The sequence below is a fragment of the Centroberyx gerrardi genome, chromosome 7 (genome assembly GCF_048128805.1).
Source record: "Centroberyx gerrardi isolate f3 chromosome 7, fCenGer3.hap1.cur.20231027, whole genome shotgun sequence".
In the NCBI taxonomy this organism is placed as follows: domain Eukaryota; kingdom Metazoa; phylum Chordata; class Actinopteri; order Beryciformes; family Berycidae; genus Centroberyx; species Centroberyx gerrardi.
Window position 1 is genome coordinate 12306004 of NC_136003.1, and position 62593 is coordinate 12368596.

Consider the following 62593-nt stretch of genomic DNA (forward strand, 5'->3'; position numbering starts at 1 on the left):
GCCTCCGTACTGAAGCTCCTCTGGTTCCTCTGAGCCTCCGTACTGAAGCTCCTCTGGTTCCTCTGACTATCCCTACTGAAGCTCCTGCCATTACTCCAGTTCAGGAAGGCTTGACCAGCAGTGTGGTTGGCACTGAGGAGAAGGAGGAGGTGCAACAATCCTCTGACACCAGTCTGATACTTCTTCTGTCGGCTGTTCCAAACACTGAGGAAAACAGCCGAGGAAACAGAGAGGGACTGAAATCCCACTGCAAAAAATAAATTCAGTGTTGCATTGCAATCAGTCCATGTCAGTCAATTTTTTTTTCATTTACTGTGAATTGATGCATTGTAAAATTCAGAAATTATCATACAGGAATTGCATGATACATATGCATATACAGTCAACTCCAGAATTATTGTCACCCTTCATGAAAATGAGCAAAATGTATTGTATAAAATAAATAAAATTATATATATTTTTTTATTGATCTCAGAATCCAGAAACTGTATTGCTTTCATCATTTCCTGTTTCACTGGGGTCAAAATATGAGGTTGCACACATGTAAAATCCATTTGACATCCATCACTTTGTGGAAAATCAAAGAGCTTTCAACTCAGAGGAGACAGATAGTAAAATACCACTAAGCACAGTCAGGGCAATAATCAAAAAGTTTTAGAAATCTGGAACAGTTGCAAATTCACCAGGAAGAGGTCGCATGTGCATATTGTCCCCATGAACAGGGAGGAAGATGGTGAGGGAGGCAAAGAGGAACCCAAGGATCGCAGTTTCACAACTGCACAGTTGAGTGGAATGCTGAGGTTATCAAGTGTCAAAATCAACAGACACCTCCTCCATGTCAACAAGCTCTTTGGAAGGGTTGCAGGAAAGAAGGTGCCAGGAGGTTGAGACTTGGCCATGGAAGGACCTTTGAACCAGACAACGACCTCAAACATACATCAAAATCATCACAGAAATGGTCGCGGGAACACAAAATCGGTTTTGCAATGGCCATCTTGCAGAACCCTAGTGAAAATCTGCGGTCTGAATTGAAGAGGGCAGTCCACAAGCACAAACCTAAGAATATCAAGGATCCTGAAATGTTCTGCATGGAGGAGCGGCCCCTCCCAAAGTGTTCTCCAACCTTGTCAGACATTATGGTAAGAGGCTATTGTACTAAACCATAAAACATTTTGTGTTTGCAGAACGTATTGTGTTAAAATAAAAGTGTACGACTCTCCCATATGTTTGAGTCCAAAATATGACTCATTGCATGTGTTGCATGTGACCGACCGACCAACTGACCAACCAAAACTTAAATCCAATTGACTCCAGATTTAAGTTGTTATAGTTGTTGTGTTCTAGTGGTTAAAAGTTTTATTTTGGAGTGGAAAATGCAGAAATCGGACATGTAATGACCCGGAAGCGGTATATTTGTTTACAAGTAGAAAACGGTAGTAAGTCTGTCTCGTCTTAGCTCTTGCAGTGTTCCTGAACACTAGAAACCATGAACGAAACTTCTTTAAAAATGTAAACGTTTATTGCCTGATATTATCGTTCTGAAGCAGTTTTACAAAATGCGATTGGCAGCCTCTCGTTCACAGTGATGGATTACCTTTACTGACTGAATTAAGTCTCCAGAGTTGTTTTCTATGCCGTTTGGAATTGAATGGGAGTGAATGAGCCCGAGTGGTATGGCAAAACTGATTTTAAAATATCTTTAATTGTGGCACATGCATGTAAAAACAGTCAACATTAAAGGGATGTAAAATGTCAAAAATTAACATACTGTATGCTAAACCGTTAGCAAGTGTACATGGTAGATTTATGCACCAGAGACACAGAGATGATTTTCATATACTGGCTCCCAAAAAGTTGTGTAGTCTTTAATGTGTTAATTACCAGTAACCTGATCCCAGTGTTTTGCTACAAAAATGAAGCTCTTCTCCCAGTCAGCACATGAAAGCTAAGAAAGGTTTCATCCCCCAGGCAGTTCTAAAAAGATCCTGAGCCAAAGGTGGCACACTAAAGTAACAGTAAACTTTAAAGTCCTTTCATTCCAAGGCAGCATAGCACAGGTAGTTAAGAGTTTAATATGGAAGATGGCTTATTAGAAAATCCACTACCTCCATGGATCCAAGTGGACTCAAGTCAGAGGCAGCCAGGCTGTTTGTGCCCATTGCGCACTGCGGTGCCTAATTATGGTACGCGCTCTTTACGCCGCAATATGGTGGCGTTCACATGTGCATTTGTACTACATAAAAATTACTAGTTATGAATGTACTTCGGTGAGACCTGTGCGTTGCAGGATGGCATGGATTGATAGAGATCAGTGCATGAAAATATCAGTCTGTTAAAAAAGTTGAAACTAGCTGGACTTTTGACAGAGGCCAGGTAAACAAACTAGCAATCAGGTAAACTGCTTCAAAATGTTTAGAGACTCAGCAATATTTAATAATTTTTCAATTAAATGAAAACAATCAATCAATTATTAATTTATTTATGTATTTCTGTATTTATTTATGTAATTATTTATTTCACTGACACATTTATTTATTTAATTGTGACTATTTTGGTCCTCCATACATAAGCATTATTTTCTTCACTCTTGAAAAACTTCCTCTCAGTTAAGTGAAAACAAAAAGTCCTCAGCTCCTTTAGTGGATTTCAAGATTTTGGATGGTGTTCATGATATATGCTGATAATTGTGGGGCAATATGACAGCTAGGCCATATCACTAAATAGCTGATGATTATTTTCACTATCATCAAATCACAATGTGTGGAATGACAATAGGTGTACAGTTACATAAACTGTACAGTCAATGCATACTAGGACTCAATAAGAACATTTCCCCCCATACTTTCCAGATCATTTGTGCATTTTCCAAACTTGAAGACATGGAAATAATCAAATTCATTTTTCATATATGTTTCAAGACTTTCTACACCAGTGTAGGAACCTTGGAATAAATAAACCTCAATGTTCTTCCCGAAAATCAATAAGAACACCTCAACTTGTTAGCAAAAGTTCTTTATTCAGCTGAGAAAAGCAAACACAAAAATAACATTAACCACAGTTGACCTGCCAATGTAACTAATATTTTCATCAACGTCATTCATAGGTCTTGTAAGTAACAGTCTGTGCTCTGCAACAGTCTGCAAGGTCTGCAAGGGCAAGCGGCTCCATTTCTTTTTAGTAATTCATACTGGCTGGCTGGCTGCTAAATCCTTCTGGTTCTTCCTCGTCTGTACTAATTTAGGACACGACTCCATGCTTCTTGCCTGTCTGGATGAAAGCGTCAACGCAGCGGTCAATGTCTTCGTCTGTGTGGGCTGCTGAGATCTGGACGCGGATTCTGGCTTTGCCCTTCGGTACGACTGGGAAGGAGAATCCAATCACATACACACCTGAGGAGAGGAGAGAAGTGTGATGAAAGAGCTAGAAAACAACTGTTCTTCAAAATAGATGATCATCACCCATCTGTTGTGGTATTCAAGCTGGTTAATGTGTATCAAATGTTGTATTCTTTTAAAATGTGCCACTGTGTCTTCCTCTAGTGGTTGATAATTATCACTGCATTTGTAATTCAAACATCTTCTGTACATGATAAGATTCAATGTCATGCAGTTGATGTTTGTTTCATGATGTTGATGTTTCATTGTCTCACATTCAGGATACATGTACTGATAAATATGAAGGGTTTTATTCCTAAATGCTATGTAACCATTTTTGAAAAAACACTGCCGCCTATTATTCATTGTTCCATATTTCAAAAAAGTTAACTGATCATGAAAATCATATATGGTACTAAATCAGTGAGCTTTTAACCTCAATTATACTCCATAGTCTATACTTAAACGCTACCAATCATTTTGTAAGAGTAGGTTTCAGATTTTTTTACACTGTGGATCTCTCATTTTGGAATGAAACTCTTCCTATATAATTTCAGCTGTCGTCAGTCCAGTGGATGAGGTGTCTCACCCAGCTTCAGCATGTCGTCGGACATCAGAGAGGCGAGCCGTGCGTCCCCCAGCATCACAGGACAGATGGGGTGAGCCGAGCCCGCGATGGTGAACCCGGCCTGCGTCATCCTGTTCCTGAACCTGGGAGTGGGCAGAGACAAACTTTTTTAGTAATAATAATGTCATTCTTTATTGATCCCTCTTTGCTTAGCCCCCCACCAGAGGATCAGAGGACAGGGTCAGCTAAAGAAGAGCGCTCGTAAAGCTGGTAGGGATTCAGTGTCTCAAGGACAGGGTGGCTGATAGTAGATACAGCATTTTAGAATGTGCACCACTATGGATAAACATATGATCAGCTCTATTATGTGGTACGAATGTGCTCCTGGGAACAGGGTTGAGAGTAAAGTGGATGAGCACAGACCAGAGGGTGAATTTTAATGATGACTTATAAGCCATTTCTCTAAATAAGGGCTATATTTTATGGAGATGAATTGCTGCCATTCCATTTTGTGATGATTTTTACTGGTATCCTTCTGTGATCAAAGAGTCTTTACTTGTATTGTGTGGTTTTTGGATTAATATGATTAGACGTCAATACTGTGACCATTATGCTGGTCTGTGGAAACTGTGAATTGCTGTGTTGCATAGGATTTGATCTATGATGAAAATGTTACTGTCTACTTGTGTTGGGATTTTTTTTCCCACCTGAGCACCACCCCACTTACCTAGGGGCAATAATGTATAGCATTATAAAAATGACTGGTGTCATTATCCTAATGATAGTTTTTTATTAGACACGGCTGGAAGTGAGGGCACACCTGTTGCATATCTCAAAAGGTTATTTTGATTACTATTTCTGAAAAAGATGTTTGGTATTATTACTTCAGTGAGCAACAGACAGCTGCACATCAGGCCCAAGGGCAGCTGTGGGTGTTCTCGACACTATAGAGGGACAAGGTCAAAGAAACAAGAAGGGAAACAAAATTATTCCTCCTACACGTTTACAAGAATAGAAGTTCCATGGAATCGCTTGTTATTGCTTCAGCTGGTTACTGTTGTTACTAAAAACTTTGTACAGTTTCTCCTCTCAATCGTTTTCCCTTTCATTCCCATAAGCGAACATGCATTCTGTGTGAAAACAAACTAAAAGAAAAAGGCTTATCTGTTTTTGTCAGAGGGCCTAAGTCAACAGTTGCATAATTCTGCTGTCAGAGGAAAAACTCACATCTCCAAACGGTCAACTTTTGAAGAATTAAGAAAAGCAGTCTTGCTTTCAAACTGACCACAACACATTTTTGAAGACATTCCATGGGTTTTGAATGGATTTTAACTAAGAAACTTATTAATCATTCAAAAGGAGCATGTAAACCCTCAACTCAAGTAAAAAGTGCAGTGATAAGCTACAAGTGGGCGTCTCCCACTTACACCAAACCACAAAGGCCTAAACAGCCGCACCCCCCAACCCCCCGTGCAAACCCACCTCATGGTTTTGGCCGTCATGCTCTCTGCGATCTCATTGGACGCCAGCAGCAGCTCCACGGCCCGGGTGGCACAGCCCACCACAGGAGGGGGGAGGGAGTTGGAGAAGAGGTACGGCCGTGAGCGCTGCCTCAGCAGGTCGATCAGAGGCTTAGGGCCAACTGTGTAGCCACCTGACAGAAAACAGAATGGAGAGAACACGTTACATCAGATGCTTTGTATTGATAAATCATGAGATGCACAAAAGGAGCCTACATGTAGGTTTTGTCAAGGTGTTTACAGACAGTCAGAGTTGTGGCAATTCATAAGCAGAACTTGAATATGTTATCAAAGTAAGGATATACTGTATTTATATCAGATGGAAGACATACCAGCGGCTCCTCCCAGTGCTTTTCCCAGCGTGGAGTTTACAATGTGAACTCTGTCCATCACTCCCAGCAGCTCATCTGTTCCTCTGCAAATCACAGTGAGTAGCACTATTAGTCAGTCTTGCAACACCAACTTCTTATAATGATAGGAAGATACAGAGCTTTAGTAAAAGCCTTTACTAATAGGTGAGGCATTTTTTATAAAGCTGATAAATACTCTCCTGACCTCTGTCCAATTCTGTCTCATCTTCTCTGCCTCCCATAACTCTTATGCATCACACAACCTCGATCAATGTTTTGCGATTTCATTCCCGTGATTTTGTGTCATGTAGAGTGTGTAATGCCTTTGTATCAAGGAAACAGCATTTTTGATGGTGTCTTGCTTCCGTAATTCAACGTATTTCCAGTTTAAATAATGCGGGGAGGGACTGTTGAAAAGTGTTCAAATGCTCAAAAATGATTTGATGTTGAGCTGTCTCAAATTTCAGATTCTTAACAATAAATACATTCCAGCCACCAGGATCGCAGCCATGGTGCAAAATTACACTGCCATACCATGTTGCCCCTTGTGTCACCTTGAAAGTTGTAAAGTTGCAGGTGTTATATGATGGGAGGGGTGTTAAAAAATCTGTGATGGTATTTCTGGTTGGAATTTTTATGTACGTTGGAATTTTTAGTAACCGCTAAAAATATGCTGTTTTCCAGGAATTTCCAGTATTTTGATATAAAAAAATTAGAGAATCAAATTTCTTTTTCTGGCATTTATTGTTACATAGGTGTACATTATGAATTAGCCAACAAGGTGAAAAAAATAGTTTTTCACTTGATTGTGAATTGAAATAAAACTGAAATTCCCTCTCACCTGCCCCGGGGCCCCAGGAAACCGGTAGCATGGCATTCATCGATGAACACCATGGCCCCATACTGTTCAGCCAGGCCACAGATCCCCTGTAAAGGAGCCACATCTCCATCCATAGAGAAGACTCCGTCTGTCACCACCAGGCGCATACGAGATGACTGAGGGGGAGGAGAGGGTCTTTATGGTCAGTGGAGCAAATACCGGCCTTTCACAGCATAATCAATACTGTAACCCTGACATGACCCTATGGCCTCAGTAATACAGGTTTTAATGCGACACGGTCTAATTACTCCATTTTCCTAGCAAGACTGTACCTATAATGCAGGCAATTTATCAACCATAATTTATGTCCTGTCTGCTAGTGTTAAGTGAGATTGGAACGCATAATTCACCTTCATTTAACTGTAGTAAATATACAGAGGACTCCTGTAGTGAGTGGGCATTTTAACCCAGACTAGCAATGTATCAATATCAGGTTTTTTCCAGAATGCACACACAGTAAATGATGCAATGCATGCTGGTAAAGTATTGGGAAATATCTAGGGAGTGCACAATAAGAATAGTTAGGCTGCTCCACAGGCTAAAAGCAAGGAAATCCTCTTAATGTGAGACAGTGAACAAGCATTATTTTTCCTCTGATGGATTATGATTTCAAAAGGATTATACACTACACTAAAGGATAATGGTACCTTTGGATTTTGTAAACTGCTAATATGTTTGGGTATTTTGTTATCACTCTCGACGGGATGGACAATATGATACTAATAATGCCATGTTAAGGTATTATAAGATTAGATGTTGTATCACAGCATAACATACTGCACAATAATTCTGTTTGTGTATATGAAAAGCCACTTTACAGAAACGGGCATATCTGGTTACAAATAAATGTCAGTTGTTTCAAAACAGTTTCAACTTATGAAACTGAAAGTGTCCCAATTACAAGTGATGAAACTCTAATATCTCCAAAATGAGTGCAATGAAATGTAACAAGCTATGATAATCTGCAGGATAGAGGTATAACTATTTAACAATATAAACCTGTTCCTCCTACAGGACTAGAAGAGGTCCATACCCAGCAGTAGAGCTGCTTTACCTGGGACTCTTTGAGCTTGGTCTCCAGATCGCTGAGGTCCATGTGTTTGTAGCGGAGCCTCTTTGCCCGACACAGACGGATCCCGTCGATGATGGAGGCGTGGTTCAGCTCATCAGATAGGATTGCATCATCTGGGCCCAACAGAACCTGGTGTAATAACAATTTGATGCTTTATTGATCATCCATGGGAAATTCTCTTTCTGCTTACCCCCTCTAAGGAGGTCAGAGGTCAGCTACAGAACAGTAGCGCTGGAGCTGGTAGAGCTTCAAAGTCTTGCTCAGGGGAAGTTAAGAAGGATGAACCCAGCTGACTGAAGAGAACCTCACTACAGGATCAGTAAAGACTGACATTTTTCCTATGAAATCACTGCTATAGTGGAAAGAAGGCATACCTCAAACAGCCCAGCGTTGGCATCAAAACAGCTGGCATACAGGATGCAGTCCTCCCTCTGATGAAACTCCGCTAGCTTCTGCTCCAGATTTTTGTGTAGATCCTATTGATCCCATGTTACAGAATGAAATGATTAAGTCCCATGTAAGTTAGATACCATATAGTCATACATTATCCATGCGTTAGACTAATGTGCTGATTGAGCAGCATTTAGCCCATCATACCTGTGTGCCACAGATGAACCTGACAGAGCTCAGTCCTGCACCGTATGTCTTGAGAGCATCAATCCCTGCCTGCACCACCTCTGGGTGACTGGACAGACCAAGGTAGTTGTTGGCACAGAAATTCAATATGGCTGAGAGAGAGAGAGAGAGAGAGAGAGAGAGAGAGAGAGAGAGAGAGAATTTGTTTAAAGTGTCATGTAGCTTAGAAACCCAAAGGTAAGCAGGTCATCCTCAAATGAACACAGTGGCGAACTCAAATCTGCAGGAGAACCCCATGACCTTGCATGACGGCCTGCTGGACAGGGATACAACAAATGAAAACCTCCAATAGAATTTCTCTCTGCGTGTCTTTTTTGCAAAAAGGTGACTGGCAAGGACAGAACAATAAAGCGACCACTACAGAACAAAGAGGGGGGGAGATATGAAAGACTGCCATCCGGATGAATTCAACACAGTCAGTTTCACACATGAGAGGACATGGCCTGCAGTCAATAGGCCATTCATAAATTAGCAGTGTCAATCTCTGGCAAAGGTTCACAATGAATGGACAAGTGTAAACACTGACCTGCTGCTTTAGCGGCAGGACAGTAAGAAGACTGAGTCAGAGATTCAGCACCACTGGTAATAAACTGGCTGCTATACAAGCTGTGGCTACAATGCAACAATAGTATCTGCTAAAGTGGGCACATATGAAGAGGTTCATTTCAAACTGAATAATTATGCTTCCTTTTACTGACATGAAAGCCAAGCACATCATGGGTTACTGTGAAGTTATGAGTCATGTTGAGATCTTCCTTTCATTGCAAAATAGTTTTGAGAACAGAATCATCAGTGTGAAATATTGACCGGTGAATTTCTGAAATATTTTCCAGAAATAAATGATCAGCTTTATAATGTGAAAAAACTGAGGTACTGAGCGCAACTAGACACCAGCAAACCTGTGCGCTTGACTAAAGAGCAGCTAACTAGTAAGTGACATCCAGGAGACCAACATCGAGATGACACGTCGTGGCAGAAGTGGGCCCCAACTGACAAGCAGTGCTACAAGTTCAGTTAGGTGCTGGATCGCGTTTAAGGACAAGGAAAAGTCAACAGCCATGAAATAAGCTGTCAAGCTAGCTGCTACTTACTGCCACGACTGCCGTCCACGCTGATCTGAGGACCCTGCTTGGACGTTATGATCCTCTCTCCCTTCCACGTCCCCGCCGTTCGGATCGAGTCCAGCTCGTTCTCCAGCACCGATCTGGCTTCGGCGATAGCGGCGTAGCCCCGGTTCAAGACCGAGGCCGGGGGCCGCAGAATGCCCCCGACCGGTCTGACAAAACTACGGACAGCTGTTCCGAGAGACATGGTGAAGTCCTGTCAGATTTTTCTACATGCAAGCGAAAGGAGAGGATCACACACGAGCTAGGGGTGGCCGAAAAGGTCACGTGTTAACACGTAATCTGGGTGGGCGTAGCGCGGTGGACCAATCATATGCCAGAGCGCTCTGGCAGGGCCCTTTTTAGTCCAATCATATTTGAGTAAACATTTCCTGAGTTGTTCAGTGTAACAACGTTGCTTTATAAACTTTACCTTATAAAACTGTTTGACTGCTTTTCAATTCTCACTAATAGATTTCCTATGATTTATGCAGTAATTAAAAACTACTTTAACTTGTCATTTAGAATGAAGGTTAAAAAGATAACACTATACAAACAGCAAAAACATATACAGTATATTCCTTGTTCCTTGTCTTTGCCCCCCTACACACACACACACAAGCAATTGGATTGGATTTGGTGTGCTTGTCAACTCCTATATCTGCAAAGCCATGAACTGGATTACATGCCTTAAGGAACCTTATCGCAGTGCTAACACTCAACACTCACCCCCAGCCTTCAAGAATGAAAACAGGCAGATTGTCAGTTAATAAACGAGTTTAATATGACAGTCTTCCATCATGACATTCTGCAAGATCTGTTAAACTTCAAGTATCTTCACAAGAGAATGTTAGATGTAAAAAAAAAAAAATCTTGTGTCAGTTTTCTGTGACAGCTGCTTACATTAATAATGATGTGATTACAAGCATCAAACTATTCCACTATAGCCGAGCTTCTCTCACATACAAGTATACAGTGTTTGCTACTCTGATAGTGATGTGCACCATGGTTGTCTGTGACCCACCATGATGTTTGACATTTACCGGAGTACATACTGTATGTTGCAATAGTTTCTGTAACAATATTCCTTCTCTTTCTCTTCTTTAACAGCAGGAATGAAACCATATAAAATGTGCAAATGTTTGCATTCCACACATGGATAACTCCTCATAGTAGTGTCCAGGGAAACCCCCTGTGCTTCATCAAGTAACAATATTTTATCAGTTAAAAAAGAAGCTTGGCCCATAATAAATAGCATTGTACTCTGGTATCATCCTTTCTCTAGGTAAGGGCTGCACTTCTCATTTCCACGTTACTGTCTCGCTGCATGTCATTCATCCATTCAGCAATAAGACGTTCCTTCTCTCAGTCCACGGGGAAGGATCTTCATTAGTATTGTGAGTCTGACAGGCTCAAGTGTGGCCTAAGACTGGGAGTGGTTGGCGTCCTGCGAGGAGGCGCTCAGGGACGGCAGTCGCTCCGCTGCTTTTGCTCTCGCTGCCAAAAACCTGTCAAACTCTGCAGAGGAGGTGAAGCAGGGTTAGATGAGATGAAACTTTATTGACACCTGTGGGGAAATTAGGTTGTTGCAGCAGCAAGATTAATAGGATTAAGCAGGGGAAAAGACAAATAGAATAGAAGCACACAATATGAAATATGAAATAGAAAATGTGCAAAAAATAATAAAACAATAAAAACGTGTTGATGTTAAGTAGACTGTATTGGTTGGAAATACGGGAATTAATGAATTACAGATGTTACTGCAGTTACTTACAGTTTATATGTTTCTAGCAGTCATAATTAAATATCAGAGTAATTAAATATGGATTACTAAATTATGAATATGTGCTGTGTATATATACATATACATACTATAGATATAGAAAAATATAAGTATTAACAATACACAGTATGAAATGGTGGAACCATGAAAATATTGGAGCCATTATGAAAATACCATTAATATGCAGAATATAACGATGGAGATATGGATATGGATATGGATGATGGAGATATGTGAAAACTGAAGACATAAGTATGTGATTTTACAGCAATATGCATGATGTGCAAATGTGAATCATATATACAGTATATGTACAGTAAGTGTTGTGGCATGTAGGCTGGCATTATACAAAACTATACACCTAGTGTAGGTTTTGGAGACAAGAGACAACTATACTGGAGTTATACTGCACCCTGCAGGTGCAGTATAACTCCAAATATGAGAATGAAAGATAAAAAGCTACTAAATGCAAAAAGGAAACAGATTAGAAAGAATCTCACCTTCACTGGTCACACCATCTGAATCATCAAAATCATCGTCCTGTTTCGCAAATAGAAAGGCCATATTTTATTATGTTTTACACATACACAACTTGAACATTTAAAAAATAAAAAAGGATACACGCACTTTTCTGAGTGCAACATGTAACATGAGGACTACCCAAGGTTAAGGCACAGAAAAATGTTTGCATGTACATGCAACAAAACCAAATGCTAAATGCTTTGTATGAGTAAATGGAGTAAACCAGCCACTCACCTCATCCTCCATGGCCAGCCATTTCTCAATATCATCCATTATACTAGACTGACTGACAGGAACCTAAGAGAGAAAGAGCAAACTAAGTACCAATATTTACAGAAAGTTCAATGTGGACCACTGGTAAACTATCACAAAACTTCCAAACCACCAACAAAGAAGGACCACCCAAGAACAGACAAAGAAATGGATCCATATGTCTGTGAGCAAAGCAATTAACGAAGAGGGTTTGTCTCTGCAGGAACTGAAGGCACAACAACAATGTAGAGAATCAGGACAATGCAAACCAGACAAAACCATAGTCTTTACAGCAACTGAACAGCAGAGCGTATACCGAAGGCTTTAATGTAAACTCAGAAATTCTGTTATTCTGTTTAGTATATCAAACAGCATGCAGACCATTGTGTTTTAACTCTATGCTTCATCCACCAAACCCAAAAAATGTTGTGTCTCTACACAAACAAACACACACTATCCAGACCACAGCAAAAGTAAATTATAACCTCAGGATAAAAGCAAGAGGCAGAGAGAGTAGAAGAATGCACCAATATAAAACCAGCACACATTTTGGCACAGCCAGTTTCTGCACTAGACCCACCATTCCCTTTTTTACCATCCAGTCTAAATTTGGTGAGGAGCTGCGGGTGGAGGCTGGGCTGTCATCCTTCACACACACACACACACACAGTAATTTTAAGCACAAACAGTTAGACAATTAAGGACAAGCACATAACAACACAGCATAGCCTACCTACAGAAATTCATCCACACAGGCCACGAGGAACTGGCAATGTAACTCAATGAGAGCAGTGCTTCCCCCTGTCTGTGAACTCTCTCCACTCTCCGCTCCAACATAGGTCATAAAACACAATGAATATCTATACAGTCAGCCTGTTATTTAATGACACACAAAATCTCAGGATTGACCGGAGGCCATTGCTTTCATTTCAAAATTTAGAATTCCATAACAAATCCTAGTCATTTCATAACACAAACAAGATATTTCAATACTTGATTTTGTGGTGGTCCCAATGGTTGCATGATAAATGAGGGAAAATCAAACATGGCTGCTAATAAAAAGCTTGTGACTAAACCTGTAAAACTCTTCAAAACTTGAATAACATGGTATCTTTACTGACCGTTCCAGCATTTTGTAGCCTGGTGTTCGGAGCTTGAGCCAGGCCATCCACAGCAACTTCACTCTGCTCACTGAAACATAAGGTTTGTTCCTGGGTTAACCATGTAAGCCATGTAAGCTAAAGGTTCACGTTAATACATATTGAAAGACTGGCACATATCTTTTAAAGGAATTAGAAGGAATGGGTTGCAATTAGTTGGAATAAAACTTTCCCAAATCAGGATCAGCATCTCAGAAAGACTGAGAATGGCATTCCAAAAGCTTGCCAGGGAAAGAGCTGAGTGTCTGCACTGCAGCACTGGTTGGCATGGCCACAAGTAGACCATGCCAGCCTGTTCATCAATGGCCACCACACTTGCTTTGTTATTTACTCAGCATTAATCTCGCGTAGCCACATCTCCATCTCAAACTAGAGGAAGTCTGGACAAATTCAAGCAGAACAGTTGGTTAGAAAAGGGCGGAGACGTTGTGGGCTGTCGCCATGCTTCAAACCAACCAAAATCTTCCTCTGAACTTCGACCAGCATATGCAGCGTCAGTCCCTTTGGCCTTTAGAACGGCCTGTTCACCATTATTGATGTGAGAGGACAGACTACTAAAACTATAGATTTCTCTTTCCCATGTAAAGCATCACAGGCTGTCGGCCAGGTTTGATAAATCAACCTTTCAATTTGACGTCGAGAGCAGAGAGTTTTAAGTCAAAGTTTTCGTCCATTTTTATCATTAGTGTAGCTAAACTTAAAAAAGGAGAGCCAATCGAACGGCTGCCTCTAGCTCCACAAGGTCTCGTTATCCAACATTTTCTGACAAGAAGTTCTCCAGACCTCCGTTAGTTTGAGCCGAAGGTGTGGCTACGCAAGATTAACACAGCATTCATTTAGGGGAATGCCAAAAACTTTTCTCATGCATTTTCTGTGTACCTCTTTAAAGCTGTAAAAAGCTATGATAATGGTATTTCTGTACCGCTGTGAGATGTTCTTTTTCTGTGAAAATGTGTCCAAGTTGTCTGCTTCACTTGTACCTAGAAGAACAACAGTAACAATTCAATAATAGAAAGTGAATTATATAGTGCATGGTATGCTAAACTGGTTAAAGTATAGGCACACATACACATACCACCTTGCATACATGTATGTATGCAAGCTTGTACACAGGTAATTACATAATACACACTCCCACACATACAATTCTTACTTGACACTGTGAGATATATCAGAGAAATACTGTGAGCACTTACTGAGTCTTTCCATCTGACTGGACACAGTGTCAGCTGCTGATTGGCTGAGATAGCTGTTGATGGGAACCGCTGCAACTCCTGACTGGTTGACAGACTTGGTTGCAAGACTGAGGTCGGCGAGGTTGACGTATACGGGGCTCTGAGAGACAAAGAGCAACAACTTGAAGGTGCATGATACAAATGTTTTATGTAATTATATGACTGTTGAGCCAATGCATCCATTATGAGCATGTTCCTTACCTTCTGTGTTGCATTTTGGCCATTTGACATTTGCCTTTCAAACCTGTAAACAACAGAAAAAATATAACTTCATAGAATGGAGAACTCAACCTGCTGAATTATTGACCTTTCTCTCATCTTGTTGATAATATGGAGTAATACCTCTGGTAGCGAGTGAAGGTGGTGTTCATCTCATCGTTAGTAGCCAGTAACTCTTCAATCAGCTTCTCTTCACTGAGTCTAGGGACCGCCTTCACTAGCATGTCTTGCATTTCCTTGCACACTGTGTACATCTGCTACTGACGCAATCAGAAAGAAGAGCAGAGAGGGGCAGAGGTAATGTACAAGATCAGCAAGGGTAAGACAGCGTTACTCAAAATGACAAAAATACTGACTGTATGGTAATGGTTTTCATGCACCACTCCCTCTACTGTGGCAGAGAGTCAACAATCTAACCGCTGTGACACCCACTATCTAGAGACACAGTGGGCCGGAGCAACAAAACATTATCATCGTTTTGTCGTCTTGAAAGAGAAGACGAAACAGAAAGAGCTCAGAGTCAGACAGTAAACATCTGACTCCTGAATCTTGTTTTACCTGCAGCAGCTCCATGTCTGCGAGTTTGGCTGTGACTGGATCCAGCTGGCTCATCATGTCTGACATCACCGTCAGGTTGCTTTGCACCACTCCCAGGTCCGCCTTCAGCTTCTTCACCTGGAATGTCAACAGTGTTTACTAAATAAACTGAACAGTAATACTCTTTGCAGAGGCAAATATAGATTCAAGTGTAAATGAAAATGAACCAAGTAACACAGAGACACACAGGAAAACAGGCTTTTCTACTGACATTTGAGAGAGAATTCCAGCCACCGTGCAAAAGACAGCTGTCCGTGATTAACTGGAATACAATTCATACAGCCTCAGATGCACCAGGCTTTCCAAATTCTAATATAAAATCTCTCTAGCGTGACAAGTCCCATCACCTGCTGGGGGGTGAAGACAATGGGTCCCTCCTGGTTCTGTTTGGGCTCAGAGGGCTGGGGCGGGACGGGGGGAGGTTTGGGAGATTTGGGTGCAGCAGACAGAGTGACAGCAGGCCCGTTCCCAGGCAAACTCTAGTAAGCAAGGCATAGGCATGAGAAGAATGAAAGCCAGCAGAGTGACACTAAGGAAAACCCCAGTAAAACAGCAGTAGGAAACTAGATAGAGATAGATCGCCCCCAGCTATCTGCAGTAAAGCGAGTGTACCGGTCCTGGAATGCCCGGCCGTACTAGTACCCTGTCTGGGGTGTGGATGGGCGAGTAGCCGTCCAGCTCTGTCATGGGGAACTCCAGCCCTTTCCTTCGCAGGTCTTCGTACACAGACACCACACCCGTCAGATCAGGTGAGCTGCGGAATGCGTCGGCCCACGCCTTCAAAACCAGAGCACAAATTACCATGAGACGCTATAAGCAGGCGACAGCGCCAAATGCTCCAGGCTGTATACAAGACTCCAACTGTGCTTGAATGCACAATATGTTATATGCATGACCACCCGATTCACCCGAACTGAAATGGTCATCATGAATGGCATAATAAAATGATTATTACATGGTTATTTGTTACAACCTCAGTCAACCCCATGCTGCCATGGCAACCGTGGCATTTCTCACCTGTATGATGCTGAGCACTCTGTCATGCAGGACCAAAGGAGGGTTGTTCCTTGGTATAATTGCCCGGACCAGAACCCCTTCGATAAAATCCCGGGTGGACACCAGAATGTGGAACCGGTGGCCACAGTTCTTCACACAGGCCTCCAGTACCTGACGACACAGAGGGTCAGAGTAAGCAGAGACCCTGACCGACATGGATTACACCTGAGGCAGGGGGCTTGGGTTTTGACTTCATATACACAGAGAGAGGGAGAGTGGGAACGACACTCACCGTCAGCGCCAGCATGACCTCCCTGAAGTTCTTGTTCCCCCCGATCCTTTTCTTGATGGCTCTGACCGCGTCTCTCGGTCTGCAATCAGAGAAACGTTAAACCATCAGCGTAACAAATCACCAGTGCAGAAGAGGAATGTAACCTCCAGAGGACTGGCTGGTTCCTGATGGTATCCTGCAGATAACACGCACCCTTCATCTGTACTGTTGACGATGTCGCAGATTTCCATGTTCAGGGCCCAGTCTTCAGACGGCAGGCTGGAGCTGGTGGCACGCTCTGAGGAAAAGGTGTAGAAGAACAAAATGAATGACAAATGATTAAATGACTGAATGGGTGTAACAAATATACTCAGCAATTATATGTATCATATAATTTGGCTTTATGATGATTACATAACTTGTTTTCTCTCATTTTCTCATTCATTACTGCTTGGCACACTTAATTAAAATTGAACAGCCATCTCTTCTTTAACATAACAATATCAAAGCAGCTTTTCTTACTGAAAAAAAGCCTACAGGTTAAGTGGCTGATTGTTTCATTCATGTAAATCGATTAAAGCTAACTGCTATCTCCTCTAAAGCATTTCATTTAGCCTGCAGCCGAGTAACATCAAATTTGGGTCAGGAGGATGTCTGTAACTGCTCGTCCCGCCCATCTACTGCACGTTAAATAGAAAAGATCACAGCCAATCAATTTGAGGCTCGGCGGATCTTAATCCCGCCTCTCTGTTATCATTGTGCAGTGGACGCGCCAATCAAGCAATAAGCCTTTGTTGCGCCGTCAATCTTGATAAATTTAATTTGGACGCTTTCTTCCATCATGTGTTACACGAGCATCGATCCGTTCATAAGCTAACGTTCAACAAAACGCTTTATAATACACATGCATAACGGGAGAGAAGCTGTAGTGTAGCCGCTGAATGCAAATACCTCCAGTAAAGGTGCATGACGATGAATGGACGATGTACTCGTTTATAATGTAACGACCTCTGACAGCAATTAAACGGTTTATTACCTATTCGTTGTCCAACAGACGTGCTGAAAGGATTCCCTGTTAAAAACTCCATCTTGTGTCCTGACGGCCCGGCGCAGCACCGACGTCCCGGTCCCGACAACAGCCCCGCTTCTTCTTCTGCTGCTGCTTCGTCTTCCAGACAGCTCGGCTCGGCTCAGCTCAGCTCAGCTCACAGCGAAGTGGAGCACCAGTTGAACTGCATTACGTCATGTATTAAAGGGAAAGTGCTATCCATTCAGTTAGGATGGCCAGCTTAACATTTACTGTACTCCTCAATGATTTTTTTCATTCCAGACACTGGTGAAAAGAGAAATAGAGTCGTTACGTCACTTATTCTGGGATTGTAATATGATACTGCAAAATCCCGCGATGGTTTAACCGTTTGTTTTGAAAGGAGTGCAATCTGCAGAGAATGTCAATTCAATTCAATTTGCTTTATTGGCATGAAAATTACAAACAATGTTGCCAAAGCATGAAGGTACAGAGTGTGTGTGTGTGTGTGTGTGTGTGTGTGTGTGTGTGTGTGTGTGTTTGCGCACGTATGTGTGTGTGCGTCTGTGTGTGTGTGTGTGTGTGTGTGTGTGTGTCATCTGTTACTATGAAGACAGAGATGAGAAATCAGATCATACGGTGAATGTGATCTTAAAGGGGAAATTTTACACATTTTTCACAAATGCTGATTCTCAAAAGTGAAAACCAGGTTTCAAGACTTCTCTTATGAATTTGCCTCTTTACTAGAATCACTACAGTTACATAACAAAAGGAAAATGTAAACTGTAAATTGTTATAAATGTGTTATTTATTATGGATCATGTATTATATTTCAGTTATAATTCTTCTTCTTCTTCTTCCTATTATTCGGCTATTATATTTAAATATATATGTATGGTAATATTCACACATTATTAACTTTGAACTTTGTGTGTAACACTGTCTTTGTTCAATTAAAGTCAGTCTCCTTTATGTCCCCTCAAGGCCCTGAACAGTAAAAGCAACCAAATCAGAATAAGACATGAAATGAGAAGCACAGCCATTCATTTTCCTATACTGAGAAACATACATTTCACATATATTTCAGAATACATTAAGAGATGTATTTCAACAAATGGCCAGAAAAATGTATTCGTCCATGTAGATGACATTAATTTGAGTTACATTTTTGACACTGGGAATACATTCAACCTATGTGCTGTTGACAACATTTATCCATATATCTATATCATATAGGCTACATTTTGGCCTATTTTTGTGAATATATTCTGAAGTAGGCTATATGTGAAATGTTTTTCTTTTTTTTTGTATGGGATGAGAGCACTAGTTCACTGAAAAAGAGTGTGTATGCCTGTGTGACAGAATCACACAGACAATTTCTGTAATAAATCAGTATGGCAAAAGGAGACTGTAGAAAGGAAATATGGATCTCATTTTCTGTGTCGTATGTTTGAAGTGTCTTTCTGCCACATGGGTGCACTGTTTCATTCCACATCATACCAGGTCTGGGAATAATGCCTGATGCTCCCCTCATGACCTCCAGCCTTACTCAGTGTAAACAAAACACTCTTGTCTGAACTATAATTAGATCAAGACTAATGATTATTATTGTCCATACCACACATAACCAAGAATGTGACTTCTAAATGGCGCTCATTCTCACAAAACAGCTAATACAAGAACAAAATACAAGGTTGGGTTTGTGAATTTCCAAGGAATGACCCACTGTTTACTCACAAAAATGTCACTTTCACTGACGTAGGCTGGAGTAGCTGTGGCGAGGAAAGACATCTATTGTGTTTGATTGTGCCAAAGATGCAACGAGTGACTCAGACTCAGTGACTCACAGCCCTGTGAGAAACAGAGATTATAGGTGTTACTCTCACTGCTGATGTACAACCCACTCCTCTGTTTACACCAGTGGAGATGATACAATTCTGCTCATTAAAAGCAACATTATGTGGCATTATGTGGGTGATAGAACAGATAAAGACGCAGGCGGCTCGCTGTCACAGATGGCTTGCTATCACAATTTAGGCTCAAGAAAACATATTTACCCCAGTTGTGTTTATCTCCAAGTCTCCATCACATTTAAGGTTATATTCAAGGCTACATTTGTGGCGATAGATTGTATTATGAGAGATGGTTGCTGCTGTGTGTGTATGGAACCGAGGGAGAGCCAGTATTCTTTGCAGTGCATGGAAAATCAGGTTTGCCTGAGGTACCTGCAATGAAAAATCTCCCATGATCTTATCAGTAATGGTTTCATATCCGTGCCGGGGCAAATGTACCATTATTGCTTGGGTGAAGCCTGCAGCACGGTTGCAACCACTATTCTCAACTTGGCAACAGGTCTGTTTTACCTCAAGGGTTGCTATGCAGTAGTGTGGAGGCAAATACAGGTAATGACCAATCACTGTAATGTCTTACTACAACTCCGAGTTGTACCTGCATGTGATGTGGAAAATAAAGAGTACAATTGTCCAAATGTGATGTTTTTGTGACATCTGCCTCCCATCAGTGTCCTCACTCTGTTCCTGTATGGCTGTTGTTCTCATCCTGACTGTTTGTCATTTCAATTCTCTGGGGAATCTGACACGCCACACATGAGGAACTGGAAATGTCGGTGTGGTGTTCATCCAAAAGGTTGAAATGTCACAGACGCCACGTTATCACTGTCAAATTGATAAACATCGATTGGGCACATAAATGGATTCCGTGCAATTTGGAACCTGGTCACTGTCTGGCAAATGCAATTTCTTCTTTCTGCGGAAATTGAGCCAATACGGCCACAGTCCTTCGTTGTGAGACAGCGGGGACAGATGCTGGATATTGACATTCGATGTCATTCATTAAACAATAAGACATGTGTTTTCAAAATGTAAAATTAAGGTTAAGGTGCTGGGATGAAGGTCTGCATGGCCTCTGATCAGATCACATTCTCCCTGATTGGAGTTTCTCTTTTAACCACCAGTATTGATTCAATCTCTCACTGTTACACCTCAGCAACTTTTTAATCCTCCTCCAAAAATCCAGTTGTCAGTTATCAGACATAGAGAGAGGCAGCAATATGAGGAGTTTGGGGTTTAGATGGATAAGATCTTACTTGCTCCTTGCATCGAGTCACACCATTGGAACCAATAATATCATCAGACTATGTCAATCACCATAGGTCTCTTTGCAAACTCATGGAACCTGCAGCTGGGTCAATCAAGCTGTGTCCATGCAATCACAGCCATGATATGAATCTTCATTTATCATACTTTTCAATGGTGGTAAATAAAAACGTCACATTAAAAGTCATGTTTCTTATGTTGCTAGGGAACAAAACTCTGCAGTGTGGCCGGCGTCAGTTGAACATACGTGCAGATAAGGCCTGATGTGGCAGAGGCGTGAGATATCCTTCCACTGTAATAGACAGCTCAGATCTCTCCCCATGCCGCCTTCCTCCTTCTTTTCCCAACTCTCTCTCTCTCTCTTTCTCTCTGACACACACACAGCTCTCAATGTCTGACATGTACACTCACAAAGATCTCTCATTTAGTTTCCCTGGAGTAAATGTCAGAGGCATTTGTCAGGGGGGCAAAATCTAACCTGCAGGAGGCTTATGCAGCTCTTGCACGCGTACCACGAATTGATTCGTCTGCCCCAAGATTGAGCCTGCGATTATAAAAGCTTTACAAAAGAAGAGACCCTCGAGGCGGAGGAGACAGGAGAGCCAGGCAGGTGGTATAAAAAAAAGAGAAGAAGAAGAAAGCAAAAGAACATATTTGGCAGAAATTGTCTTTAATTGGTGAGGCATGTTATCACCTTTCCAGGGACTGTTTCATGTCTCAGCCATCGCTGCGTACAAGAACAGGCAGGGTTTTCAGTAGCATCCAATTAGGGTGGGTTGGTGGTAACTTGTCTATATTCACAGTATGCAACCCACTGATTAGGCTTCTCAGCCTGCAAATGAAATGCAGTGGAGAGCCTTGTTCGCCGATGCACAGGTCTGGTAATTTGCAACCAGCTGTGACGGCCTTTATCAACTGTCATGAGCATGGACTACAGGGTCGCTGCAGAACACATCCGAGGCATTGTATGCAAAACAATGCAATGAAATGCACTGCCACAGCACATCCAGTTCCCTTCATTTATATATCGTAGTCTTTCTGATTGTATATGTGTGGCAGTAGTGCTCTATCAGAGACAGAAAATAGTGCCAAGGTTTGTGCATCCAAAATAGCACTTTATCTCTGGTGCATTGAACAAAGGAAAAAGAATACCTGCACACCAAATGTTGCTCCCATTTAGCTTTACGTTTCAACCAAATATGTGTCTTCGTCAGGCACTGTGCTCCATCAGGAACCTGTTACATCGGGGCTTCACCTTTTCAGATGATTTGGCCTTGCTAGTGTGTGCTTAGGTTTGCAGAGCCAAAGCTATCATGGATCACAATGCATCTTTGAGTCTCCTGGATGAGTCATCTGTGTGTGCGTGTGTGTGTGTGTGTGTGTGTGTGTGTGTGAGAGAGAGAGAGAGGTGAAGGAAGGCAGCTGAGGTGAGTTACGTGCTCCAGAGTGGAATTGCAACCAGCTGGTTCTCTCATCACTGTAGCGGACAATAACAACGCTCCCCCACATCTCAGCCCGTTGTCATGGCAGTTACACATGCAGATGTGGCAGGATGCTCTTTGGAATAGGTCAGATATTCAAGTCCCGGCTCCGACACGCTTACTGTGACAGTTTACTTTGTTCACTCCTGTGCTCTTAACACCCACAGATGTCTCTGAGCAGTGTGTGTGTGTGTGTGTGTGGCAAGTGCATATAGACGAGTGTGTGTGTTCGTGCATGTTTGTGTGTGTGAAAGAACGACCTATAAGATTAATCTGAAAGCACAGGAGTAATTACCCACAGTACGATGACAAAACGATTCAACAATTCAATTCAATTTGTTGCAAAACCACAATATGCTCATTTATGGGATAACAACTACAATGTACTTAGTTGTTGATAACAATTGATTTTGGAGGGAAATGCTGAAGACCCAGAGAATAGAAGAACATTAAAACTCTTTATTAGAATAGCACTGTCAAGCTGGATAAGTTGTACAGTCGCAGCCACACAAAATGATTACCGATCATGAACACATTATGGTGTGTTTTCTTTTACATACATGTGAAAATACTCTAAAAAACACAGAGCGTAAGGCCTAACACAGGAATGTCGACAATGCTCTATTATACTGGGCTCAGTCAAAGACTTTAGGGCTGTGGAGTGCTGTGCAATTGAATAGCATTTGGCAACTATTTCAATAAAATATATTTGCAATTTGAAAGCACGTCAAAGATGCCTCCTGCATAATCATGTGTCACATTTGTCAAACCCTGCCTATAATACATCTAATATCCAACAGAGTAGAAGAAGTTTACCCCAGATGAAGATGCTTTTTTGAGGCAGTCTCAGAAGGGGCTATACGTCACAAAACCATAAAACCATCTCCACTATACATGTGTATCGCAACAATATCTGGTCCAGATCATAGTTTATATGAAAGCTAGTACAGATAGGAAAGCATTATGCATTAGACCCAATCTGAAATAATGTGTTTATAACAGTCAGGCGGTGAGCCGGGGCAGTGACTCCTGGCAAGGTTAAGCAGGGTGGCAGTCGTCCGTGACCATGTGAAATGTCTCACAGCGCTACAGCGAGTGGCAAAGGCAGATTAGCAAGTGTAGTTTGTTCTCAGGGGGATGTCTGAAGTGACAGGGTCTAATACATCACAAATGGATAATTGCACAGTCATAGCAACCATAATAATGTCTAATTACCTTAATTGGACAGGAGCCATTAGAATAACAACAGAATTTTCATAAACCAGTCAGCTTTCCTGCTACAGGACATAAACACAGTAGTTCACAGTGGCAAATCACATGAAATATATACTTTCTTTACATTATACGCATATCAGCATATATAAAGATAAACACAGATAACCTTCTTTGTGGGGCACACAGACACACATATATACATGCATGTGGTGGAGTAGCGTGCACACACACATACACACACACACACACACACACACACACACACACACACACACACTTTTGAGCACAGAAAGTTCTATTTGTCCTCTGGATGGAGCGTTACATGATGGAGCAGGTGAAGCCGCAGCATTCTTTCAGGAGTGTAAGTCCAGTTTTGGTGACAAACGGGGTTGATGTCTGTTGGGCTTTGGAGACCCTCTGATCTTGCAGAACACCTGATTGAGAGGCAGATGCAAACCTTTCTGTTACAGGACGGCCACCCTAACCACTACCGACCTGCTCATCCTCTTCACACGCAAATATCATGAAAAGAAAGGAGCGATGGCAAAGTTTTATTGAAAGCAGGTTTTTGCGTCACAATAATATACCTAATCTAGCAGAAAATACGTTTTTAACTGGAAGCTGGCTAAATCACAGCCACATGGTGACATACTCACCTTTTTTATTCAAATTCTTGGGAAATTTGGACTGTAAGAAGTCTGCCATTTCTCTGTCTTCCTCTCTTTCCCTGTGGGGAGATTTTGAGATGTAAACAGTCATTAATATTGGAAATCAGTTTTGATCTATTTTGATCTATTGCTTTTCCAATGTTTTGACATTTTGTCACAGTATTACTATTATTGCTAGAATGTGGCTGTGTAGTGAAATGACTTCTGCTTCTTAATAGTCTTATCAGCTATTGAGTGTTTTGAGTGTCTTGTGTCTTGAATGGTTATTTGTGATGTTGAAGTGTTTTTAACGTTTGCTGCATCTAGTCAGACTTGACTGGACTTGACTTAATGTGTTTGATAGAGAGCTTTAGAAGGAGGCTGAAAAGGATTTCCACCATTTCATCTATTATATGGTGTGAATTCACCAATACAACTCCACACAATTCTCCCCACATTTCATTTTCAGATGCACTTTGAATAATGAAATATGACGGCTTCTCTCCACCTCAGTGCAATCTTTCTGAGAACTGTCAACATGTCACTCAAAGACAATCTTTCGGAATAACAACTGCCTGCTTATCATCGGTGACAGGTAATTTAGCACCATAAACAAACCGTGTGTGGTGGAAGGGGCTTTGCTTCTTCAGTGTGTGTGACTTACTGTTATTCAGTGTAAATATGGGACAGAGATTCTCCCAATGGAGAGAAGACAATTTATGCCAGAACTATGGAGATTGGACAAAATCCACAATCCAGGCTGAATGTAACTTGTTGAAGTGCTTTATCTCAACTTATTTATCATGCCAGACATGCAAGAAAACGATTTAACTTGAAGGATTGTGTTTTCTTAACTAGGCACATTACTTGCAGGATCAGATGAATCAGATTTTTTCATGCATTCAGGAAGATTTCATGTGGTTCAAGTGGCAAAGTCACATGGCAGAGGTGCTCCAACTGGTTTGGGGGTATGACTCAGAGGGAGGAGGGACAATGAATGAGTCATCTTTATTTTGAGTGGACAATAATCATGGCCCATGGACTAAAATGCACGGTGACAAAGCTATTCTTCTGAACGATTGACATCCTGAATGCTCACGGCATGCCAACAACAACAGCTTCATCTTTACAGAGTGAAATGAGTGGTTCGGACACCCGGACCATTAGAATTACATTCTGTTGCCTTAAGGAAAATGTCATTGCTCTCTGAATCCTGTTGTCTTATAAACAGACAGCACTGTAGTTTCTTGAGAGCCACTGTGTTAGAAGAATACCACCTGGTGAAAGACCTTTTCCTTCAGTCAAATCAATAAGCTCACCTCAGCCTCTCAAACTCCACATCATCCACCAGGAAGTCTCTGGTCTCCACCAGCTTGTGGATCTGCTGCAGCAGCGCCTCTTCTCTCTCCTTGTCCTCCTTGGACTTGTCTTTGTCTGTCCAACAGTCACAGAACAAGCCAAACACACAGTACAGCTGTCAATGAGTCTCATACTGTAAAAAAGGAATTACTGCAGTAAAGACTGTTGCAGTTGAAGGTATTTTATAGTAAAACACTTCTGCAGCACCTCAGCTAGTTATCTTTTGAGTTGTCATAGCAACCTTCCTCTATATTAGAGAAGTCTGTCATCTAAACTTTATGAATGTGAGAACTGGCACACAGTGTGAATATTTCCACAGAGCCTTTAAGTTGAGTAAGAGAAAGCCTTGAAATTCTAAGGCACATTTATATTCAAAGCCGACTGAATTGAGGTGATAACACAATCATTAGAGGTGAATTCTTTTTTTCCAAATAGTCATGAATTTTTCTTCATAACAGCGTCCTATTTATTCAGAAAATGACTGCTGAGTGAAAATTGGAGCTTCACTGCTTGTCATGGAGGGAACTGCTTCTCATAATAACATTTTTACCATTTTTGCCACAGTACGTGTGTTTTCTCTACAATGTAGATACAGCAAATAAAAACAAGGTGCACCCTTTCCTGAGCAAAATGTTTGCAGGTTGAACTGAAGGTCACAATCAGCACACAGAAAGGTAACGGCTGGTTTCTAATTTACCTGGAACCGAGACAAGTTTCTGAAGCTCTTTCTTCAGCCTTGTGATTTCTTTGCAGAGCTGGATGTCATCCATCCTGTGCAGAGAAAACAAAACAAACAGGGACAAATATTCCCCCATGACCACATGAATGGAGAGGTCTGCTTTCTATTTTGCATCGTGATGCTAGGGGTAACAATAATAGCTAAAATAGATCTTCAGTCAAGAAGACTGAAGCTCAAACAGAGATGAGAGTAACCGATTCTTACTATAACATGCTGTTCTTTTCTCTGTACTGTAAAACCTGTTCTGACAAAAACAAATCAGTCCTTTTTGTTCTTAATAATTAGCAATTGAGACTGAGGCAGATGGAAAAAATAGGCAGTTTTTAGCTAGTATATCTAAATAATGAAAGAGTAGTAGCAGTTGTATTTGTATTCTCCTCTTGCATTGTTTAGGACAGTGCAACATTTCTATGTCTATTCTGTCTGTCCTTCCAGAGATCCCTATGGGCAGCTGCTGTTCAGCCGGGCGTTCAGAGCTGCAGAGTGGCACCGGTGTGATGGACCGACACGGTCAGTCAGAACAGTCAGAGGAGACCAGCTGTCAGTAATGAGCGTGATGACACGTATGACCCCCTTGACACGGCCACTTTCCCCACATCTGCTCTGTGTGTCCGGTCAGACAGAACTTTCTATCCAAGCCATCTGCACCTCAAAATCACACACACTCTTACAATCAAGTCACTCATTATTATAGATTCATTACTGAAGGGGGAAAACCTTAAGAACAGAAGAGACCACAGAGGCAATGATGCAAGTAAAGGAATCAATTGCATTGTTATTTCCTCCAGGGCTTAAAACACAGAATGGGTTTTGCATCATGACAGCAAAGCAATTTCCTTTCTAACTTCGCATACAGCGGCATGAGTGTGAAATTGTTAAGAGGTTATCCAACAGAAAAAAAAAAACAGGAGAGTGTTGATTTTCCCCTGGTTTTGGCCCGAGATGATTGCGGGCTCGGCGGGTTTATTAGTTGAAACAACGCCCCGGCGCTATTCTCTGTGAATGAATCACTCCTCACTGTATCAGATCTCATTTCACTGTCTAACTCTGATGGGAATTTCAAAACATCAGGGGTCAGACGCACTCACAAGTGTCGGGCTGCTATTACAATAATGGCAAAAAGAGGAAAATTACCCCTGATGGAAAAATGTATACTCCAAGCTCTTGATTATGCAAAATATGGCATACTTCAAGGTACTTCAGCGGTTTATATTTCAGGCTGACTCATGTGCTCCTACTCCATATTGTTTATTCATGGTTTGTGTGACTGTAGTTTTGTTCATTTGGAGCAATATTTTTCATTCTTTGCATAACTGTCACATTTCACTGAATTTTCTGAATTTTTTAGGCAGAAATAGTAAAACAAAATTGGTAACCCTTAAATAGTGGAACACATAAATATGAATCCAGATATTTTACATGCCAGATACCACACTGAATACTAAGAGGGCTATCATTTAATTTCCACAGGAAACCCATGCAAAGGCATCACTTTTTAAATGTAATCTTACCTTAATTGATAAGAAAAAATCTACTGCTTCAAAAAGGTAAGAGTAATTAGTTTTTCACATGAGTAAAGGCACATTTTTGTTGCTATATTATTACTACCAAATCTCCCCTGCATGTCAAAGCAATAGCTGGCCTTCGGGTGCTGGCTGTGTTGCAGCTAATAGAAAACACACGTCAATACACGCAGGTCCTTGGAGATGAGGAGGAAAACACGGCACATACGCCATGACAGCTCTAATATGATTCTTGTGTGTTTATTAGAGATAAGCTTAGGTGGATTGATGCGTCACTTTCACCCACTGAGCCAGCTCATGGATAGAAATGAAAACATGAGGCAGAAACGTGTGGAATAGCTGGTACATATCATCCTTTACCACAACACTGACTTCATGATTTGATTGTGGAAGCACAAACTCAATTAGCCCAGAGTGTAACGCACATCTCTTCCAGCAACACAATACCCCCAGCAGAGCATATTTATTCTGTTTCTGATTGTTCTTATGGCCGCATTATACAATGTTCTTAGTACCCCCCCCCCCCCCATCCTGGGTTCACGTGTCAAAATAATGAGGAAGGTCTACCTTGAGAGAAAAAAAAGAGCAAAATGATTATAAACAAGGATCAGAGAGAAAGAAGAAGTGAAAGCAGCTTCTTTCTACATCATAAAAGAAGTGTGTGTGTGTGTGTGTGTGTGTGTGCTAGTAGTCTAGTAAGAGCTCAGATAGAAATGCTGTCTTCTTCACACACTTTTTGCCATCATGCACATGGCTGCTCCTAAAGCTGGTGGCTGACAGTTGGTGGTGCATGTCTTCCAGGGGGGACTGCTGTGTAACAGTTACCAAGCCATAGAAACATCCAACAACATCTTGGCACAGCCAGAACGCTGTATAGCAGAGGCAGAGTTTTATGTGTGAGTGCGGAGATGCCTACACGAAACCAAGGGGTGAAACCACAGAACTTGAATGGATAGAACGGTCATTCCCATTTAAATCGTTCCTGGATGCTCGGAGCGGCGGCCACTTTTATGTGTACCGTTGGGCTAGCTTCCATATAAACCGACATACGGCAAGTCGCTGAGGTGAGAGGCAAGAGGTTTTGCAGCAAGGACTAAAGGAGCTTCTCTGTCGCCTTGCTGCCATGGATTGCCAACATGCTAATGTTGAATAGAAGAGCTAGAGAGAGAAGTACAGTCTTTGATAATGCTACATTAACCTTGTCGCTAACGTTAGCTTTCAGTTGAGTTTTGACAGTTAGCTAAGCACTCGTGCAACAGACACATCTGCACAGTTCTCAAACAAGTGTGACAGACTTTACGGCCTTAATGCCCAGACTTGCGTTGTCACCACAGCAATTAACCCTAAAATTCTGTAATTGCCATTTTATGCTGTACTAGCCAAACTACCATAGCAAAGAGCAAGACCGTTCTATCCATTCAAGTTCTGTGGGTGAAACATAACATGGGCGGGCTGTAGACAAAAATAACCATTTAGGGAGTAGGCAAGAAGGCAAAGCCTCTTAGGTCTTATGTCGTCATGGTGTTATGTCAGTATCCCATCATGCAATGTTTAAGGAGGGAGTTTTCTCACAATCCCTCTTCAAATATGATCAAATTGCACCAATTAGGCCAAACAGAATATAACACTCTCTGTACCCATTTAGAAATCCATAAAGAATTTTGTGAATGGCCACTTTTTGCCGACTTTGCAGACTTTACTTTAGGTGGATCTGGCGGCCTACTTGTCTTTAAAACACAGAAACCTTCCTTAATGTTAAGCTTTTCGTAGTAATAAATTGGTGTCAGTGTTTGTGTCTGTGTTTGAGATGTATATAATTAACAGGAGTGGTTCTGTTGAAAAAGAGGATCAGGTTCTTACATGTATCTTAGCTCCGATTCCCTCCGTACGAGGATGTCCCGTATCCGCTCGATTTTGAACAGCTCTCCTTCAATGTCGTCCATCGTAATGGTGGAGTCAGCCATTGAAATGGTATCTTCTGCTGAAAGGGAGACAAGACCAAAACACATTCGGACAAACATTTAATCTGACCTGAATATATACTAAATCGCATGTAGTCTTATCTCATCTTATATTCAAAAGTGCTGTGACAAAGTATATTTGCAACTTGTTTGATTTTCTGCATTTTTGTTCAGTGGATTTGCTCAGATCTTTTTGTGGGCTGTAATAGTTTATAGGGGGAGTCTGAGAAAAAGACACCGAAGTTTGAATATTTTGGTTAACAATTCAGCCTGATTTAATCTTGTGGAGTACCTGGAAGGAGGATAATTTATTCTTTTTAAACCCCAGGTACTAGAACCAAATACCATAAGGAACACAGCTACACTTAAAAGCCCATTAAGAATTAAAGGGACCTGGCAGAAGCACCTGTGTGCTGGGCCATAGTTTTTTAGATTTATATTGGGCACAGCTGGCCCAAATCAAGCCTGATTGTCAACCAAAGTGAACAGCTGGCGCTAATTATTTCTTTAAAGATTCTCTGTGCAGCATTTTGTGTTTCTCAAAATGAAGACCACATTTCCCATACCCCCCATAAAAGATAAGAGCCAATAAGAGCCCTTGATACCAGTGAATATGCATTCTGATGAGGGAAGCTACAGTGAAGCTGAAACTATTCAGTAAGAATAGTGGAAACTGAATACATGTGTGTATTACTTGCATTATGGTTCATATTTTGTGCCATAAAGCAATCCAGTGGATTTTCTGCAAGTGTGACAAGTGACAGTCTTCTCACAGATGGTGTTGTGTGTTTATGGTAATTATACAAATATCTAAAAATTAATGTGGTATTGATTTATCAGTAATTGTGTTGAGTTAATTGGAGGTGGGGGTGGTTACTTTTTCACATTCAAACATTGTATGTTTGACTGCCTTGCATACCAAGTAAATGAGAGAAGCACCAAACTTTGGTATCATGTTTTCTCCTCAGACTCCTATAAACTATTACAACCAACAAAAAGATTTGACCTAATTCATTGTGAAAAATGAAAAGAAATGCAGAAAATCAGAGGGTGAATACATTTTCATGGAAGATGAGAGAGAAAACTAAAAAAAAAAATAACTAAAAAAATATTAAAAAGAAACTGCAACACCTTTTCAATGAGAAGTCTTCATTCTAGCATTGTCTTCAATCTAATTATCATATCAGTTGTTTTTCAATTTCATGCAAAGGCATTCAAACACCAATGGACCTTCACTCTCTTTACGACAAACCACACAAGCAACACTTCACCTCGCATACTTCCACATTGTATCAAGGCATCACCACGGAAACAGGGAGCAGAAATTGCAGCTTGTTTATCTAGATCCACCCCACAGAGCTAAATGATCATGAGCTGGAGGCAGGGGAGCGACCAGAGCAGAGCTGCTGTTTTAAGGACTAAATCTCTAAGGCTAATCTCTGCATGTGCGCAGCAGCAGGCTCCCTGAGCTTCTGCCACTCTGGAGCAGCATGGATGAAACATGCCTCTAAAGACTGGCATGACGCCTGGCTGGATGGGCACACTGATGCTTATAAGTGTCTCTAAGATGACACTATCTCAGCAAAAAAATAGATTAGTAGAAGTAGTAGCAGGATTATAAAAGTGCTCAGTTTAATCCAATTTAAAAAGTTGTTGGATTGTTGTTGCTGAACCTCTAAACTGCAGTAAATGTATCTGCCATCATCCTTTGCTATCATGTTGTCAAGTTTAATTAACTTTATATTAATGCTAGGATTAGGGTTATCCTCAGGTACATAATGTAAGCTCATCAAATACCATTCCTCCAAAATCAACAACAGTAAAAGGCAGATAGCAGAGCAAGATAAATATCAAGGGTAAATAGACATGGCAGAGAATCGGTGATGACTCATGAGCAGGGGGGTTACTGCTGAGCATTCATGGGCTTTTAAATCTGAATCTATAATGAACTGTGTTAAGGTCATTAATTAGAACAGAGTAATGCAGTCTCATCAACAGTTACTCAGTTTCACAGCAGCAGTGTCCGGAGGGGTTCTGTGCGTTTCATTGGTCACAGACCAGTGAACTGCTCTAATTGCTCTCGCTGAAAAGATCATGCTTTTCCAACACCGGGAGGAAAACTTACATTGGAATATGTTACATACATTGTAACTGAAAACAAATCGTGAGTTGCATCACGATCCAAGATGATAACAACATGGACATCTATGTAGAAAATGATGCAGAATGAATCGTTCCTGTCAGTCTTACTGCAACCATTGTAAAACATGCAAAAAGTCTTTTATTAAGACTTTCTTAGCATCTACTTAGTATTCAATTGGAAATTCTAAGCAAAGTGACAAGGTTCTGAAACATGATGTTGAATTTGAGGCAATGCAATGAATAAGTGACTGAGAATTCAAACTGTGGTGTTGGTGTCCATCTCTCCATTGCTTCTGAGGGATTATATTGTATTGCTTAAGTGGTGTAATTTATAGCTCAAATTAGCTCCAATAAACCACCTGTCTCTCAGAGAAAGAGTGCACATAAAAGAAAACCTAGGAAAACTTGGAATTACCAAGTTATCTAGAAGCAAAGGCAAAACATATCAAATTATGAATGAGACTGACTCTGAATGCTACTCCGGTGTTGACAGCAAACACTGCCCCTGCACTCTGTGGATACGCTCAGCTCCAGATCACAATGCTCTGACAGCCCACTAATTCCCAGTAACTGAACCACTGAATAACAGCACTGCCCACCCTGCAGCCTCCTACTCCTCACCAACCAGCTATGAGTCATCCAGCAGCACTGGGATAGGCCTTTAATTACCTGACCTTGTGTGAAAAGACAACATTACAATCAAACAAGCCAAATCCCTGGGGATAGCAGGGCTAACACACATATGCACACCCCCCAAAACCCACATATGTTCTGTATGATGCCACACCTTCATTCAGCTACATGTGCATAGCCACACACACACACACACACACACACACACACACACACAGAAATTACCAGTGGATCATTTGGTGTTTAACAGGTTCTGCGCTGAATAGCCTAAAGCTGTTTCTTTTGTTTGCAAGAGGCAATGCTCCAAGCCTGTTGTCAAAATCGCTCTACTTTTGATTAACTGCCACTTTTATTAGACCGGTTTTGTTAACTGGCTGCACATTCTTTTCACTTCTTAAATGCCTGCATATCATTTTTACACCTGATCACATAAATCATTGCCTTTCTGTATCACCTAGTAGATAACTCAGATTACACAGACGGTAGTACTACTGACTTTTTAGTGACACATTATAGTCACTTGATAGTAAGTTGAGTATCAGCATTGGACTATCCAAATAAAGTGTGACCCAAGGACAAAATTGTTTTCTCTCTTCAACTAAACTTCACCGATCCTCAACAAGTCGAGCTGAATTTAGTCATGACATGTTTTCAGTAAGGCAGGTTTGTCACAACGTGCTTTGCAGGGCAACAAAGGAAACAAATAGAAATGTAAAGACAAAACAAACATCGCAATCTGACGACAAATCTTGTGTGTGTGTGTGTGTGTGTGTGTGTGTGTGTGTGTGTGAGCTCCAAGGCAACACTAGGTCAAGTCTGCAGCAATAAAGAAAAAATGACAGGAAACAGGAGCTCAAAGGTGTCTGGAGGAAGAACTAAATGAAAGGGAGGGAAAGGGATGGCTGATATGGTGGGAGGAAAGCTAGATCCTAGTCTGTGTGAGTCTTGTTAAGTTCAAAGAAAATGTCTGATTCCCTGACATGGATAGGAAGCTGATCCTGGTAGGAGCAGCTCTGTACGTGAAGGATCTGTCTCCAGTTGATTTCTTTTGAATATAGCAGAAGATGATAGCGAGACCTCCATCCTCTGAGTGAAGGGTTTGAGCAGGTTTACAGGGAATAAGAAAATGTATTATTGGTGGGGTGAAAACCTGTTTTACATCCCTCTTTTGACATCTAAAACAGACTCAATGTTTTTGTTATTCTGTTATATTTTTGCTTGTTATATTTTGTTTGCCTGGTGTTATTATAAGAGAAGGCTGTGTATTATCTGCATGAGTGAAACAGAACATGTTTTTTTACAGATGATATTACAGAGGAGGAGCATGTATTATGAAAGTAATAGAGAACCTAGAACTGAACCTTGAGGAATGCCAAAATTAATCTTGCCGTTGTACAATTTAGTATGACAAATTGGGGTCTATTGGTCAGCTATAAGAAAAAAATAGGCTAAAGGAATATCGTCCAGGCCAGCTGCTAAGCTTTTCACGATAATTCATGATCAACTGTATTTAATGCTGCACTTAAATCAAGGAGATCAAGAGATGATACAGAGCCCTGGTCACTGGCTAATTGCAGGTTATTTGTTACTTTGATTAGCCACACAGCAATATCCAGCAAATTAATAACATTAAGCTAGAGATAAGAGGGGTCTCCATCAACTGCAACTTGAATAGAAAAGTCCCCTGATTCCTATAATTTCACTTTCTTTTCCCTTAACCTCCTGATAACAAGCAAATTTGCTCTTTGGCTCACCTTGCTGCCCACTCCAGACTTTAGATGTCATTCCCTCGGTGCCTGCACACCCAAGAAAGATGTTTTATAAAGACTGTGAACATTAGCACTGGTCCAAGAAAAATACTTTTTTTGTTATTTTAAGTTATCAGTATTCGAAAAGGGCAGCTCAACACTTTGTTTCTCAGGTTCACCAAATCTTCTTTTCTATTTCAATTGCTGTGCTACAAAATGTCTGCAAGAACTGAAAAGGAAATGACATTGAATCAGAGTATAAAAACTGCCATTGTCACAAAAAGGTGATTGAGCAGGTGAGGTATTTGGGCTGTACTGCATTAGATCGCTTGTAGGATGGATGATTGCCATTCTGTTCTGTTTAAAACTCTTTTAAAATCTCTCACCACCCACTGGCCAGAATGTTGATGCTGGTTGTTGTTAGAGAACAATTCATCTCTACAGTTGAAAGACATCTCCATAGCCCATCTACTGACAAGTGGTCTGGACATTTTTTTTTAAATATTTTGACTCTCTAAACATAGGCTATTCTAATGTATTGTTGTCCAGTATGTAATCCTAACTACATTAGAAACAGCTCATGTCTCTATCTTGTACAGTATGTGGGTTGACAAGCTTTTAAGAACGAACTTGCTGGTCACCGGCTAACATTTACTCCTGACAGATAACTTTAACATGTTCACAATGGGGTTCTGTACCCACTGACCATATTCACACATCTTTGGAGTTTTGGTGCTTGAGGCAGGCAAATCTGTCGGAAAGGCTATATTTAATATTAGTAGCCTACAGCAGAGTGGGTAAAGAAATCACAGGCCACTGGAAGTTGATGCTGCAGTGTGTAATATGTTCAAAAGTTCATTTAGACTGATCATGATGACTAATTAGACTTTTCAAGCATGCATACCAGTCAACTTTCGCACTTAAAACGCACCTGATTTCTCGGTTGCTCCGTCCACTTGTGTCTGCTCTAAAGCACCATACTGTTTAGAGGATTTCCTTTCTTTCTCCATATCTTCAGTTTAGCAGAATTTAAAAAAAAAAAAGAAAAAAAAAAAAGAAAAAAAATCCCGGTATTCAGTCTCTCTGAACAGAAAATGTATAGGGAATGTGTGTGTTGCCTGAATATAAATTATAACACATATCTGCTGTGTCCGTACAGGATCGCCATAGCGTGTCAGGGATGCTGACAGGAGGAACGCTGCCAACAGATGCTGAATCCAAAGTCCTGACGCTTGTGGACCATTTCAGCACCGCGGACCGGAGCCAGCTGATCTCTGCTATGAAGCGCCACCTTGTGAGAGGCAACAGAGCAGCAGACTGAGACGCCCACAACCAAAGAGCTGCAAAAACCCAACAGCATGGATTATTGTTGATGATGACACAGCCAATAAAATATAAAAGTGCATGGGTTAGAAGACTAACTTTATTTAGGAAAATGCATTTATTTCTCAAAGGGGGGAAATCAAATTAATGCAGATATCAGTCCAATCATCCATTTTCTTTCAATTAACAGCCATAGACACAACATAAAATAATATAACATAACACAACACATAAGAAAGACTAAAATATCAGACAACAGCAGCAGTCCCGCTAATGGTCTGCTACGCGTCGAACAACCACAACAGCATTAACCACGGGAGAATCCAGCTGTCTTTCATCATGAATTTTTCATCGCGCCTGATTGAGTTCAGTTGTTAACGAAGTACTGGGGATGACTTGATTTCGTGCAGCCAAGCCCTGGAGGGACAGCAGCCAGATGGTCGGGGACCGCAGCCCGCATCTGCGTCTCCACTTCAGCGCTCCACAGTCCGCCTGCAGGAGCCGCCGCCGTGCTGCAGGGGGCAGTGCGCCTCAGCCGGGGACAGACGCGTTCATTCATTCATTCATTCACCCCCTGCAGCTGTGTGCACACAACACTTCTCACCACAGTCACAGAGGTGTCTAAACACACAGAGGGGTTTATCAAGTTATATTTCAGGAGGATTAAATGAGAGAGCAAGCCTCAGAATCACTGCCATCCCCACAGCTTATGATCGCTGTGTGTTTACATTTTCTATAGTATTGTTCTTTCTCAAGTCCCAAAAAAAGGATTAGGGTGTAAAAGCCATTCAGAGAAAAGTTCCAGTCAGAACATGAGGAGGACATCTGTCTGGAAGTTATTTTGGATCTAAAACAAACATTCATGACTCTTCTGGCTGCTGATAGCACTTGATATCACATGAGTGGCAGCATGAACAGCAGCAGAGCTACATTCTTATTTATGGCATGCAGTCAAGATGAGCCAAAGGCCTGTGCTGTGTTGAGCTTTTTGTTACATGAAAATGCTGAAAACACAGAAGTTTTCTGATTTAGCATTTTTAGACCTTTTCAGCTCCAAAGGGAGTCACTCATATTGTCTTGTTTAGCATACAAGTCTGAGAAAGATTGTTTTTGACACAATGCGCTGACTCTTTACAATATTTTGGTCTGCAACAGATTGACTAGAAGACTTGCTAATAAAACATACCAGACACATAATGTTAGGAAGTAGCCTACAAATGCATATGTAATTACATTGACTAGGCCATGACTGAGAGAGAAAATTATATAAATTAAATTATATTATAGATAGGGAGCCTTTTATATCAATATTAATTTGACATCACTCAGATGTGCAGTATACCTAATCTACATTGTACCATTTACAGATAAGCAGTTGCTTCAGGGGAAGTGCTATACAGACTTGCCGTATCTGGTTCCAAACGGGTCAAAATGGACCATTTGACCTGAGGCATGTTTGGCAAACTCCGTTTGAAATACAGGTTAGGCAAACATTTTCTCACACAGAGGTTTGGCAAACACAGATGCCCTCTAATTCTTCTGCATACATCTGCACATGCATGCATGACACAAAATGTCTTACAACTCAATTCAGTTTGGTAGAGGTCATTGAGAATTAGCTGAACTCACAGCAGTTAAATATGCAGAGACCTGAAGTGAAGAGTAATCAGGTTTTAGCTTGTACAATCATTTTGTTATCACTTGTGAGTTCATATTGTTAAGTAGTCTTAGTAGTTCAGTGTCAAAAAACACAAAACGACCAAAAAACCCATTAAGAATGACAACAGTCAGTGGTGGCAGCATTGGTAGTGTTAACTATTGAATTACCATCAGATAAACAGCCTGTCTGGGTGTGGTGAGGCAGGATGCCAGCACAGTTTGGCCTCACCTTGCATACACATCTCTTGTATTTACACTCTGAGCTAGACGATTCAGTGTTTCTATTGTCTTGGATGGCTAAGCTGTCTAACTTACCTGGTCCTTCTCCTGCCCACCCCTAAATCCTGCTACCTTGTTTGCTTTATAAAAGACTATGATTGCTTATGCAAATGTAGTAAATTTGGAAGAGCTCACGAGGCCCAGGGACCAGTCCCCAAGCACATCAGTAAGGCTGGCACTGACTTTAATTGCAGACTGTTACAATTCCAGGACAGATGGGAGATGCCAGAACAATTAATTCTAATGAGAAAAGTTGCCTTAATGACAGATACCTAGTTTTCAAATAAACCAGTCAGGGTAGAAAATCAATTAGCCCGCTGTGGTGCAGCTACTTGATGATAAAGAGTGACGTGTCTGTAATTGGCAGTGCAATCCTGCTGGGAAATGATAATGCCCATTGCTATGTTATAAAAATTATTGTGCTATTAGGTTTTGTAAAGGTAAATTCTATATCATATCTATACAATGCCTCTTATGCATCATTTCATCTTATGCATCATACTACAGTGTTCAGTTGGTTTCAGTGGTTTATCCTCCTCCCACAGTTGTTATGGCTTTTGTCGTCTTCCATTGCTTTATCCAGCCAGTCTCTCTCCTGTTCAGACTCTGAGTCACTGGCCTCACTGGCATCGGCTGCCAAAAGACGAGAGTAGTTAATCCTCCGCTGGCGAGGGGCCTTCCACTGGAGTAGAGGCAGGCACAGACACCACACCGTCAGACCCGCCGCGGCTCCTCTGAAGAGCCACGCCAGCCCAAACCTCTGGACCACAAACCCCCCAGCAAAGCTCCCCAGGCCCGCTCCCAGGTCTCCAGACAGGGCCTGGTAGACCCTCCTCACACTCCTCTCTGCCCCCAGCGTGGCCACATCCTCACTCTGTACCTTCACCGCCCACAGCAGGGCTCCACTGCTGAAGCAGCTCAACAGCTGGGCGGGGAGCGCAGCCCAAGGTCCCCAGAGGAAGGAGTAATAGAGGCACTGTAGCGCCAGACCCGCAGCCCCCACAAGAAGCACCCTGCCTGGGCTGAAGACTCTGGACACCCGGCCCACCAGCAGAGGGAAGGCCGCCTGTGAGAGCAGCGCGAGAGCTAGAGACGCTGCCATGTGCAGCTCACTGCTCCCATGGTCCTGCATCTGCCAAAGGAGAAAGTTATCCACAACTGAGCCTGCTATCCCTACCAGGAGGGAAGTGGCCGCACACAGCAGGGCCCGCGGGTGCCCACGCACCAGCTGCACGGCTTTGAGGAGCCCGTTGGCCCTGTCTCGCTTCTTGTTCAAGTAGAGGGGCAGGAAAGCCACCACAGGCAGGGCCAGAGCCACCAGCCCGGCGTAGCAGTAGAAATGCACAGCGCTCCTGGGAGTCTGACCGGCTATGAGACAGTTTAATTGGCTCACCAGCAACCCTGCTCCTCCAACCCCGCAGGCCGCTCCTAGTAGTCCCCACACCCCTGTGCTGCCGTAGCGGTCCGAGGCATCCGCAAAGTCTAGATACTCATACAGACCGTCGTCTGCCGTCCACTCTAAAGGGGCGGATACAGACTCCCATAGCGATACTAAGATGAGCATCAGGAAGAAGAGTTGGTGCTGAACGTCCATCGTCTTCAGGCTGCCCATGAATTCAAAACGGTACTCCTCGTTCTCTTCCGTCTTTTCTTGTTGCCGGTCCTCTGACTCCGAGTTGGCCTGGGACCTCTTATTCCTCACTGGGGGCGGCAGGGGGGAGGCACTGCCATGTATGACAGAACTGTTGATATTTGGTTCTCCAAGACTGTCGTTGGCCACCACAGATACATTCATTTGTGATAGATGAGGATGAGTTTCATTAACATGCTGAGGCTGCTGTAGCATGTAAAGTGAGGCTTTGCTCGTCAAAACAGGGGCAGGTTTAGTGTTGCCAGTGTTTGCGGGTAAAGTGACATTAGTCTGGGAGACAGGAGCTGTAGTGACTTCTGCATGAGTTGGAGTCGATGACATGGGAGGTCCTGCACTGGTCAGGAGCAGGTTATCATCCAGACCGGCAGCTGGACTGGTGCTCAGATCAGACATGTTACAGTAGCTGGTCTGTCTGGGCACATCTGCAGATGGGAGCAGAAGCAGAACCAGAGATACTGCTGCCGAACAAACGAGAGATCCAGTTATCACCACCCGCCTCTTATTGTAGTGCTTGGACAGCAGGCTAGCCACAGGGCTCCAGACCAGCGATATGAGGTGCTTAGTGCCCATGATGATACCCGTCATTGCAGGAGTCAGGCCCAGCTGTCTGAAGTAGAGGGTGAGGAAGGGGAGGATGCAGGCTTTGGCACAGGAGCACAGGAAGGTAAAGGTGCCAGCCAGAGCCAGGGCACCCTTGATGTCAATCTGCTTGATCCTCTTCATGACTGCCGCTCACTTTCTCTCCAAGTAGTTTCAGGTTTCACATGGAGCGACTGGTTGGTTATCAACTGAGAGAGAGATAGAGAGAGAGAGAGAGAGAGAGAGAGAGAGAGAGAGAGAGAAAGGGGGCAACAATAGAGTGAACACCAAATCTTTTCAGGCCTCCAGGCATTTGGATTTCATTTGTTTTGTTTGGCAATATTGGCCAAAATCCTGCTTCCTTGTAAGAGACATATTAATTTCTTGGTAGCCTACTATTGGCTTACCAAAGAGAAAGCATTGAGAAATATTGAGGCCTCAGTTATTTCATTGTTATAACTGCACATGCTAGATAGATGGCTTTGAATTAACTTATTTAACTTGCACAGACAAGAGCAATAACTTCACAGAAGTCACAGTAAGTGAGACAGACAGGAAATTTCAACTTTAAAACAACTGTCCTAATGAATAGTAATTATTTACATAAAAAGCGGCTTAAAAAAAAAAAAAAAAAAAAGGGCATATCTACATTCAGGCTTGCGAATATCACCTGTCAGGTTGGATGCACCTGCCTCTCCTGGCTATCAAGATGCAGTGCAGTGAAGTCCACGTCACACACTAAAGTTTGTAAGCTAGGGAAAAAGATAACGTTAAGCACTTACCTTCTTGACTTCTGCCGACATAAAGTTCCTTATATTTTTCTGTCGGTCATTTTTCACCTCGAATTTCTACGTTACGTCCGTGTTTTGTTCTCTTTTCTTGAGCGGATAACACCTGTTGCCTTCGGGCCGGTGAGTGCAATAGACTCTGCTGTTGAAATGTAGTTTACGCCTGGTGAGCAATACTCGTGTCTGCAGCGCCCCCAGGCGGTGTGGATGACACTGTGCGCCTCGAGAGAGAACTAATAAAATCTATTAAATCTATGCTTATTAAAAGGGAGATAATCAGGAACCCTGATGTGAGCAATGTAATCATAAAAAATAAAATCTGCCTTCATCTGAAAATGAAGATTTTATAAACTTATAGACAAGAATAGAATAGAATAGAATAGAATAGAATAGAATAGAAGTGTAGAAGTTCTAACATGTACTTAGAAGTGTAGTGGTTTGAGAAACAGGCAACAGGAAAATGCTAGTGGCAAGTTTAAGAAATAACATTCTTCAAAACCTATTACTGATTATTCCTACTTACAAGAGAAACAAATGCAGGTGAAGGTTATTATAGTTTATTTAAACAGTTACCAATATGTTGTCATATAATATGAATCCACAAACATCATAAATAATCGCCACATAGTAACATGTGTCTGTTCCCTCAGTGTAAACAGAGACCTTGTGCAAACATTTAACACTGTAAACGTCCTTGTCATCATCGTGTTGCACAGCAACCCGCTAAACTCCATTATTGTTTGGCCTTGTTCCTCAGCACAGCACACACTGAGTCTGCTACACATGCTGCCTGTTTATCAAGGCTACACTGTAATTATTATAGCTTGTGTATTTCCAGTTAGAGAGTAATAAAAAGTAATACAATAAAATCTAAAAATAGGGAAGTCACTGTGTACAATGTAGTTTAGTACAATATAACACACAGTTCAGCGTTGGCAGAGCATGATTAACAGCATTATATCACGTCATATCCCTTCTTTACATGTACACATGTAATAGACAGCTCATCACGTCCCTCCATCAAAGGGTGACGCCGCTGAAGGTGTTGATCGGCAGTGACAGCACCCTGTTCAAACACTTGCTGGGTGCCAGCTCTTGCTCATTCCTCACAGCGAACTTTGACCTGCCACTGGACTGGAGGCTGTAGCCCGGGTCCAAGCAGGGAGAAATTTCTATTCTGTAAACGAGGGATGAGAAGTGACTTTGTTATCACAGTTTATGATAAGGGCAGTTGCAATTTGCTTATGGTCAAAAGGAACAATGGGGCGTTCAGTGGGCAAAATTCTCTGTGCCTGTATCTGATCGTTCACAGCCCGTACATGCCCAGTGCTTACTGAATGCTGCGGTGTTTCACATTACCTTTGGACATCATTATATGTCCTGCGGGAGTCCTTGTCTAGACACACAGTGAACGTTCGCTGCTCCAACGTCCGGATGCTAACGTTTTGGGTTTGGATCTCAAAACAGAAAGGTGGATAGATTGTTTAGACAGTTTCACACTTTGCGTTCCAGTTTTAGTTACACAAATATGACAGACAGGGGCTAATGTACAATTAAAAAAAATCTAATTAAACATTAACCAACATTAATCAATAGTAGTAAATGACTTCTTACTGTGTAGTATCCTGGGTTCATGCTGTCAAAACTGACAGTGAGGTAATCCTGACCTAGACAAAGTGAAATAGCTGTTCATTTAATTAATTGTGGCTTTATGATAACTTTTATTTATTATGTGAACAGGGTGGCATGACAGTCACATAACAACAAGAAACAACAAGAAATTGCTGTGCTGCCTAAAAGAAGTGTTCACTTGAGGTAATTAACCTGGATAAAAGCACATTACTCTTCATTATTTTAATGGAAGAAAAACTCAAACAAACAACAAACACAAACATCAAATTCCATTGTGCTATACAAAGCTATGAGATAACCCATGAGAATTACCATAAAGCTATGACTAAATAGCTATAAAAATCCATATGAAAGGCAAACCTGCGATGTCAGTGGGTGATTCTGCTGTAATGACCACTCCACAGGTTGTGGGTGCCATTCCCCTTACAACTTCTCGCCTGCTTAAAGAGATCTGATGACAATAACACACAAAGCAAAGATTCTCTCAGTGAGCCCAAGTCCTGCTGTTGATGACGCTTCAGCATGAAGTAATAGTGCAATAATAATGAGGAAGTTGTTACGGACCACACCTTCTTGTAACTGACAGAGACGACTGCCCCAAAGGCTTGCACTGTTTTCCTCTTTCGTCGCACAGAAGATTCCTCTGTCAAAGACGATACCTCACTTTAAAATGGACAAGCTAGTCAAGTGTATCTAATGTTAAGGCAATCATGTCAGTCTCCATACACAGAGAGAGAGAGAGAGAGGAGAGAGAGAGAGAGAGAGAGAGAGACACATACTCAGGAGCATTTCTTTTAGTTGTCTGAACTCTGGGAAGTCCGCTTGCAGACGAGACACAAACACCTCCTCCACCGTCGAACTCACATTGTAGCTGGAGCGGGTGATCTAAACACATATTTCATCTTTATTTAGCCAGAGAAGGTGCATGCAGGTGCATCAATAAATCCTTACCACATTAATTTTGACACATTATCGTAACATCGTATGCCACCAGGTCAGATTTGGCAGATTTGGAAATCTGCTGTATTGCTTTACAGCACAAAGGGAGATTGTTTTATGGCAAATAACAGGAAGAGGGCGCAAACAGCTAAAACATGACTTTCTTGCAATGGCAGATGGTGGAAAAAGTGAAGTAGCAACATCCTCTGCGACAGGAAGCAACGGTTGGTCTTAATTTGGAGAAACAGATGCTACTATTTGTCTTGACCATGGCCTCCCTTTTTTTTTTTTACGGTGATTATACCAAGGTGTCACAATTATAATTTGACAATGACATATTGATGTTTAAAAATGCTTCTTGTTGCACCTTTAAATATGTGCTCAGTGTAAAGAAATAAAATATTCCACACTCTGGAGACATACTCCCTTAATCAAGCAGAAACACGATACAAGACACATTGGGAGCGATATACTCCCTACTGTAGGTAGAGTCCACCACCAACTTTTTAATAACATTTTAGGAACAAGGAATTTATGATATCTTTGAATTGTAAAGCTCTGGGAAGCACAGAAAATGACTACTAGTCTTTTGAGAGTCTGTGTGTGTCTCTAACACGATCTAATCCTGTGATAGTGTGACACTTTTGTAAGTCTAAATCTAATGTAACATATGAAACATAATCACACGTGCAGCTCCCATATCAAACTATGATATAGCTATGCAAGAGAAGTGTATGCAGTTATTGCCACAGTGAAAAAGAAAACGAGACGATCAGTTTATTGTTTTTATCCTTCAGCTCCTAATAGGCCTGTGTAACCTTTAGGCCAAACCAGCGCTTCAACAGTTTGTGGCTGAACACACTGACTTGCCATCACTATTTCTGTATTATCATGTCATCATTAACATTCATGTGACTTTGATATGTATATGCATGACGGCGGGCCTGTACCTTGACAGAGTAGAGCGGCAGGTTTACTGGCTGCGTCCCACAGCGGAGGTAGTAGGACAGGGTGTCCAACAGGAAGAGGTTTGGCTTGCTGTGATTACTTGCTGAGTGCTGCAATGGATGGACAGAAGGAAGAAGGCATCAGATGAGTCCCATGCATATCTGACCAGCTCTCTTTTTTAACCTATTTTTATCTCTCCTTCCCTCTTGTTGCCTCTTGCTATCTCTCTGTCTGTTTATGCTTCTCTCTTCCTCAATCCTCTTCACACACATCAACAACCTGCACTCAGTTAATGAGACGTTATTTCTTACCATTTCAGCAAGTTTCGGGATTACAGCTCCCAGACTGTTGATGTTGCTGTCGTACCATGGATCCACTCTTCCCAACAACGAGGCTAGAGACAGTTTACCTTCATCCTGACATGGGCTGCCCTGTAGGGAATAAGAGGTGCTGCAATGTCATATATATTCCATTCATACCAGTGAGGGCTGTGCATATTAAATGAAGTGACATGATATGAGTGACTCAGTGAAACTCACAGGTGAACTGAGGGACGGCTCAGCATCAGTGACTGGGATGTAGTACAACTGCAGGTTCAGTTTCTTGGTCAAAATGAGATGTTTTGACTCTCTTTCTCTGTGAAATATATGGAAGGCATTACTGGAGACACACATCCATGCTTTCACACACAGACACAGACACACACACACACACACACACAAAAGGAAATGCGTGAAAGGTATGAGGAACGCACTTTTGCCGTAACGCGGTTTGTAAGAGAATGCATGAAAAACCAGTTCCTCACCGAATAGAGCGATAAACCTTGGTTAGCCTTCCCAGCACCCGGTCGTCCCCCATCACCACCACCCGCGCCGTCAGACTGCGCTCCTCTTTAAGGAGAGGAGAGCTGCTGGGAGATGCCTCCATCTTCTCCCTCATTAGGGTCAGTTTGTCTGCTGGCTTCATGCTCTTTAACGCAGGTCTGCGGGTGAACGCTGTCGCAAGATTTCTGGCTGGGAGCTGCTCTTTGTCATCCAAGTCCAGATCCTTCAGATCTTTCTCTATCCCACTGTCCACAGACTGCACCGAATCTCTTTTGTCCTCCTCCTCTTCATCCGTACCCAGGGCAAAGTTTGCTAGTACGTTCCCTGTGTGAAAGCTATATTTAGTGTACTGTATCAACTGCAACAGCCTCTTTTATCTAGATTATACATTATGTGATATGTACTCTTTGTGGGTCTTATGAACAGAAATATACAATGTTTTTGTTCCTCTGATCGACTCACATAGATCCTCTTCATTGTGCCACAAGAGGAAGTTGATCTCCGGAGTGGGCATTGCAGCGCTGCACACAGAGCCGTGATCCACCTGGGCTGCTCCTGAGAGAAGAGAGGGAAAATAACACAGCAGTCCCGTCATGTCAGAACAGAAATAAATGTGGGGTGGGAGCTCAAGGAGAGGGGACACATGCAGCTGGGGGACAGGGGGAGGAGGCTTAAAGTCGAGATGAAACGGCATTTCGAGAATATCTAACTTCCGTATCGTGACGTATTTCCGAGTGAAACAGGAAAGACAGGCGGGACATAACGTTGGGAGGAATTTGATTTGAACGTTGAAAAGTGGGTGTGTAAAGACACACCGAAGTACCATGCTGTTGCTAGCTAGCTAACTAATGAATCTTAGCCTCTTAGCTCTGTGCGCTAAAAGTTGAAGATTGATTGATGGGTGGATGTCATGATATTATTGGTTGAAATTAGTTACGGGCATGCTTACGTAAGCACACGGCATATTTTGTTTTACAGGAAGAAAACATGATTGAATTTTGATATAAGAATACAATGAAATTGATTTTTGGTATTTTTTTTGGCATATATTGTTAAATAGGTGCACAGTATGACCAGGGATGTGATCTAAAAGGGTTAAAAAGGCATTTTTCATTTCATCTCGTCTTTAAGTAAATTTACTAAGAAGGAACACTGCCTTGGCTTCAGTGTAGTATGGAGAGGTGCTCATTGAAGCTTGGGTGAGAGGGTCAAAATGTATCCGAATGTATCCATGCAGGAAAAATGTATCCAGGCTATGTATGTGCTGCAACCTGTCAGTGCTTTTTAAACCAATATATAATAAAGGCTTTTTACTTTTTGTATGGGAAGAGTGCCTTGGATACATTTTTCCTGCCAAAAAGTGAGCTTAAGTTATTTTAACTTATCCAGAGTGTATTATGAGTTGACATTAAAAGGGAAATTAGGTAAAACAGCAGACACTCAGATTTTGACTATGGTTCCTTTCTGACCTTGACAATGCTAACAGCAAAAAAAAAAAATCCAACAGATTTTGCTCACTATTTCAATAATTATGCACTGTCACACTCTGTGTTACGACCTCAGTGCTGAGCACCAACCCACAGATCACAGTTTTTTTTAATTTAGTAGAGTCAAAAAAAACATGTAGGATGGTCCATTTATGTGCCATACATGCCCATAATTCACAAATATTTGTTTGTGTAACAGTATTGCTTGTGCTACACTATAACCCTTTGTGTTACAAAGCACTCAGCGTCTTATGACCCATGGTATGTTTGTTCATGCTCTTGTCTCAGCACCACACACACCTTTAGAGGCAGTCAGGATGTCTCTGTAGATGTGTTGCAGTCTGTTCAGGTAGCCCACATGACCGACTGCACCATGCTCTATACTCTGCTCCACAGCTACAACCACTTCCTGGAAGTATTTCTGTACTGCATGTTCCCCTAAAACCTGTAACACACACACACACACACACACACACACACACACACACACACACACACACACAGATCTGCTTTGTATACAGAAATAAAACAATACTGAATACAGATGAACAGAAAATGTATGCATCTGTTAAGAGAATCTTGCTTCATGAATCCTGTACGCAATTATCCAAAAGTCTTTATAAACTGTCCGTCTTGCTTACCTGCAGAGCCTGAACCAGCGTGGAGCTGCAGCAGGCCGTCCCCAGCCCTGCCTGCAGCATGTGTAGCACCACTGCTTTCTCCTGGGTCAGTGTGTCCGCGAACGGGCCGGCCATCTCCAAGTCTGCTCTCACTGCTGCTCCCAGTGGGCCAGAAAACACAGCCGGGTCTGCAAGCACAAACACCCTGCAGGGAGCCAGCCAGCAGGCCGGCAGGAGACAGCGTTTGTGATAAAACGTCCCGGTCGATGCTAAAAAATACATGTTGAACGTCTTTCTAAGAGTAAAAATATATGCCGTTTGAGCACTGAATGCATTGGTGTTTCGTACTCACTTTTCCCGCAAGGTGAAATGTTCATTCTTTAAGTTCTGCTCTGCAATGACCCTCCTCTGATATAAAGCGCCTGTTGGGGGAAGGATCTGTCTGTCAAATCACCAGCTTTTGACAGTATGTGTGGTATTCTGCAGCTAATTTTAGTTTATTCCTCCAGTAATCAACAGCAACATTGTCTATGGCCCTTTACAGCCTTCTGAAAGAGTGTTCGTCGATGCATGGTACCTGGTGTGGTCATTTCCATCTTGATGCTCCTCAGGTTACTCAGGGCAACAGCAGAGTAGGGCAGTGGTAATATCAGTAGTTTCCTCAAGCAGTCATACACTCTCTGGTAAAGGCTATTAGGAATGGCACCTGACTGCAGAATAAAGAAAAAGCAAACAATAGGCATTAAAAATAGAAAATTGTGGTGGCCTGGCATGCTACATAATAATCTATTGTCTGTTGGTCTGCAAGTCTAAAGCTTTTTGTCTTGACATGCAACTATAAATATGTTGAACATCCCTCCACTACCACATCCAACAAGCCAACAAGGAGCGTCTGCCTAGCATAAAGAATAGGCCTGTTCCCAAGAGAGCAAGTATCAACCAAATAAAGCTTGTCACTTACAGATTGTTACAGATTTTCTATGAGCAACATCATATGGCTCAACAATGGGGTTAATACATGGGTCTTACCTGAATAACCACATAGGAGAGAGTATGCAGCAGTGGAATGACATGCATGTTACAATGCGTTCTACCAACCTGCATCAGAAATCAAACAGATGTTACGTCACCAAAGTGGCATTTCTTTCTGCTTCCGCAAGCAGATTTGACCCATATTTAACCAGGCAGGCTGAATTGCAATACATCTTTATTTACAGCAACAGATTCAGGGAGTTCTGCATGAGAAAGAGAGGAGGCATGTATGCTGTGTGTGTGGCGGCATATCATACTGAATGTGCACAACACACTGCTGCTGCAAAGCGTTTGTAAAGCTACATGCAATTTGGAAGACTTGTCTTTAATGTTGAAATCTTAAAGGGTAATTGAGGATATGAAAGACAAACCTTCCCTAGCTCTCTCACCAGCACCCTGATCAATGAGACAGTGTTGGATGGATTGCTCTCCATCTTCTTATGAAGAGTCCATCTCAGCATTCCTAAAGAGCAGACATTAATTTTGCTGTGTGCATTGAAAGCAAGTTTTAGTCCTTTAAAATGCAAAAAATATCCATCTTGTGTCATTAAACACGATTATTCTTGTGTCGTCTTAAAATTGTGTTTTTCTTAAAACAAGTAAAAAGAAAATTTGTCAGTGCAGTGAGATAATTTTACTTGTTTCCACTACAAATCAACTTGTTTCAAGAATTTAGAATCAAATGGCATTATCTTGATAATATGGAAAGATCCACCCTATTTCAAGATACTGAAAGAGTTTTTAGACTCATTGCTGCTAAATGACTTGTAAAGATATTTTTTGCAATATATTTATCTGCTAGTCTAGTGATAGATGCCAGTAAATGTTACTGATTGTAAATAACGAGAACATATTTCTAATGATGAATTATATTGTTGGTTGTATTCAAACTTATATGCCTTTAGCTGGTCTACAAGGGTTCCATTGCCTTTTCAGTCAGTTGTACCTTTGTGGGAAGCACTTTGGCTGTTCAGCTCTCTGAGAACCGCCTGGACACTGTTGTACAAGCTGGACTCCACCGCTGAGGAAACATCCACACCAGCTAAAGATCAAGATCAAGATCACTATCACACAGTTAAGTTTACATTCTACAGCATGTTAGTAGCCAGACATGCTGGTACTGTGAAGATGGGTAAAAATAACTAAGAGGAAACCGACTACTTACCTGTGGGATCAAACATCTTGTTTCCTCTTCAGAGTCTCAGGAGAGCACTAATTTCCGCAGCATGGGCGCCAGCCAGAACAAACTGAAGTATGATAACCAAAAGATTATCTACTGACCAAAGAAAATCTGCCATATTCACTCTCAGGAGGTCTGAGTCCGTCAGATGTTGTCATCCCCTGTGAGTAAAAAGCTAAGAGCCCAACAGACAATATGTTGGTTACATTCGTTCCATCTCCAAAAACAGGATCAGTTAAAAGTGTTGAACTGTGATCTGTGCATTGAAAAGTTTTTGAAGACAAGAAGAGAAAGGTGGATTCTGCAGCCCAATAATAAGCAAAACTGTAACTGATCAAATTTCATGTAAACAACAAAACAAACTCCCCCGTGTGAATTTTGGCGATCGAGAAATTTATTCACCAAAAATTACTTGTTCAAGGTCACAAACAGAGCTCATCTGCATACATCTCCTACAGACATGAGTCACTTCATCTCATATACTGCAGTGCAATACTAAATATAGCTTCCTGTCTGCTCAGATGTGGAGGGGTGAAGAGTACTATAAACATACTATAAATGTACAGGTTGTCAACTGAGAGACAACAGGAGACATTTGTGTAGTGTTACACTGACTCTACGCAAATGAGTTCATCTTGATTCAGTATGAAGTAATCACATTTGAAAGAAAACTTACCAAATATTGGTCTACTACTAGACTGTCTCCTACAGTATAATGAGAAATGGCATGTGGCTTTTCAGCTGGCTGGCCAAGCAAATGAAACACAATCTCTCTTTTAAACAATGAAAACAAGTTCCAATAACAACAAAGCTCCTCTTCCTCTGTTGCTTAATTCACTATGAAGTAATTCAATTGTAAAGGAAACTTACCAATGTAGCTCCAGCAGTTTTCCCTTGAGGATCGTCCACTATAATGCGACCTGAGCTGACTTTGTGCTGAAAGAGTCTTTAGCAACACAGTCAGATATATGATCATGACAAGTGTTTATTTCACCTGGGTAAGACAGGGTGTGTCATTCATAAGAGGAAGTTGGGGAAAGACAATCTGTGAACAGTGAATCATTGTTTAAACAGTGAGAACAAAGAATGAATGAAGTTGATTGAAATCTCTTTATTACAACCATAATGGTATGTGACGACTATAAGCAAAATGAAATACACTTTTTTAAAAATCCTTTAAAAAAACATGTTCTCATTGCTTGATCTTTAAAAAATAAATAGCTTATTTTATTACACATTTGCAAGTAGGCTATTACCCTGTCACTGATGAAAGTACATCAACAGAACGTACACAATAGTAATCAAGTAAGCAGTTTTCTGCTGTTACAATGGAGACGGCAAATAATGAGAGTGAAATACTGTCTCTCAAAGCCCTGCAGTGTCATCTCCGAGAAAACTGTCATATCCTCCCACCAGGAGCGCTAACATTTATTCTTCTTTGTTATTCTCCAACTGCATTCTCCGTGAAGAGGCTGGAAGTGGGACATGCCAAACAAGACCTTTAAGAGCACTTCAGTCCATCAAACACCTATAGTAAACATCCCAATTCATATACATACAGTTTTCTGCATTCCTATTTATAATTTATAACAGTCAGCTCAACTTCGTGATGTGATTCTGCATTTTGAATTTGAAGATAGAGGTGGTAAGTCAGAGGATTGGAAATAAGCCGTAATGATACAAGCCTAGTTGGGACTTTGAAGTCTCTGGAAGACGAAGCTCTCCTCTGGATGTAACACAACAGTTCATCTTTGGGAGGACTCAGGCATGAAAGCCAGTAATCTCCTAGTAGAAATGAATGGGAGTTTTGTGTCAAAACAAAATCTTGAAAAACGTCCCTATAATCTTCATATAGGCTACCACTTCCTTATAGCCCGGCCCAGTGCAGTACAGTTTGGTTCAGTGTAGTAGTAGAGAGCGTGTCAGGGATATGAGGCAGAGAAAGAGGTGATGGGGAGGCAGAGCAGGGAGCGGTAGGAGGGGTGCAGGGGCTGGACTTGTCCCGGCGAGGGCTTATAGGACCTCCAGTCAGAGCCGCTACCCGGTTTACAGCATAGAGACACCTCACACCTGCAAACAAGGCACATCATTACTGCATGTACAGCTGAGAAATGCATGCAGACATTATGACTCAACTTCATAACATTAAATGATATGAAATGAGTGTGTGATGGCACTCTGCGGTACCTGGTGACACTCTGGATGATCTTCTTCTCGTCCCGGTCCAGACACACGGCGAAGGTCGTCCCATCGCCTCCACCCTCTACCTGGACCTTGTCCACCTTCACCTCCGAAATCGAGATGTGCTGCGAGAGTGTTGAAGGGAAAAGTGTAAGGAGGAGGAGACTTAACGGGAGGATGTGCATGAGATTGTGTTTATTTTGAATGGGTCAATCGATGGACCTCACCTGGTTGTAGCCCTTCTTAGACTTGGAGGACTGTCTCTTTAGGACTTCTGTCATTGTCAGCTGCAGACTCTCCACTCTCGAGTCTAGACAGAGGTGACATTACTGTCGATTTGTTTGTAAACCACAGAGCAGTGAAGGACATTCATAAGACGGGAAGAAAGAACAATACAATCACAGTTGAAATTGGTGCATCATCCAAAGAACTCAGCATGGGAAGCATACTTAAAGCTGGAGTCACACACCTAGCTGCTCAGGTTTCTTGCAGGCTTTGTAAAGGTTTACTGATGTGCAAACCATCTCTGCCTGCGTCCACTGACTCCTCCCACTTACAGCCACCTGTAATGGGGATTAGATGATGCAAGTTTAAAAATAGATAAGGCTATGAACTTATCATTATTGTGTTGTAGAGAATGTGTGGGAGTCAGAGCAGGAACAATAGGCACCTTGTTGTAGGCAACACTTAGTGTTAAAGGCACTGCTTCCCGTTCCCCGTCAATACCAAACCTTTTGCTGGCGGCACCTGCAGAGAGAATGCAGTACGCGTTAGTCTCTGTGTGTGTGTGTGTGTGTGTGTGTGTGTGTGTGTGCTCCTCTGTATGCAGCTGTGTGTGTCTGGGTATGTCAGTCAGTGTGTGACTCACCCATAGCCTTGACAGCTCTAGTTCCAGCGGTGTGTCCAAGCTCCAGAGAATGAATAAACACTTCCCTCCTCCTCTCTCCTCCAGCCAGGGTCAGCTGTGCAGAGAAGAAACAACATTAAACATTTATATGGTGAGTGAGTGTGTGTGTGTGTGTGTGTGTGTGTGTGTGTGTGTGTGTGTGTGTGTGTAGCCTATGTTTATTGTGTGCATGTATCAATGTATATTCATTTGAAACTGTGTGCGTGGACACGTCCTTTCATGAATGTATAATCTGGAATTAGTGACTATGTGTGTGTGTGTGTGTGTGTGTGTGTGTGTCTTTGTGCTCTGACCTCAGCCTGGTAGAGCTGCACCAGAGCAGGCTGGTCTGCATGTCTACAATAATAAAGCACCAGGTCAGCCAGCAGGGGAAGATGCTCCACACTAGCACCGCTCACTGAGACACCGTCCACCTTACCAGCTGTCTGGGAAACAGAGGACAAAGTTTTACATCTGCAATTCAAATGTATTGAGATGAAACGACAGCATTATGTACCTATAGTACAACATAGCACAACAAGCACCGATCTTATCAGTGTAGTATACCAACCTAACACCATCAAATTTTGTATTCTGTACCAGGTATAAGGTGGTAAGGACCAGCATTTATAGAATGTTTTTGCCTAGGGTGTCTATATTCCCAAAAGCCCTGCCTGAAATGGGAAAAGTACAAATATCACCTTTGGGTAAGGGGAAATGTTTGGCTAAATGAAAGATGGCTTCTTGAAATTGTTCCTCTGTGACAGGTTTGCAATGGTAATTTTTCATTTGTTGGCAAGATGTGAATTTTGAATTCTTGTGATTTCATTTATTATTAATTGTGCCTGTTGCCTGTGACCACAGTGGAAAAAAGTAGATGACTTTCTCGTGTCTTTCTTGGTGTTTTTAAACATTGATGTGTTTTTGTAGAAATAGCATATATTTTAAAGATTGACAAAATAAAGCTATTACAGCTGTACTAGGCAAGACCTTCAACGAAAAACACACCTTTATTATCAGCCTAAATTACAACTTGGAGCTGCAACAGAGAAAGGCGTCCCATTCCAGCTAATTGAGATGCTGTGGATGAATCCTATTTGCCCAAATGAAATTCTAGAGTCCCCACCAGCCAATGACAAGAGGACAGTTAGGTCAGAGGAGTGCGCAGTTTACTGACATCACATTACATGATTTCTGGGTAATGAAGTCCTTCAAACCTCTTGCTGTCAATTGCTACTACTACTACTAATTTATTAACTTAATGATAGGTAATGGATGGACCAGTGGGAGGTGAGTAAGTAAAGTAGTTGAGATACCTGACAAAGGACATCAGAGGACAGGCTGAGCAGACTGAGCACGCTCCGTTCGTACCAGGGATCGATCATGCCCATCATCTGGGCGATGTCAGTTGTGTTGTCCTCCAGTATGATGTCATTAGACTCCTGTCAGAGCAGAGAAAAGAGAATGGGGCAAAAAGGTACATTTTTACTACCTACATCATAGAAATACATTATAACACTCCATAATATACTGTTAGAAGAACAATGGTGAACTACAGTATTACTCTGACTACTACAGTACTATGTACATATGTATATATACTAAGGTACTAGACTGAATTGACCAAGGTCTCACCATCGAGGGTGTGGCTTTGAATGGACTTCCTGTTTGCCCCTCAGTTGGAGTGTTTCCTCCTGCTGGACTTCCTACAGTTTTCCTTTTGGCTGGAACGAAGTAGAACTGCAGCTTGCACGTCCTGGTGAGTCGGGGACACTTGCTCTCCTTCTGCTGCAGGTCGCTGTACGCCCTGGCCAGCCTGCCGGCCTCTTTGTCACCCCCGAACACCACCACTCTGACCAGAGTGGACGCCTCCGCCACGTCCCCCTCGTTGCAGCTCAGGATGGGCCTCCTGCGGACGCACACGTGCTTCTGGGGGGAAAGAGGATCCAGGGGAGCGAAGGGAGGGGACGCAGCGGATCCGTGAACCTGTCTGGGCAGGGAATTGTAGCGCTTGAACTGCGCAACAGTCGGCGGGAAGTCCTTGATGACATCACCGCGGTAGCCCATGCTCTGGGCACGGCGGCAGACGGACGGGCTGCGGTGAGACTTGAAGAGCAAGGAGAAGCGCTCCACTCTCAAGAGGGATCTGGACTTCTTTTTGGGTTTCTTCCTGGGCTTCGGTTGGCTGTCTTGTCCCTCCTCTGTGTCCTCGCTGAAGTCGCTGTCCACGCCCGAGGAGCCGGACAGCGTGGACGGGACGGACCAGCTGGACGACAGAGAGTAGCTGGAGAACATGGAGTCCCTAGAGGAGGTGGACGCGGTGGAGACACGGTGGTTTTGGAATTCACGGTCCACTTTCTTTTCCTCCACCTCCACCTCCACCACCGCTTCCTCGTCCCCATTTACCTCATTACTGTCATCCTCATCCAGTTCTGTTGGGTGGAAACAGTCTGGAGGCAAATCCTGGTCGAGCTCACTTGCAAGAATGTCACTCAGAAAATCTGGATGAATGTAAAAGAGCTGAATCAGAGGCATCAGATCCAATAGAGGAAAATAAAACATCCATATGATACACACTTATCCCAGAGTTAGGGTTGAGGGAGAGGTTGATAGAGAAGGTACAACAGGTATAAAAGAAGAAGAGAAGGGATTTCAAAGTGGAATATAGAGGATAATAGATGATGTAGAACTGGTGTAGAGAGTTTTTCAAAGTGGAGTAGGAACTAATTACCAAAGTTGTCTTTTTCCCAGGAGCACATGTGACATTTGGGAAAGGGCAGCACTAGAGTCTCAACAGCCCCTAATGAGAAGAGACAACACTGCAATTAAATCTTTGAAAGCAGGTGTAATCTCCACAGGTTCTGCAAACAAAAACACTCCTTCCTTATAGGAGTTAAATATATTTTTCTCATGACGACAATCTGGAACGGTAATACTAAATGTCATTTTCTAAAGGTCAAAGCAACATGCCACTCCCTTGTAATCACTATTCATCCTTCATAACTATCTCCGGTCTGTTCACAGTATCGTACATTCGACCACGTTCTCCCTCTCACCGGGGTCTGAGCAGCCGTCAGCGGGAGCGGGGACTTCGAGGCTTTGTCCGAGCCTCTCCATGCGCTGCAGCAGACCCTCTCTAGCTGTGCTGGGATCTGCTGTGGAGGCTGCTGTCTCCATGGAGTCTGTCACTGCTGCCAGGAGCTGCTCCAGCTCCTCTGGCTGCTTGGTCTGGAAGAGCAAAAGAAAGCTTGTCTTAGGAATAAATGGCATCTTAATAGTATTGTGTGAATTAGATAATGCAGTTGATGGATAATTCTAAAACATCTGAGAAATTTGAATTGGTAAAGTCAATAAATACAACTTTATCTGTATAGCACTTTTCCATAAACAATGTTTACATACAATAAAACACAAAGAGACCGTGGTGTGAAAATAAAATAAATAAATAAAATAAATAGCAAGAAAAACAACAAATGGTAACGAGCTTCATTAACTAGTTAATGCAAGTCGTCGCCTGGGCAAACCAAAATAAAAAGTAGAAATAAAAGGTAATACAAGAGATACACAGATACAACTAGAAAACAAACAGCGATACAGCAAATAACAAATTGGTTTCCTATGCAGGTGATTCTTAAAAAACAGATCTAGGAGATTACTGCTGGAAGAGTATATACAAACTCTGCAACAATCAGGGATGTGATCAGGAAGAGAAAGTAAGAGAGGGACATGTGTCTGAAAAAGCTGAAATCCTGAAAATAGGATGAGATGTCTCATCTCTGCACAGTAGAGAAAGTGCTGACAGTGGTGACAGGAGTGTTGGTGCAGCCACCTGCAGGGCCGTGTGCAGTGTGTCCAGGCGGTGCTTGGCTCCCATGGCGGCCTGGAAGCCGTGCAGGATGAGGCTGACAGTGACGTCTCTCTGGGAGTGGCGGGTGCCGCTCAGCTGCTCAGAGACGGACTGGACCTCTGGAGGGACGTCCTCATCTGGGCTCACTAACAACACCGTCCTAATAGAGAGACACGCATGCATGCACACATGTACACACAAACAAGCACACACACACACATGTAGGAGAACAAGGATACGATAATCATAAATGTTGCCTCTGTAGGAGCAGGATTTGCGGTGTATGGAGGAGGGCCTTGGGCTTTCTGTACTAACCCAGACTCCCAGAAGTTTGTTATGTGACATACAGTATCAGATTCTATCAGACTCAGGATATTATGTATGGGAACAGGCTGGTCCTAAAAGGGAAGTACAGAAAGTCCCATATTCAAAGAATGGATGGATATATTGGTGAGAACAATAACAAATAGCAAAGTCTGAATTCACTTACATAATTTTAGAGCAGTGGATCTCAGGTGATAAACCCTGCTCCTCCCTCACCAGTCTTTGAAAAGAAATACCTAAAAGAAAAGGTTGACAGACAATGATCTAATCTCTCTTTCATGGAAACCAAAGTTGACTTTAACACTGTGTAGGTAAACAGCGCCCCCATATGGTCACAGTGATATATGGACAGTACCTATACTGTACATGGACAAGCAACAACAGGATCCCTTACTTCCCAACCTTGAAAGAAAGCAGTGAGGCAGCATTCGGCTTTTATAAAACTACTTTTTGCCTTCCACTCCAACTTCTCCCTTGTATACGTTTTAAAGAAACATTGTTACATGAGCTTCAGTGGTACCTGGCGCCCTGAGCTCCTGTCTGATGACATGCAGCAGGCGTTTGCTGGCAGAGCAGCAAGGCTCCGGCCAGGACAGGAAACTGTGGAACAGCAGGTAAGCCTCCTGCAGCACGCCGCAGTCTGGAGCCAGGTGGGGAACCTGCGAGCAGCACAGAAGAGCGTTTGCAAAGAGTTCCATTCCAAAATGAAATGTCCAACAATTGTGTCGGATGGTGATAAACTATCCCCACTCACTTTCAGGAGAGCTGAAGAGAACAGGAGAGCGAGGGGGACCACCAGTTCATACTGACACTGCACTAGCACCTGCACAAGACAAAGAGAAAAATCTATGCATCATGACAGTCTACTGAAACATATTTTTATGCTTTGCGTTGTACCGAACAGTATATTATATGAAAATGATTTTGGCCTTTGCGGTCTTCACCTCCTTTGTTTTCCTCAGAAGCTGCTGCAGGAGGATGAGGAAGTTGTGGGGATCTCTCTTCACTAGTTCCTCCAAACACCAGCGGTTAATGCACAGCCCAGCTAGTTAGACAAAACACACAGCTTACCAACTCTTATTTCTGCTTTTAGGTTTCACTCTGAAGGCAGGGGGGACACATGCTATTACGAGATATGTTGATATGTAATAATAACAAAATTATGCCACTTCCTTCAAGTCAAAAGTTGCTATAATACTGAATGAAGCTTCCTTGGCCGTGGTATTTCAAAATGTAACTTTTTGCATAAATCTAATAGCATTAGACCCCCCCTCCTCCATGCCCTCTGCCCTCTGTCATCAGCCCGTCATCCTATGCGTCACCACTTTCAATTCCCATTTGACTCTGTCACAAGACGCAGTTAATTACAAAATGTTCCCAAATGCTTCCATAACTCTGGGTGTATGTTCTGATCAATAAAATGGATACAAAACCACTCTTTGGCTTTGTTATTCAATTAATACTTGGGTGAAGTTCAACAGCAGCATCCATGTTCACTTACAGCTGTGCAGTATATTAATAAACTGTTTTTTCACACTTGCAACACATGCTCTCTGACAGTTACACCCTCTAAATCACACGTTTTAGACACAACTAGAAGTTTTAACACTTCAACGCGTCCAACATCTGCTCTTATGGTTTCCAGGGTTCCTACATATTTTCATTTAAAAATTCCATACTCTACATATTGTTCCAGATTTGAATTTCTTGTGTGAATTGGAAGAATTCGGTTGGTGTTCAATATAATGTATGCTTATAGTGGCTGGGCAAGATGACGGTCAACTAGGCCCCATCATTGTATAGCTGAAGATTAGTTTTCACAAGAGAGAGCATTAATAACAGAAAATCTGTAGTCATTTGTGTATCAATATTTTCCCATACTTTTCCCATACTTTCTGTGGAATTCCCAAACTTTACCAGACCTGGAAATGATCAAATGAATGTTCCAGTCTTTTCCAGACTTTCCAGACTTGTGTAGGAACCCTGGGTTTCACCTGAATTTCACATTTAGAGAGATGCTTTTGGATAGTGTTACTGTTAGAAGCAGTCACATAAATGTTTAGGGCCAGGCATGGCTGGCAGGAGAGTGACCTACCGCTCCAGAGCTGTTTGTCAGGAGAGTGGAGTCCCAGGCCACAGAGGCAGCGCTCGAGGGCGTGCTGGATACGATCCTCTGTGCACGAGCTCTGCTCCATCTTAGATCATCTTCTGCAGAGGCATCACAACATCCACAGAAAATATAGTAGATAAACAAACAGGAAGTCCCAAAACGAAGAGCAGAATTACACACTGCGTTGTGTTCCAGTTTAACAATATCTCTTCAGCGGTCTAGTTCCTGTCAATGCTTCTGTCAACACTTCATAATCACCATTGTTCCTGTTCACCAACACAGAAACAATAAAACACAGTCCGGAATAAAAGCCTTGTTCACACAAACAGAGATGCAAACACAAATGTCCACAGCGAGGGTGCCAGGGGAGAGAATATAGTCAGCCACTTCCTACCAAAACCAGTGAGTCATTGGTTCTGTGAGGCGACCGGAGATGAGTTCGTAGAAACAGGCAGCCACAACTTCTACTTTTTCATTCTTAAAATCAGCCGCTGACACTGAGGATTTGATATGACTCAGTGCTGGGATGGAAACAAATAGTGGAAAAGGACAACTTGATCCTTACGTTAACTGTATTAATGAGCGAGGAACAGCATTTAAGGTTTTAAAATTACAATTACTGTAGGAGAGTCAGCCAAACACTATTCAGTCAAGTACGAACACAGTCTCAGCTGATATTTTTGCAATGCTTTGAGCAAGTTGTACAACGATTAAGAAGAAAAACACAAATATGTTGAGGAGTGATCAAATTTGCAGTTTCATCTAAATGGCCAGTCTCTACCACAGATCACATGACACCTGAGGTCAAACATGCACACTTGTGGGACAGACTGGAAAAACACATTGCATGTTGCGTGCCATTAAATTCTGTCACCAACCACACAAAACAACATGGGCAATTTTGGACATTTTGGACATTTCATAGAGGGTTGAAGACTGGTTTAACAATGCATTTCCAAGGAAGCACCTTGTATACCTGTACTGCTCCATTCCTGTTAGCAATAAATTTGAAGAAATTAAAGTTTCTGAAGGAGCATACAAACCTATAAGACTGTGTCGAATCAAATCCCTCCGTATGAGGACAAAGCAGTCACAGTCACAAATATTCCCCCTGGGATTCTACAGTATATTTGTCCTGCAGGATCTGTGGATGTGCATAGAAAGGAAGTTGTAATTGTGCTCAGCTGTGGCCCAGAGGCAGATGTGTCACTGTGACCAGTGGTGAATAATGTGTGTAGTGACACGAATGGGAAACTGGGGTCACCTGTGCCCGTCAAAACAGGAAAAGGCCTTCCGGGAAGCACCAATATAAGTTAGAGTGTTGGTTTAGCATACATCGATATATTGTTTTTGTAAAACTTACACAATTGGGAAATCCCTTCCTAAGGACCAAAATAGTCCCACTGGGAGCCTATACATCACATATTAGGGTTTGGGGTTGGTGTCAAAAGGCGTTGGACAGTTAGAAGAGCAGTATCTTAATTGATTATCATTGCAGCTAATCTCAATGACAAAGAAACTGGATTCAGTCTTTTATTGATTTCTTCATGTACAGTGAGACAAGGGAGAGAAGCAGCATCTAAACTAGTTGAAACAAACATTTATAATGACTGCAGCCAGCAGCATCAAACATTGATCAAACATTGTGCAAAAGATTGCACTAGAACATACAAAATTGCGGGGATTTACAAAACCTGATAATATAAATGAAAATTATTATTTTCATATGGAATATCCATTTTTACCTTTTAGGTATTTAGCTGAGATTCTTACCCATGGTGACTTAACTCACACTGAGTGCAACAGTAGAATAAGTTTAAATTCCTAGTTTGCCAACATTACAAGCGACCAACCATTTCCATACTGATACCCACTTCTAGTAACATGGAAAGCATATGAAATGATCAAGACTAAGAGAGGTTTCTGATTGCAGCAGGGCAACACAGACATCTATGACCAAGCCTACAATAAACGGCACAAGGTCTCCATTGACCTTGACAAGGAGCTCTCTGCACAACAGTAGCACCCGACATTTCCAACTTCAGCAAGCAGGAGTGTCAATTGTCTACTGAGGAAACAGGTGCTACTCTATTGTGCTCATATTGTACTTATGCAGTCGGACCATATTGTCAGACCCTTGCCAACGAACCTGTGCATTTCTTCAACAGTACAAAAAATACTGATCTATGCCGGGCTTTCCTGAAGCATTAAGATTATTTTAATACAATTTTAATTTAATGATGCATGATAAAGTTGAACAAAGCAGGAAAGGCAGGAAAGAAAGGGGGGGGGGGGGGGGGGGGTGACAGGTGACACAGTTCAGTCAGACTCACAGCCACGATGCTGTGACTAAATGACATGTGCCAGTGCCCAGTATGCTGTGTTTACATTTATTCCCTTGACTAATAATTATTCCACTAAGATTCATTTAATCTCCTGCAAGGACATTTTCCATGTTAAATACTGAAAACACCTTGTATCTTATGCTATGGAGTCATTTGATCAGTTAAAAAAAAAGGGAACAGGAAATCTGCAGAGCTTCACAAACACTTTGCAGTGTGATTTGGTGGAAGTGGTGCACCGCTACAAAAAGGTGGCAGCATTCGAAGAAAGCTTCAGCACTAACAACAGCTTGCACCTAAAGAGAGAATATATGAAACGGTACCACTGGCAGCTGCATGGCCAACCTGAAACCAAGTTGGAGACAGACATACACACAAGTGTGTGTGTCGTGTGTGTGTGTGTGTGTGTGAGAGAGAGAGAGAGAGAGAGAGAGAGAGAGAGAGAGAGGATACACAGAGAGAGAGAGAGACCTCTGTTGATATAATTCTTACCTGTAACTGCAGTATCAGTGTCCTATCATCCCAGATCTGCCGCAGCTGAAACACAAATACAGAGACCACATCCTTTACTGTTTGTGCTTTTCAAAAATAGACCCTCCGAGTGCCAAGTCAAGACAGCTTGTGCTGCAAAACAGGAACTGAATGAGTCTTATGCTGAGGTGGTTGACATAAGACATTGTATTGAGTTTGTAGGAGGAGCATTTTATAGGACAGACCTCATTTGACGGGGACACAAGAGCTTGTTTACAACAGAAGGCCCAATTCAGGGGTTTGATGGTACAGTTGCAAAAATATTTGATTTACTATGGGACAACTTCTACTACTACTACTTCTGTCTGTTCTGCTTGGTTCATTCATCTTATTATTTTTTTCTCAATGTCATTTGAGAAAGGAAAAACATTCACTTTAAATGTGATGTAGATACAGTAGGCCACCAGAAGCAAATACATAAGCTCATGAATTTTCTAAGCTGTCAAGCTTGTTCAGAAGGGAGGCCTGTCATGTAATGTAGGCCACAACACAAGGACACTTACTGTTTTCATAAAGTACACTGATGAACTGAATCCAGGTAAAAGCCATTATCCTTAAATCTATACCAATCACAAAGGAGGAGATGTAGATAGAGAGAAGCGGACGAGTTAGAGAAAGATTTTTAAGCTTTGTGACAATTGAGATGTGGATTGTGCCAAAGAGGCTGCAGCTCAATATCAGGAAGATGTCCCTAATGTTTTGTACATTCAGTGTACAAGTGATGGTATTGTATACCGTATGTTGTATATATGGATTCTACTTCTAGTATCCACACGATGCCGCTCTGCAGTATGTGTTTAGATGCTGCAAAAGTTTTTTTCTTTTTTGCAATTTACTGCAACATGAGAATAGGAGAAGAATGCATTTACTTTTAAGGTAGACTGAAGGTAGACTGATCTGAGTTAGATGTGTTGTGTCATATGGCCGATAGCCTACCTTGCATATTTCCTCTGATACCGCTGACACCTGCTGATTCCCTTTAATGAGGGAAGCCACATCAGTTTATCGTACGAATATCAGACGGTCAGATGTTTTATGGCAAGACGAATAATGCTTCTGTTGGTGCCAATGAGGAATTATCCCTGAACAGCTGATGAACCATCATGGTTTCTTTTTTATTTACATGGCGCCAATATATCTGCCCTGTGATTTAAGTTACTGCTGTTTTTGTATATGGTAAAATATATCTATATTTTTTGCATCATCAAATCATAAGCTTTGATTACACCTCATTTCTCCTCGGCTGGGCCTCTACCGACTGGAGCAGCGCCTGTTTTTTGACATGCAGTGTAAATGACCTAC

General features: G+C 42.0%; 6 protein-coding genes across 13 annotated transcripts; all 6 read right to left on the reverse strand.

Moving 5' to 3' along the window:
- Positions 1-2996: 2996 nt before the first annotated feature.
- gcat (glycine C-acetyltransferase) lies at positions 2997-9923 on the reverse strand. Its single transcript, XM_071918513.2, has 9 exons — positions 9492-9923; positions 8362-8492; positions 8139-8240; positions 7747-7893; positions 6654-6808; positions 5795-5877; positions 5425-5596; positions 3964-4085; positions 2997-3389 (listed from the first exon to the last, which is right to left on the reverse strand). Exons 1-9 carry the CDS (start codon positions 9709-9711, stop codon positions 3238-3240), a joined length of 1284 nt encoding a protein of 427 aa, XP_071774614.2. The 5' UTR covers positions 9712-9923; the 3' UTR covers positions 2997-3237.
- A 321-nt stretch (positions 9924-10244) lies between these two features.
- tom1 (target of myb1 membrane trafficking protein) lies at positions 10245-17818 on the reverse strand. 4 transcript variants are annotated; one of them, XM_078284624.1, is made up of 16 exons: positions 17575-17818; positions 16752-16836; positions 16560-16638; positions 16289-16438; positions 15914-16048; positions 15619-15750; positions 15233-15349; positions 14798-14931; positions 14657-14699; positions 14417-14555; positions 14143-14200; positions 13182-13251; positions 12656-12706; positions 12043-12105; positions 11787-11826; positions 10245-11021 (listed from the first exon to the last, which is right to left on the reverse strand). In XM_078284624.1, exons 1-16 carry the CDS (start codon positions 17624-17626, stop codon positions 10927-10929), a joined length of 1443 nt encoding a protein of 480 aa, XP_078140750.1. In that variant the 5' UTR covers positions 17627-17818; the 3' UTR covers positions 10245-10926. The 4 variants fall into 4 exon arrangements, with proteins under 4 accessions (XP_078140750.1, XP_071774592.2, XP_078140751.1 ...); XM_071918491.2 differs by having other exon boundaries at positions 12641-12706; positions 17575-17817; XM_078284625.1 differs by lacking the exon at positions 12656-12706 and having other exon boundaries at positions 17575-17814.
- Positions 17819-23695: 5877 nt separating this feature from the next.
- Positions 23696-35139, reverse strand: LOC139926724 (bMERB domain-containing protein 1). The gene is made up of 6 exons (XM_071918524.1): positions 35061-35139; positions 29506-29626; positions 26081-26154; positions 25344-25458; positions 24034-24104; positions 23696-23811 (listed from the first exon to the last, which is right to left on the reverse strand). Exons 1-6 carry the CDS (start codon positions 35137-35139, stop codon positions 23696-23698), a joined length of 576 nt encoding a protein of 191 aa, XP_071774625.1.
- Positions 35140-35591: 452 nt separating this feature from the next.
- Positions 35592-40542, reverse strand: mfsd6l (major facilitator superfamily domain containing 6-like). 3 transcript variants are annotated; one of them, XR_013504978.1, is made up of 3 exons: positions 40403-40542; positions 36851-39829; positions 35592-36794 (listed from the first exon to the last, which is right to left on the reverse strand). XR_013504978.1 is itself a non-coding variant. In XM_071918503.2 (2 exons), the coding sequence occupies exon 2, from the start codon at positions 39762-39764 to the stop codon at positions 37911-37913; it is 1854 nt and encodes a 617-aa protein (XP_071774604.2). In that variant the 5' UTR covers positions 39765-39829; positions 40403-40542; the 3' UTR covers positions 35592-37910. The 3 variants fall into 3 exon arrangements, 2 of the variants coding, with proteins under 2 accessions (XP_071774604.2, XP_071774606.2); XM_071918503.2 differs by having other exon boundaries at positions 35592-39829; XM_071918505.2 differs by having other exon boundaries at positions 35592-39829; positions 40291-40532.
- A 407-nt stretch (positions 40543-40949) lies between these two features.
- On the reverse strand, positions 40950-49337 carry pik3r6b (phosphoinositide-3-kinase, regulatory subunit 6b). The gene is made up of 19 exons (XM_078284623.1): positions 49056-49337; positions 48837-48932; positions 48262-48353; positions 47888-47956; positions 47436-47568; positions 47211-47280; positions 46880-47063; positions 46539-46683; positions 45214-45306; positions 44733-45075; positions 44467-44563; positions 44239-44358; positions 43930-44037; positions 42820-42925; positions 42610-42683; positions 42401-42491; positions 42023-42075; positions 41768-41865; positions 40950-41585 (listed from the first exon to the last, which is right to left on the reverse strand). Exons 1-19 carry the CDS (start codon positions 49069-49071, stop codon positions 41429-41431), a joined length of 2145 nt encoding a protein of 714 aa, XP_078140749.1. The 5' UTR covers positions 49072-49337; the 3' UTR covers positions 40950-41428.
- Positions 49338-50183: 846 nt separating this feature from the next.
- LOC139926702 (phosphoinositide 3-kinase regulatory subunit 5-like) lies at positions 50184-58749 on the reverse strand. 3 transcript variants are annotated; one of them, XM_078284621.1, is made up of 18 exons: positions 58677-58749; positions 58404-58516; positions 57253-57353; positions 57063-57131; positions 56829-56967; positions 56475-56544; positions 55967-56144; positions 55194-55365; positions 54869-54937; positions 53773-54638; positions 53454-53579; positions 52452-52583; positions 52120-52213; positions 51922-51998; positions 51721-51814; positions 51479-51561; positions 51258-51376; positions 50184-51140 (listed from the first exon to the last, which is right to left on the reverse strand). In XM_078284621.1, exons 2-18 carry the CDS (start codon positions 58501-58503, stop codon positions 50993-50995), a joined length of 2637 nt encoding a protein of 878 aa, XP_078140747.1. In that variant the 5' UTR covers positions 58504-58516; positions 58677-58749; the 3' UTR covers positions 50184-50992. The 3 variants fall into 3 exon arrangements, with proteins under 3 accessions (XP_078140747.1, XP_078140746.1, XP_078140748.1); XM_078284620.1 differs by having other exon boundaries at positions 58404-58731; XM_078284622.1 differs by lacking the exon at positions 50184-51140 and having other exon boundaries at positions 51256-51376; positions 51479-51580; positions 58404-58731.
- Between the last annotated feature and the right edge of the window lie 3844 nt (positions 58750-62593).

Bases quoted from the DNA above. Each gene is read 5' to 3' on its own strand.
- LOC139926702 (XM_078284621.1), bottom strand. From the start codon at position 58,503: ATGGAGCAGAGCTCGTGCACAGAGGATCGTATCCAGCACGCCCTCGAG. The intron at 57,132-57,252 runs GTGAAGACCGCA...TGTCTTGTGCAG, and splicing joins TTCTGAGGAAAACAAAGGAG to GTGCTAGTGCAGTGTCAGTA. The intron at 51,562-51,720 runs GTGTGTGACTCC...ACCTCTGTCTAG, and splicing joins CAAGAAACCTGAGCAGCTAG to ACTCGAGAGTGGAGAGTCTG.
- tom1 (XM_071918491.2), bottom strand. From the start codon at position 17,626: ATGGAGTTTTTAACAGGGAATCCTTTCAGCACGTCTGTTGGACAACGA. The intron at 16,639-16,751 runs GTGCGTGTTATC...CTCTGATTGCAG, and splicing joins GTCAACAGTACAGATGAAGG to ACCGAGAGACGCGGTCAGAG. The intron at 14,700-14,797 runs GTATTACTCCAT...TGTTGTTTACAG, and splicing joins ACCTTCACTCGCTACCAGAG to GTTTGAAAGGCAAATGTCAA.
- mfsd6l (XM_071918503.2), bottom strand. From the start codon at position 39,764: ATGAAGAGGATCAAGCAGATTGACATCAAGGGTGCCCTGGCTCTGGCT.
- pik3r6b (XM_078284623.1), bottom strand. The intron at 42,492-42,609 runs GTGTGGTCCGTA...TATTGTCATCAG, and splicing joins TCTCTGTCAGTTACAAGAAG to ATCTCTTTAAGCAGGCGAGA. The intron at 42,076-42,400 runs GTTTGCCTTTCA...CACTTTGTCTAG, and splicing joins ATCACCCACTGACATCGCAG to GTCAGGATTACCTCACTGTC.
- LOC139926724 (XM_071918524.1), bottom strand. From the start codon at position 35,139: ATGGAGAAAGAAAGGAAATCCTCTAAACAGTATGGTGCTTTAGAGCAG. The intron at 25,459-26,080 runs GTAAATTAGAAA...ACTGTTGGACAG, and splicing joins GAAACTTGTCTCGGTTCCAG to ACAAAGACAAGTCCAAGGAG. The intron at 23,812-24,033 runs GTGAGTATGTCA...CCTCTCAATCAG, and splicing joins CAAGAATTTGAATAAAAAAG to GTGTTCTGCAAGATCAGAGG.
- gcat (XM_071918513.2), bottom strand. From the start codon at position 9,711: ATGTCTCTCGGAACAGCTGTCCGTAGTTTTGTCAGACCGGTCGGGGGC. The intron at 8,493-9,491 runs GTAAGTAGCAGC...TCTCTCTCTCAG, and splicing joins CGTGGACGGCAGTCGTGGCA to CCATATTGAATTTCTGTGCC. The intron at 5,597-5,794 runs GTATGTCTTCCA...GTTTTCTGTCAG, and splicing joins AGCACTGGGAGGAGCCGCTG to GTGGCTACACAGTTGGCCCT.